This window comes from Populus nigra, chromosome 10, assembly GCF_951802175.1.
Source record: "Populus nigra chromosome 10, ddPopNigr1.1, whole genome shotgun sequence".
Classification (NCBI taxonomy): Eukaryota; Viridiplantae; Streptophyta; class Magnoliopsida; order Malpighiales; family Salicaceae; genus Populus; species Populus nigra.
Genome location: NC_084861.1, coordinates 13,174,034 through 13,242,904, shown reverse-complemented (window position 1 = coordinate 13,242,904; position 68,871 = coordinate 13,174,034). Strand labels below are relative to the sequence as shown.

The following is a 68,871-nucleotide window of genomic DNA, read 5'->3' as shown; positions in this document are numbered from 1 at the left end:
CCCGTAAAAATGCAAGATGACCCAATCCCTAAGCACAGCACAGCACAGCACAGCACACCACCCACTCACCATGACGCATCAATCCACGGGCCCAAACAACTCTTCGCTTCAATTCCCAAAATAACCCTTATCGAAACCACCGTCTCCCAAAGCATATTCCAGATAGATCCGAGGCTAAAATAGTAAATCAATTTCCCACAGATTTATAGCACCTTGTTTGATCCGCTACCATAAATAAGAACTCCAAAAATTTAAAACAAAATCCGCAACTGAAAAGTGAAAACCAAAACTAAAAAATCAAAAGCCGTTCTCTTCTGCTTCGATCAGTACTCCACGATCTACAATGGCCAGGAAGTTCTTTGTTGGCGGAAACTGGAAATGCGTGAGTCTCATTTCTTCCATACTTTACTTGATATTCTGTTATTTATATTGTTGATTTTTTTTGGTCCTGGATGCAGAATGGAACCAGCGAAGAAGTGAAGAAGATAGTGTCAGTCCTCAACAATTCCCAAGTACCTTCATCTGATGTTGTTGGTAAGTGTATGCTCCTTGCTCTTGCTCTGGTTTACGCAAATCGCATCAACAAAAACACTTGGGGTATTCTTAACCATGATCTGTTTGGATATTGGTACGATCTTCTTCTACAGAGGTTGTTGTAAGCCCTCCATTTGTGTTTCTCCCTCTGGTGAAAAGTACGTTGAGGCCTGATTTTCATGTCGCGGCTCAAAATTGTTGGGTTAAGAAAGGAGGTGCTTTCACCGGTGAAGTCAGGTATTCTTAAGCTTGATGCAAATAATTTCTATTAGCTGCAACATGTCGTCTTTTTCGTTTTTTTACTGGTTTAAATCTTTCTGCGGGATTTGAATGTCTAAATGCTGAAGCTGATGTGTGCAGTGCCGAGATGCTTGTGAATCTGGATATTCCCTGGGTCATTCTTGGTCACTCCGAAAGGAGAAGTCTCCTAAATGAATCAAATGAGGTAAGTTGTGTTACATGGCATAGTAAACACTTATCTTTGGATAATTCCTATTGCCAATACTTCTGAAGATGCTTATTTTTGTGATAACTAAATCATGTAGTAACTTCCCATTCTGGGTGTGTTTCCTTTAGTTTGTGGGGGATAAGGTTGCATATGCACTATCTCAAGGGTTGAAGGTGATAGCTTGTGTTGGTGAGACTCTTGAGCAGCGGGAAGCAGGATCTACCGTGGAGGTTGTTGCTGCACAAACCAAAGCAATTGCAGGTATTCTATTGATAGTATCCTTAAAAAAATTATTTTGTGGTTCTACGATGTTGTACATGATTGTGTAAATATTCTGCGTAAGAAGTTTCTGGCCTTTATATGGCGGTGGAACATTGTTGATTAAGTTAATCTGTTGCTAGTGGGTATGCAGAATCATTGTTTTCTTATCGATTGAAATATCGTACTCTAGTTTACAGTGGTGCAATGTTCATTGTTTACAGTGATCACTTGCTCACACACTTTAGATGAACTTGAATTCAACTCCGTCTCCTTCTCCTAGTTCCAATTCTGCAATGCACCTTCAAAACAACGTTCAGAGAACTTGTATTTATCATACAGTTAATTGAATTTTGATCACAATTTGATCATATCAAGGGGCTCCATATGTGCATACCTTTTTCAGTAGATCTGTTCATTAATTTGGAACATATCACCATGTTGATTCTTTTATATGTCTTGCAACCTTCAGTGTCTTAACTGTAACGAGTTTTGGAGTGCCATGATTTTCAACTTTGCTTTTATTGCAGCGCGAGTATCAAACTGGGCTGATGTTGTCTTGGCCTATGAGCCTGTGTGGGCTATTGGCACAGGGAAGGTTGCAACTCCTGCTCAGGCACAGGAGGTAAGTCCAAACCTGGTTTTCTTGATGCAGATTATGCTCAATATATGCACCAAGCTTTCCACAAAGTACAAAAACCAGGGCATCAAACACCTATTGATTATTTCCTGTACTGCAATAATTCAGATTGTGCTATTAAATTGAGCATAAGGACATAGAAAGTGGTTGGCGGAGTTTGTTTTCTAGGGAAATGGCTTGAATGGAAATCGATTAGGATTTCTGTTTTGTAAGTTCAGAAAATGATAACAATCAAGTCTCTTCTTTGCAAATCCTACATTTGGTTATACAGAGTACTAAGATAAGAAAACTTTGTTTGCTTTGAACTCAAAATCTTTTAGCTTCTATGAACTTTCAATCTCATAGTATTAGCTCATTTATAGCAGACAAATGGTGTTTTTTCCCCATAATTGTTAAATTTTTTTCCAACTGCCCACTTTCTCAGGTTATTACCTGCATGTTAAACACCAGTTAATCTGCGACTGTGTCTAGTTTGTTGGTTTCCCATGATTAGTTTCTTGAAACTCTGGCTTATTAATCTAATAGGTGCATTATGAACTGAGGAAATGGCTTCAAGAAAATACCAGCCCTGAAGTTGCTGCGACAACCAGGATTATTTATGGAGGTATGTTCATTTGTTAATGCTACTTCCAATCTGTCTATTTTCTTGATTGCTTTTTATCGTTTCTTGTTGATCTGTTAATAAATCTTTCACATCTTTTGAAAATAAAGAAGACCAACTTTACCCATTAAATAACTCATTCTGTAACATGAGGTAGATGCTTGCATAAAATGCTGAGAAGTGAATGTGCTATGGCCTCATTTTTCTTGAACACAAACACAATGCAACGTGCTTAGGGAAGCATAAGGGGTTATACCTTGCTTGGTCCAGATGGATCGATATTCAGCCCTTGATCTATCTGATCGTAGCATTGGCACCATTGCAATACTCTGGGAATTGATTAGACCTGAAGCTTTTGCAAGGCTGAGTGCACTGCACCTTGTGTACATCTAGATAAAGAAGATATTCTAGTGTGTGAACAATATCTGAAAATCTAATGTGCCTTTTCGCTTACTGCTGGCTTATTTTTGCTTTCATTCTGGTTTCTTAATGGGAGTTTACAAAACAGTGTTTAATTTTCTCCCCAATTTTCCTTCTATGTTTGCTTAAATTTGTGCCTGATTCAGGGTCGGTTAATGGTGCAAACTGCAAGGAATTGGCAGCAAAACCTGATGTTGATGGCTTTTTGGTTGGTGGTGCTTCTCTAAAGGTAGTGCTAATTACTAGTTGTATAACATATCTCGTTGCACTTTACTTGTCTTTGCCCTACCGGTTGATTTCCCTGACATTTCCCTTTCATTGTGCTGCCGTCATTAGCCGGAGTTCAATGACATTATCAAGTCTGCTGAAGTGAAGAAAAGTGCTTGAGTTGGAACCAGGCATGGTGGTGAATCTTTGATGCTTATGTTTGAGGAGGTATTTAATCCATCATGTACAATTTTAGACATGTTTTCGAGGAAATAAGTTCTCGCTCTTATGTAACAAGAACATCACTTTAACTGGCTTTATGTTTGGATATAGCCAGCTGTTTTCCTACCACCGCCGTTTACATTTTGAGTTCCTGGTTACTTCCATGCTTTTAACATGCTTGCATGAATGCCATCAATTATTTTATGTCCGGCCCTTGTAACTTTTCTGAAGTGGCTCAGGTCGTAACTCGTAAGTGATGGGAATACTCCTTCCCGTACAGGTCCTTCTGACTTTTGAAGTCTTTGCCCAAAAGTTGATGGTACAACTACTGTAGTGGGTGATTTTCTGTTGCTTCAAGTTTATTAAGGATGTCAATTTTTTTTTTCACTGTAAAGAAAATTAAATGTAAACCTGTAAAAGCATTAAATTAGTAGTAATTTTTTTAATTATATATTGATAATTCTAAAAAAATAAATTAAATTACATTAAAATTAAAACATAATAAAAAGAATAAATAATATTATAATCAGTAAGTAATCTAAATAAAATGAAAAAGATAGTATGATTTAATATATTAATAATATAAAAAATTTTGTTTCAAAATTTTTAATCATTAAATGGTTTTCTGATACAAGAGGGAATTATTATGTCATAGATTGGCCTAACCTGTCAAATATTGTTTGTTTTGGGCTTTGCTATTTTTACGGATTTGTTTTTAATGATTATGTGTGGTTTTAAAATGCGTTTAACAAGCTCGCAACCAGCATTACTAATAAAGCTAGTTATCAGAACCTTATCTGTCTTATCTGTCAATGTAAGATATTACACATCATCTGATGGTTTTTTTGGGTTGCAAGCTAATATAAATCTAATAATAAAATAAATCTTTAAACAAAGTCTAATGTGTCAGAACAAATATAATTTATAAATAATTATTTAACATTAAATAAATAAACAAAAATAAACAATAAAAAAATTATTCTTGCTAATATTCTTTCATATAGCTTAAATCTTTAATTGTCTGATATTTTAAGTAAATTTCAATCTTAATTTCAAATACATCGTTTTTTCTTGTTTGAGTTAATTGTTGGGCCTATTATATATGGTTGGAAAGTTTGAGATATTTAGTTTTCAGTCCAACTTGAATCGCGGTAAAATTTTACATGTCGCTTCAAATATGTCTTAAATAGTATATGAAGGTCTAGTTTGATAGATTTGATAAGATCTGTCTAGTAACTTCGATCATCTGAAATAATATGTTTCCGAACTCTATTTGATCCGAAAAGTTATCACAATATAGTTTTATGTGTCTAGTATTTACTTGTAAATTTCATCTCGGTTCAATATACGGTTTGATAAATATGACCGATCTCACAAAATAAATTAGCAAATATTTTAAGGTTAAATTCAGATTCATGTTATAAATTTAATATTTTTAAAATCAAATTAAAATTTAATGATTTTATTAATTTTATACGAGTTAAAGAAAATTTTACTAAATTTCAAAATTTTAATCTAACTATACACACCAGAAACATACAACTCGCGGCTCCGACAAGAATAAAGTTTACATTGCCTAATAAACCAAACTACGGGTAATAACCTCACTGCAAGTTATTTCCGCTCAGTCGTCGTCCCAACTGCCCCCTTTCGCCCCCCCGGTTTCCGAAAAGGCAAGACGGTGTTTTTCGACCCAAGTTATTGCTCATTATGTAAGAAAAGGACGCCACGCGTCGTCTCATACTCTCATGGATCTTATTTTGCAGATATAGGTCTCGTTCTTTTTATGGCTATGGCTAGATAGGCTCAAGCTTCTCATGCAGTTCCTGGCATTCCCATTTTCTTGCTTATCCGAGACCTGATCTTTTTTCCTATCAGGGGTCTTTTTATTCCCCTATCGTATGCTGTCAGCGGGTTTATTTGGCTACTTAACGTCACAACTACCATGGGAACAGTTCAGGATTTCAAGTTCTATTAGCAGCCAGATCAGTCATGATCGATATCCGTGACGCATGTTGGTTGGAACTCGTTCGATGGGGAAAATGGGATATGGGAATTTTAGGAGTGGATTCTTATTGTTTGCTGGTGGGTTGAACATGAAAAATTGCATTCTCTTGTCCTCCTCTCTTTCCTGCGGTCAAGCTTGAAGGATAAAATATTGGGAATTTGTGATGTTATTTTTTTAATCTTTTCAAGTTTCTGCTCCAACCTGACGGATCAGGCGACACTATTTTAATTGACGATTGGACCATCTGCCTCACAGGGTTAAGCTTCTCCAGGCTGTTCAAACAGGGGGTGTCAATTGTTGACTGAGTTTAAAAATATTTGTGGATAGAAGTTGATGAGGTTAGCTTTACAAGAGTCAATCGCTACCAAACCTGCGGGCAAGGGGCATTGTGCATGTCACCTTTGACCCTTTTAGCAGAATAATTATTAACCCATGTGATCTCATTGCTGTATTATGACCTTTCTCTGGAACAGCAATTTTGCCACCGCGTTAATGTTCGCCGCTGTTACACCGGCAATCGCACGGTTCAGTGGTGAAGATTTTAAGTGTTCCGGGGTTTGAGTCCTGAATCGGTGGCAACTCTACTTTTTATGCCTCTATTTACGCAAGTATTTTGGACTTCGACTGCGATATATGCAAGAAAAAACAGAAAAAAATGAAATATTTTAATTAGGAGCCATCAAATCTACACAGGAATTGATTACTTGAATTTAGACTATCAAACTTCCAAATCAATTAAATAAATACCTGGTTTTTTTATTTCTATAAAAAATATAACAATTCATTAGATACTAGCATATTTAAATATGTGTGTGTGTGAAAGTAATATGCCCAAAATGTCCGGTCTTCCATGCATTTTCTGAAAGTTTCCCTCTCACTGGATTATTTTAAGCTTATGATTGCCGTGACATTTTGGGCATATTACTTTCACACACACACACACATATTTAAATATGCTAGTATCTAATGAATTGTTATATTTTTTTATAGAAATAAAAAAAAAACCGATTTTTATCCACTGCCGTTTGTAAACAGGGTAAACCAATTTGCCGAGGAAGGGTTTCTCGTGTCGTGCTTTATTTTTATACCAAAAAAGAAAAAGAAAAAAATATTTTATTGAATTGCTGAGTGTATACATTATATTATAGATTTGGTCAAAGAACTTATATAAAATAGTTTATGAGAGTCTCATCATGGTTATTTAAATGAAAATGATTTTTATTTAAAAATATATTAAAAAAATATTTTTTAAAAAATTAAATTTATTTCTGATACCATCCTATTAAGAACACTAAAAAAAAAATTTTAAAAAGAAAACTCAAATTCTCATGAAAATTAGGTTGAATTACAGCCCCAAATAGTCACTGAAAGCTATTTAAAAAACCAATATTTTTAAGAATTGAATTTGTCCATGGAGAAAAATATTAGAAGATGAGGAAATGGGGTCAACGAATACCAAACAACTGGAGACATGCACGTGAACCTTATAGCAGCATTCATGAAGAGAAACGAATTTTTTTGTGTGCAAAAAGTCAACAGCAAAGCTTGGCCAGAGGCACAACAGTCACGGGGTTTCCTTTCCACGTTCAATTCCTGTCGTCTTTGTATTTTGCTAAACCTGTCCGCATTCGATTTGTTAAATTCGAAAAATTTACAACTCTAAACTTTACCTAGATTATTGTATTCTAAGCTGAATAAATAAAAATATTAATCTGAAAAAACCAGTGGTTTTTTATTTAAAAAATATATTATACTGTTTTTTTTTTAAAAATGATTCAGTTTAACTAGAAGTCTGATCCTAAATGTATATATATATAGTCTCCTTGCTTTTCCCAAGTATTGATGATAGTGTCATCAGTCATTTACTATCTCCCCTGTGCTGGTTGCGCTTTTCTCCCCGGTAGAAGATGCTCTCTGTGGGGCTGTGCAGGAGAAAAGTCAATTACTTAGTGACGGTGGATGTTATTTTTGTTCTCATTTTCATGTTCATGTTTTCTTTATAGTCACACTCCAGCCGTGGCCAGTGGTGGAGCAAAAAAATAATATATAGAAGGACATCGATTTTAATAAGTTTCTAAAATAAAAGGCTAGATGAATAAAATAATCCGTGGGATTTTTAAAGCTTTATTGATAGTAAAATTAAATATCCCATGATTATTTTCTTATAGCCATTCATAAACAAATATCACTACAGAATATATAAAATCATAATTATTTTTCATCAGGAGACAATCATTTCATCATGATACTTTTGGTCTGCGAACAAAAAAATTAAGGGGTCATGTCATCATTTGTCATTTCTTACGTAATGCCTCAATATCCTTTCCATTTTCGCATGAATTACTACAAACTCGGCCGTATAATCCATGGATATGAGAAATCTCGTGTGTGAATGCAAGTATATTATTACACACATGTTGTCAACAATCTTTTCTCGTATATTAAAGAGTTGCAGGTTGTTGAACGTTGATCTCTCAAACAGGTCCCTGTCAAGGCAAATCGAGAAGCTCACTTGACGCCCATCCTTCCTGCTGCCGAATAAAATACTCTGCAACTTGATCGGAATAAGCCAATACCAGGATTTCTGCACTTGTTGTTTGATAAATTATGGATGCTAATCCAATGGCCAAAAATAACTGAAACCAGGCATATCTGTCCTTTCTGTACAAAAGGACAGAGGATTCTTGACCAGAAGACAAGAAGGCCGACCATAATCGATGCCATTTTCAAATCTCCCTCTTCCATTGCTTGTGGTCGTTTGACTCTACGGCGGCTGCTGCTGTTTTTTTTTTTAAAAACTCAGTAATATAGTGTTTGGTTATGAGTATTGGTTGTGTTTTGATGCAGGGGACTCATAAAAAATAAGGTGTAATCGTAGGTTCAGCTGTAACAAATTTTTCATGCTTTTTCCTGCTGTTTCTGTGTATTCTTTGATCTTCACGTGAATAATGGAATCACTTTTCACTGTTCTGGTCGGTTTGGGTCCGGTTCAAAGCTAAATGCATTGAACTGGATCTGTAAATGCATAGAACTGGATCCGACCCAGTAAAAAAAATTAATTTTTAATTTTTTAGTTGTATTTTATTCAAAAAATTAGAAGGTAATCACAATTTTATTCTTGCCGGGTCCGCCCTGGTTAAAAAAAAAATTTAATTTTAAATTTTAATTGTGTTTTGTTAAAAAAATTAGAAGTAGATCGCTTGATGACGTAGCATTTGCAGAATTTGATCTCAACCTCAATTTTATTCTTGATGATATCTTACCTGATGTTGTTGCGCGCTTAAGAAACTATAAAAAATGTAGTTCTTATTTGATAGATTTCGTATGTTATGAAATTGCATATAGTTTAATGGAACAATAAAAAATATTTGATATCAATATTATTTATTTCATGATGTAATAACAGTAGTTAAATTTACAATATTTAAATTAAAAATCATCAATATTAATAATTTTTTTTAATTATTTTATAACTTCAATTTGAAAAACATTTTTAATCAAATATATATTTTTCCAAACCAACTTCAACTAAAAATACTTTTTATAAAATATTTTTTTTAAACCATAACCACAACCGCTACCACAAATACCAAACACAATTAAAACATAAAATACCATTAGATGTCTGGCTGGAAGAAAATCAAATCACTTATTGGGAATTGATTAAGCAAATATCATTGGAATTAATTCATGTTAATGAGTTCTAAGTTCTCGTCCACATGTAGATAAAAGGAACTATTTTTTTTTTCTTCGCTTTCCACAAGTAGACAAAGGGGGAACGCAAACGAAGGCCAAGTCAACCCTTTCTCTTTTGTCCTCGGCGAATGTCTAATAAACAGAACTTTCCCTGAAGGCAGACAAAACAAGGGAACACCAAAATCTTACAATATTTGCCTCTTACACATTCTCGTTTACCCCTTCTCTCTCTCTTTTTAATTAGTCAAAGTTTGCTACTGGTTGGTCACGATCGTGGGTGCCAGCTAACCTTTTTATATTTTTTTTATATAAAGCTTTTGGTTTCCCACTTGGTGTGCTCTCTTTGTTCCCTGTCTCAAGCTTCTCTCTGCCTTGTTCCTGTCAAGGTTTTCTTGAACTGGGCTTCAAAAATAGTTATTCAATCTTTAGCAGCTGGAACTCCTGTGCAAAGTGAAGGGTTTTTGAGCTCCGTGTTTTAATGGGGTCGTGCTTTAGTGCAAGAGTTAAAGCTGAGAGTCTTCCTTGTACTGGTATGTTCTCAAATTCGTACAGTTCAAGATGAATATTTGATTTTACTCTTTGCCAAAGTTGGTGCTTTTTGTTTATTCCTTTCTTTTTTTATCTCTCGCTAGAAAAGGGATTTTTAGTATTTGCCCTTGCTTTTTCCTTGTGGATTTTGGATTCTTGATGCTTTCTTTCTTGAGATATCCACCACTGTTTGATTGATAAGAAAAGGGAGGTGAATAGGGGATCTACAATTTTGATTCTCGTTTCTTTACTTGCATTATTACTTCCCTGTCACTGAAACTTCTTCTTGTTGTTTTTCTTTTATGAACATCACTGAAAGTTTTAGCTCTACCACCAAAGAAGATCACAAAAACCATCCCCATCTAGTTACGTTCCGTTGGGCTAATTTGGATAGCTGATGTAACACACACAAAAAAAAAAAAACTAGAAAACAGTTTCAATTAAATAAAACCATTTGGCATGATTTACATGACGCTTCATTCCTGAAATAATCAAGATAAGATAAAACATAGCCATCTGAAAGATAATCTGTAGTTATTTTTCTAATTTTCTCAGCAAACTTACTATTGAGCTGAAACTTCTTCGTTTTTCCTTTTCTTTTGCTTGTCGTTTTGAAAGTATAGATGAATTTGTAAGATATATAACTTTGACTATTCAGGGGTGAACACAAAATACGCTGGCAGAAGTGGCAATGACAGGAGTGGGTCAAGCAGCAAGGTATCATCTTCTACAGTGCCTTCAACTCCTCGGACACAGGGTGAGATCTTGCAGTCCTCCAATTTGAAGAGCTTTTCCTTTAATGAATTAAAAGCAGCTACCAGGAACTTCCGTCCAGATAGTGTGTTGGGCGAAGGTGGTTTTGGTTGCGTATTCAAAGGGTGGATTGATGAGCATTCATTGACAGCTGCCAAGCCTGGAACAGGCATTGTCATTGCTGTAAAGAGGCTTAACCAAGAGAGTTTCCAGGGTCATCAGGAATGGCTGGTGAGTATCCTTCACTTGTCTGCCTATTTCTAAAAACTTTCTTTTGAATTTTGTGAAAAAAACTGTGATTGTCTGGGGACAAGATACAATCACTCGTCCAATATGGACTGGTATTCAATACTTTGGGAATGCTTGCCAAGAGTTGCATTAACTAAGTTAGAATTATGAAAGTTTCATTTGAACATCTTTAATGACCCGGCTCTCAGCAGTTCTAGTGCTTAGATGATAATTTTTAAAGAGAGCATGATTAATAGACTTTGTGCTGCTTTGTGGACCGCAGGCAGAAATCAACTACCTGGGCCAGTTGTATCATCCAAATCTAGTGAAATTGATCGGCTACTGCTTAGAAGACGACCACCGGCTTTTGGTTTACGAGTTTATGCCCAAGGGCAGCTTGGAGAATCATCTATTCAGAAGTGAGCAGTTCATATCCTGCTATATTTTAGCCACCTCAACCTTCAATTCAATTAGTAATATCTTCTATGATCTCAAATACCTTGGATAAAAATCGCTGAACTAATTTTTTTGTTGGAATAGGGGCTTCTTATTTTCAACCACTCTCATGGAATCTCCGCATGAAGGTTGCCCTTGGTGCTGCCGAGGGTTTAGCATATCTTCACAGTGACAAGGCGAAAGTTATATATAGAGACTTTAAGGCATCTAATATCCTGCTCGATTCGGTATGTGAAAATGTTCAGTTCATGAATTTTGCTTCATGAGGATGTACCGTACTACACCTCTCTAACAAATCCTTCTTACTTTGTAAAATGACAGAGTTATGGGGCCAAACTCTCTGATTTTGGGTTGGCCAAGGATGGGCCCACAGGCAGTAAAAGCCATGTATCTACAAGGGTCATGGGTACCCACGGCTACGCAGCTCCTGAATATATGGCAACAGGTATCTTTCAGATCACCACTCTGGTCATGTTCACTTTTCTCATTCCTGCTTCTAGTGGAAAAAGAAATGCTTATTTTATATGATTATGGTTTTCTATTGCTGTCATCTCACTTCTGTTTGTCTGTGTGAAGGTCATCTAACTGCAAAAAGTGACGTATACAGTTTTGGGGTTGTTCTCCTTGAAATGTTGTCTGGCAGACGAGCCATAGACAAAAACAGGCCCTCCAAGGAACAATATTTAGTTGAATGGGCGAGGCCTTACCTTAGCAGTAAGCGGAAAATTTTCCAGGTCATGGATGCTCGCATCCAAGGCCAGTATTCATCGAGTGACGCCCTCAAAGCAGCAAATCTTGCAATCCAATGTCTATCAGCAGAACCAAGATATAGGCCAAATATGGAAGAAGTGGTAAAAGCATTGGAACAACTTCACAATTCCAATAACAATGATGGATCCAGGGGCTCTCGCGGTGAAAACCCCCGAAGAGTTCATCGAAGTTCAAGCAATGGTCCTACATATCATAGGAAAAATGTTAATGAAGTATCCAATGGAAAACCTACCTCTTATGCAGGGCCATGTGTTTCACCTCTTCGTACATAAAGGGGGAAAATAATACAGTACATGCTTTACATTGTATATTGATCCAAGGAAACTACAGATTTATTTTAACGAGTGTTATATCCTGTAAAGCATGGAATGCAGCCCATGACAGTTACTGTACAGTTCTTCAATTCCAAAATATCTAAATATGACAGCTTTTTTTGACACATTTTCTTACCTGGTGTAAGACTCGAACATGCAAACTGGATACCCATTATGCTTAGATACAACTCCTGCCTCTTGGCTCTTAAGTTTCCTGATGTTTTAATTACTGGATGACCAAATGTCCAGTAGCAGAGCAGGAACCAGTCCAGTTCATGTGATGTCTCTTGGAAATATGAAATGGATCAGAGACAGTTCAGTCTTGGCAGAAATTCATTTTTCACTGGCAAATTTAGCTCCTGCCGATGAAAATTGCAATTCTTGGTAGCAGCTACAGGCTCAAATGCTTTCAGTTGCTCTCAAGATGACAGTCATAAAGCCAACAACATCACCTAACAAATCTTACTCTATCACTCAGTTTTTCACAAGTCCCTGATTTTTTAGTTCGGAAGGGATATTTATGTTTGTTTCGAAAATATCAGGACTAGAATATAACTTCTCACTAAAACATGAAGGTCTTAAGAGTAAATTACAATTAGGGGCTATTATCGTCATTCTGTGTAAAAGGCTGAGGTTTTAGATATCCAAAAGCTAAGGTTTCGAGGCTAGCGGCTTTTAGCTCAAACGGAGACAGAGAAGGTGGGCGACAACTGACGACGATGATTGCCACTTCAATGTCTATGCTCCAGCAAGTGTGTTCCGTGCAAATCGCACGTGCCATGCGACCTCGTTCCGTTACCATCATATCCTCTCGTAGCCTCTCCACCACAACCTCTTCCTCCTCCACTACATCTCGTGCCTCTCAAGTGGACCCTCACGTGCTCCTCGGCATGTCGGAGCCCGAGCTTCAACAACTCGCAACCGACCTTGGACAGGTAATCATCACAACAGAAAGTTTCTTATTTTCCGTTTGGTTCCTGGGAAAGTGGAGGAAAAGAAAGAAATAGTTATGAAACTTCAGTAATTGAAGAGAAAATTAATGCAATCTTAGTTATTTATTTTTAATTTTAAATGCTTAAATTTTCAATTTCTTTGTTTTCTTCTTCTATTGGAATTATATAAATAGCAAAGCTATAGAGGAAAGCAGCTCCATCATCTAATATACCAGAGAAAAGTCAAAGAAATCCAGGATTTTAGTCAATGTAAGTAGTACTGTACTCATAACTTAATTCAGGGCAGATTTTGTGCTTATTTTTTGTTCAATTTTGTATTCTTGTAACTTATGTTAGCTTTATTTGCGCTCCTTTTTTATTTTTTGGTAAGTGCCTCTGGTATTTCGAAATGATCTTCAAGAAGCTGGATGGAAAGTCGGGCGGTCACCTATTTTTCAAACTGTAACTGCAGCTGATGGCACGGTTAAGGTAGATATACTGCTATGTTTGATTTTTAATTTGACGCTCTGTGCTGTTATTGATTTTATGCAAGCTTAGCTCCATTGGTTGAGGCAGTTTTAATATTGCTACACTATTTATGCTAAATGAAATGTATATTCAGGGCTAGTTTGCTGCTGCTATGTTTCGTATGCTTTATTTGCTAGACATACTTGGTTGTTGTTGTATCATATGATAGCGTCGTGTTAAATTTTATTTGCTGGTTTTGAAGTAGATATATAATTATCAATGGATATGCATTAACAAATCCTGTTTTTGCTCATATAATGAAATTATAGTTTTTGGGAAGTGATCTTTTGCGCACACACCTCTTTCTGATTTAAAATTAAGTTTACAGTATCATTTACTTCAGCTTGCTAATGGTCTTGCAGTTACTGATAAGACTGGAGGATAACAGATTGATTGAAACTGTTGGTATTCCAGTTGAAGATGAGAAAGGTTCAATGCGGCTTACTGCCTGTGTTTCATCTCAGGTAACTTTCCAAATCAAGGACTAACCTTATTAAATTTTTCCTGGTCGCGGTGCTTTTACGGGCTCGCTGATAACTTTCTTGTGGTTTTTTTACTTTTATTGTTCAGGTAGGCTGTCCTTTGCGCTGCTCATTTTGTGCCACTGGAAAGGGTGGTTTTTCAAGGAATCTTCAAAGGCATGAAATTGTTGAGCAGGTCAGTGGTGCAATCCACAATTGTTCTTCAAACGCAGTTATCGAGTGGGACTGTTGAGAGTGTTTTACTGTTTGTATATCTGAGAACATAGACTTGGTAGTTCTGGAACTACTTCAACCTGTTCAAAATTATACTTGCATGTTTTATATGCACAGGTTTTGGCTGTTGAGGAGATCTTCAAGCACAGGGTGACAAATGTAGTGTTCATGGGAATGGGTGAACCAATGTTGAACTTGAAGTCGGTACTTGAAGCACACCGATGCTTGAATAAGGTGCAATTAAAATTTTTTTTCCAACAATTATCCCATTGCTTCTTACCTATCTTCTGTTAATTATTTTAATGCCTACTATTGTCTTTATCTGGCCCCTTGATTTGGTTGGTTTTACCTGCCATGAGCAATGATTAGTTTGTCCAGAATAATTTTTTTCTTTGTAAGCATGGTTGAAAATGGGAATAGTGAGCTAAAAGAATTAGGATCAGATTTGCCTGGAATTAGACCGATGAAGTTGATTTTTCTAGTTCAAAGGTTAGTGGAGAAGAGAGCTGCATAGATGGTTATGGATGCCTGCATCAAATCACTGCCATTTTCAAATGCAATTTACTTCTGAAATTACCAGCATCCTGTTTATTGTAAAAGTTTCAATGGATGGGCTGTACATGGGTTTCGGATGTAATAAGCTCATGTACAATTCATTTTTCTTATTTCATCAGGATGTTCAAATTGGGCAAAGAATGATCACAATATCAACTGTGGGGGTTCCAAACACAATTAAAAAGCTGGCTTCTCATAAACTTCAGTCAACATTGGCCTTAAGGTACTGTAAGAGGAGACAGAGATTATATGTTTGAGCAATTCTTTGGCACTGTAAATATTGTAATCCGTCTCTGAGTAAATTGGGCCACTTCCAGTGATATGCATGTCTTGATGGATTTCCTCTTAATGGATCCCTTTGATGCCAATAGTTTATGTTTGCCTATGACAACTTTTTCTCATTCTCTTTATACTTCAGCTTACATGCTCCAAATCAGAAACTTAGAGAAACAATTGTTCCAAGTGCGAAATCCTACCCTCTAGATGCAATTATGAAAGATTGCAAGGAGTACTTCCTTGAAACCAGTCGACGAGTATCCTTTGAGTATGCACTTTTAGGTACTGAATTTTCATTATCTCCACTTGAAGCTTGACCAATGAAAACTGATAAGATTATTCTAACTGCTAACATAAAATTACAATTTGTTTGGGCAGCTGGGGTCAATGATAGAGTGGAGCATGCTAAAGAACTTGCTGAGCTACTTCACCAGTGGGGACGTGGTCATCATGTGAATCTGATTCCTTTCAATCCAATCCAAGGTTCTGATTACAAGCGTCCACACAAAAAGGCGGTATGCACATTAGTCATAAACATACTGTTCTTTCCCTGCTGGCAGTAAGAATACACAAATATTCAAATCATGCATTGCCATTTCTATTTACTTGTGCCTTTTCCATTTGGCAGATACAAGCATTTGCAGCTGTGCTAGAGTCTCGTAAAGTAACTGTAAGCGTGCGCCAAACAAGGGGCCTGGATGCAAGTGCAGCTTGTGGTCAACTAAGAAATGAATTCCAAAAAAGTCCTTTAGTCATAAATTCTGACAGCTTGGAATCTCAACCAGAGAATGTTGCAGTCGCATGCTGATGCCAATCAGTCTTTGGTTGGTTGAGTATCTGATGGCATTTCACACTTGTCTCTTCCCCAATCTGCAAGAATCTTGTTGCTTGATGACCAGGCTAGTTGGTGTTTCCGAGCATGCTCGTTATGGTGTAATCTAGAATTTGCATCTGCCTTGCGGCTGCTGAAGTGAAAGTTCGTTTCATACATGATGCGAAACACACGGGGTTCAATGAATGGGCTCATTTTACCGATTGGTTTGGGGGGTTCTGGGTTGTGAATAGCCTGAAAACTCATGAGATGAAGAGTGGAGGACACGCTTTTCTCAATGATTTTCCTCTTCGTACCGGGGAGGGGAGCGATCGTGATTATACACAAGCACAACCATCAGTTTTAGCTAATAGATTGTAAAGATGCAACCTGCTCCCATCTTCTGTTTTGATTATTAATAATAGTGCTTCCATCTTTGCTCATAAAGAGAGAGATCAGGCGTTGGACCGTGGAGGCAGGACCACAAGTCTCTCAAAAAAAAGGTATTCTATGAGACCGTTGTTTGTAGCTAGGCAGACATTTTTTATTTGCGTTATTAGTGGATTTATACCTGTCATTACATTATCTTTGCCCTCAGTTTTCTTGTTAAACTACTTTGAGTAAATCCTAAGTGCCACAAAAACAATTAAGATGGACAGCATGGCAGTAAGCAAATTTCTGTTGTTGGTCCGAGCTCTTCATTCTTTAAACTCTCCCCTTCCCACAAAGAGAATACCGATTATCATCAACCAGTTCATATTTTCTTTTCCTCTTCTGGGTAGATTAACTTTCGGAATCTCCATGCCAACATTATAATCTTAGCTTTTTGTTTATTAGGAGGCTTACTTAGCATTGAGCTATGCTAAGCTAAATATGATCTCAGATTGATTGGTACCGTAATACCGTATCAATCTGTTCTATTGCTCAGGCTAGTGCCAGCATAATTATTTTTTTTTCACTTTTATACTTTCAGGCATAGTTATAAGACCCATTTGGAAGCCAATCTGGCTCGCGCTTCAGACTCATTTTGAAAAGGGTTCGTACGGGTCAGCTCACCCTTTTGACTGTTTTTGAAAAAATAAAAAACTTGAAATAATGTCAATTTTGATAAGAAAAATCAGCTTTTTTAATGACACTGTCCAGAACAGATTTTAAATGTGAATCACTGAGATATTTTAAATCGATAAATCACTGAGATAACCTAATTTGAAGGTATACTTTGTTTTCACATCATTATCTCAACTTTGAATCCAAAAAAGTATAGTAATTTTTTTCTCCCGTTTATACATATTTTAAATGTGAATAACCAATTTAAGATGCGGTTGTAAAGGGAATTTAGAGGATGGTTGTAAAGGAAATTAGTGTCTGTTTGTTATGTTTGTTATTGTTGTAGTAATTATTTTTTAAAATAAGTTAAAATAATATTTTTTTTATTTTTAAAAATTTATTACTACATTTACATATTAAAATAATTTAAAATTATATAAAAAAATTTAACTTTTTTAAAAGTACTTTTGAAGTGGAAAAAAAAAGTATTAGTCTTGCATGATGTTTACCGGGAGTAACTGAAAAAAAGAAATTTTAAGATAATTTCAAAACAACTCGGGTTAACCCCTAACACAGAAAAATTAAAATAAATTATGAATTTCAATTCTTAATCAACTAAGTGTTAAAAAATTAAATTAAAAAAAACAAGAACACAACTTGAATCAACTTGAGCTAATTCACTAAACAAAAATAATCTCAAAACAAACTAAAATAAATTATAAAGTTTAATTTTTAATTAACTCAATATTAAAAAATAAATTTGAGGAGGGGAAAAATTAATTAGTAAAGGAGAAAAAAAACTCGAATCAACTAAATTAACTTTATAATATTTTTTAACAAATATTACATTTAATATTTATTTTAAATCAAATTATATTTTTATCAGTAGTTTTATTTAGATATCAAGTTGTTTTTAAAATTTTCAAATTAACCGACTAACATTGAAACATTCTCTTTAAATTTTTTTAAAAAATTTATTATAAAAAATATTAACAATATCTAAATATTTTTTCATATTAAAAAAATTATAATATAACCATAAAATGTGCTTGTGATCTAGCCTTTGAAAGCGCAATCCAGATAAAAATTTATTAAAATTTATTTTCTTACTTAATTTTTTTAATGTTCTATTATTTTAATATCATACAAATATTAAAAATAAGTTAAAAAATTAAAAAAATAATATTTAAATATATTTCTAAATAAAAACACCTTACAAAATAACCACAACCAAACTTATAAAAGCTCACAAAAACTCACAAGTCTCTTCCTAAACGTTATCAACGTACAGGTAATAAGCCAATTTTTCTCTCTCCTCCTACCCCTCATACCCCCAAATCGTAAAGAGACACAACCCCCCTCTATATTTTGAAAGGACTTGGTAAAACCCTAATTCTCAATTAAGTTGTCGAAAACCGAAATTGAAGCTGAATACTCTTTATAATTGGAGTTTTTAGTTGATCTTGTAATAAGTGAAGATCAATTGCTCTTTCTGATTGGTAAAGTTTGGTTCTTGATATGACTTACCAAGTCCGCGGAGTCAATTAGTGTAGCTAACTAAAATTAATTGCCAGACTGGCAAAAAACAAGTAGGGTGATTTGGGGTTCTGGAATTGTGTTTTAAAGATTGATTTTCTTTACTTTTGTATGTTCTGGCTTAATTTTTACTTTAACTGGAAAAGATCATGCAATGGGGCGAGAAGTCTTTTTTACTTTTGTTAAAAAGATTCAATTTATGTGTTAGATTAACATAAATGATAATGTTTTTGAATTGATAGGTTATATAATGAGGAGATATAGTCCACCATACTACAGTTCTCCAAGGAGAGGACATGGACGGCGAGGAAGAAGCCCACCAAGGAGAGGCCGTGGAGGTGGTGGTGGTAGGTATGGGAGAAGCAAGGACCAAAATAGTGGAAGCCTCTTGGTTCGGAACATTCCTCGTGATTGCAGGTGTTTGAAACTTCGCCCATTGTTTTTTTTGGTGAATTAGGTTTGTTCTTTTAAGAGAAACCTTTTGAAATTTTTGCTGATTTGTTTGTTTATCGTGGTTCAAAGACCAGAAGAACTTCGAGGGATATTTGAGAGATTTGGAGTTGTAAGAGACGTCTATATTCCTAAGGACTATCACACAGGGTGAGTTTTTTTTTTTTTTGCACGTGGAAGTGGTTAAATCTGTAATGAAATATTCACGTGGTTTTATTCGTATTTTCTGTATCAGTTATACACGTAGTATATGTTTTATATTTTCTTGTTCCACTTTACTTTGCTTCATGACTTATTTTGGGGGATGTTTGACTAATTCATTGGATTCATGCAATGCCTACCATAGCTATCCACGAGCCAGTTTAAGGGAATCATTTGCCTTAACCTTTAAAGGAACCAATCTTGAGCAGTAGTCGTTTGACTGATGAAAAATCTGGTTAGAATGAGTGTTCAATAGCAGCACAGATGGTGTGAAATTCTTTTAAGTGTGTGTGACTTTCAATGTTCTCAGCATTGTTGTTTGTTTGTTTGTTTTAATTGATAGCAAGCACACAGTAAAGGTAACCTTTCTTTTGAAAGGATGTGGTAAGTAGTCGTTTCCCTCAACCTTGAAAGTAAACTAGTTTTTCTCATCTATGCTTTGTTGTTTGTTTGTTTTAGTTGATAGTAATTAGGAGAAATCTTGGGAGTGACCAATCAAAGTTTAAATTAGTAAGTCTCTTTTTGTACCAAAAAAAGGTGAAAAATCTTCTCTTGGATTTTACCTTCTGATTCTATATTCGTAGTTTCACATTAGCTACTCCAGTTACAATCTATAATGGGCATGGGAAAACATATCTGAATTGCATTCTAAACTATTTCAGGGTTATTGTTTTCTTTTTCATAGTGAATTTAATTCTGAACTGGTTTGTCAGGGGGTATGTTGGTTTGAAGTTAAAAATCAAGACCAAGCCCCACAAAGGGGGTATGTTGGTTTGAAGTTAAAAATCAAGACCAAGCCCCACAATTGATGAAGACCTACTGTTTATCATTCCCTAACATACTGGTCTCAAGAGTAATGTTCAATGAAGAATGTTCCTTTACGAAGAGAAATTAAAAAATACACAATCACTAGAAGTTTGATGAGGAAGAAGATTGATTCCTGACAATTGAAGACAACTTGAGGAGAATTTAAGTTTGGGAACGTTGGTTTGAGTTGCATCTTATATTTACAAGCATGTGAAGAATTTTCAAGTGACTTGCCTATTTTGAAGTTGCCTTTCAAACTTGACTGTTAAAGAAAAGGTCAGCCACTAAGCCCACTCCGTGTAAAATCAAGTCCACGCATGAGTAAGTGCTCTAGAGCTAGATTGTAGATTTGAAAGGAAAGGTACCAAGTAGTGATATTATGGCAATCCCTAGGCAAGCTGTTTTAGTAAGTCAATCATATCAGAAAGTCGGTGTTTGTTTGTACCCAACTTTCCATACTTTGATTGACACTTTGCCATGTCATATATGCAGGGAACCTCGGGGGTTTGGGTTCGTGCAGTTTGTGGAACCATATGATGCTATGGAAGCTCAGCATCAGATGAACGGGCAAGTTTTTGCTGGGAGACAGATGTTTGTGGTGGTAGCAGCAGAGACAAGAAAAAGGCCTGAGGAGATGCGCCATAGAGCTAGGGTTAGGTAATCTCTAATCCATATGTATAAACCATGTGATTTTAATGGTGCTTTCTTACTTTTCTTAGATTTCTGACATTTTTCTTGTACATTCCACAGAGGACCATCTGATCATGGAGGACGATCATCTTATTCTCGTATGCTATCACTTATTGTTGTTTTATTTTTCTGGACCATGGTTTATTGAAGTTGTTGCCAACATTTTATGTTGTCCAAAAATGACTCCGTGTTCAGCTCAGCTGATTAATTCAACAATGATCCTGTGCATGACTTGTTTCTTGCATTGCTTGAAGACGATGTTTTTTATGTTTTTGCTTTATGGTTCTAGCAGCTATGCGTCTTCCTAAGTGAACATTTATGTTTGACAAAATTGGAGTCTTTGAAATCATGGTAGTTTTGAAATTGTGGTGGTTTTGATGTTGCAGCAATGGATCATCATGATTCTCATAAAAGTGGCATTGATGTTATTTAAAAAAAAATGTTGAATTTTCAGCTCCGTGAGAAAAAAGATTGTGGTCAGATAATCCTAGAAAATATCTTGTTATGGAGCCTGAACTTTTGTTATCAAGGTTTATTAATATCTTGCTAGATGAAATGAGACTAGCGACTTTCCTTTATCAATCAAATTAATGCATTGGTATCAAGCTTTCATCCTTGCTTTCTCCATTGTTGGGACCCTGAATTGGTTTGCTGCAAAATTAATCACTGCTCTGTATCAAATTTGCTTCAGGACGTTCTCGTTCTCATTCATTTTCACGGTCTCCTCGCCATTATCATGTTTCCAGGTCTCGATACCGGTCGAGGTAAGCTTCATGGTTTCAAATTGGCCATTGTATTGACCCAGTTCACATCTGAAACAGGTTGAAACATATTCGCAGGTCATACTCTCCTGCCCCGCAACGGCGAGACTACTCTCCCCCAGAGAGAAGGTATGCAGACCATCTAAGATCCCCTAGAGGTCCTCCACCAGAGCGTGGTGGTGGCCACAGCTGCAGGCTGTATTCTCCACATTATGGCCATGGTGATGATCTTAATAAAAACAACAATGGGTTTGGCGAGTAAGTGACTTGTCCTCTACTGCTGTCATCATTATTTATTTTAGGCATTCCATGCCCTCGTAGTGTGTTTTCATGCAGAAGTGATTGATTGGGCACAAGTCATGAAAAAAATGGTTAATTTCATGACAGCAAATTCCTTGTTTATGAGAACACAATATGATACTGGTATGACAGGCATGCTCATGTTTTTAGGCCATGTAAGAAAACTAAGCATTTTATATGTTATTTGTCAGTTGAAGTTAATTTAGAAGGGGATGAATGCACTCTGAAGTCTGTTTATGCCTATAAGTTGACACAAATTTCTTTGCGATGTATGCATTTAAATGACAAGCGAAAACATGTTCATTATAGGAAATTGGCATATGAATTTGTGGAAGCACGAGCTTGGAGGCAGTCTCCTGGTAGACCATCAAGTTCACCTTCTGGATCAAGAACTACGTTGGCTGACTTGTCACCAAGGCATGCTAGATAGGGCAAATGATAAGTGCCAGGGTTAACACGGTTTTCTACATGCATCAGCAGATGGTAGTAGGCCTATGTTGCCTTGCGTGGATGAATTGGAACATCTGAAATTTTTCCAAAACCCGCATGTATACATGGTTTGAATTCTTCCTTGGCGCACATCAACTGACTTAATGCGATGCAACTTTCCAGATTTTACCTCAATATTTCATGATATTATGTTGATATTTGAATGGATCTGTTGTGCCAGACACATGTTCAAAGTATTTATCACGGGTCGCGCTCTCCTGTTTAAAATTCCCCTATGTTTTTTCCAGTAGTTGGCTGGGTTTATGACACCTCATTTAAAATTATCAAAAATAAAAACCAGCTCATTATTCTCTCTTTCAAGTTTCAACTTCGAAACCGTAAAACTCTGTAAAACCCAAGCAAATTAGCAACAATTAACCCCTTTTTTTATCCGATTTAACAACTAAAACAATTTTGCAAAGCTCATTTTTTGAAGTAGAAAGCCTTAATGTATATAGAAGTTGAAATTTTTTTATCTGCCTTTCATATAACAGTCGTGAAGCTGACTTTCTTGCGTTGCTTCAATCTTTAGAATATATATTATCTGGGAAATTCTTGGCCTTTCAAGTTCCTCACAAACAAGATTTTCTTGAACTAAATTATCAGTTTAGAGACTGCTAACATTTAATTTTCAATCGGTTGAGTTCAATAACATAGACAAATCCATAAATAAAGGAAAGGAACCCAGAGTAACAAGACAGAAACAAATGGAAACAACACAAAGTACAGGATTGTCGCAACCCATCAAGTCTGTTGAGCAAACTGTAGAACCCGATAAAATCAAGACTGTTCGTGAGTATTTGAGACCCAGCCCACCAACGCCATTCTACCAGCACAGCCGAGAGCCTTTGATTCAAGACAGGTAGTGGAAAGAATTGTTTGTCAAAAAACGAGACTGCTTTCGTTTGGGAGGAATTTCTTCACGATAACAGTGTTTTGGGATTCAAGAAGTTAAAATTGTAAAAGAAATATTAATGATTTGGTATTTTGTTTTATTACATTCTTACTTTCTTTTGTAAGAGAGCTGGGGTTTCATTTTCCTTTTACTTTTATTTATTGTTGGATAATTCTAAATCAGATGTCATAGTTAAATCCAACACCAATTGAGGGGAATGGAGGGATTTTAGATAGGAGACTGTTCAATGCTTAGGCTTCTTGCAACGCTACTGAAAGACTTCCAGCTGAAAGCCGTCGATCATAACATTCGTGATTATCATGGAGTCCCTTTTGATGGCATGACATTGATGAACAGGTAAAAAAATTCATTAAATACGCTGTAGCAGCCATTAGCTATAGATTAACAAGAATATTACTTGTATTGGTGAAGAACTTGACCTGAAAATACTTTGAATTGGTTTCCGTAAATCTAGGCTTGTAGACGGGTTCTAAGGCAGGCAGCGGGAAACAAGTTTGATGACCAGAAAAGTCGATGCCTCCCCATCAAACGCCATGAAGAACACTATTTTATTTATTTAATTAACCTTCATTTTCCTTTTTATTGTTTTGTCTTTTCTCCCTTGATTCGTTATCTTTATACATTATTTTGCTATACGATTCTCACGTTCTTTCCTTGAATCAGCTATTAATCTGAACCTTATCTTTAAATTTATTAAAAAAAAAAAACCTTATCTTTAAAGTGATTTATTTATTCACCAAGTATAATCTTGAACACTGTATCTCTAAACTACAGCACTCTTGGATGAAAATCAAATGCCCTGTCAAACATCCAGTCATGGTAGATCATGACTGGAAATTAAGCATGCAGCCATCCACCTGCCCATCAACATTCATAAAGCGTTTTGATCAGGGTAACTATGCAAATAAACACAAGATTTTCATTTTTCTATTCGTCACTATTTCCTTTTTATTATTATCTTGAAAAGAAAAGTGCAAATTTTTACTTGTGTAAAAAAAAAAAAAAAACCTTCACAAATTTTTACTCCCTATCCTCACTTTTGGGGTCAGGTCTTACCCTCTAGAATTACTTTCTCATTCTATTTTTTGTGTGCTAGGTGAGGGGAAAGAAGGTGAATAATTTCGCCCTCTACCATAAGCATTAAAGTAAATTGAGCCCAACACGTGTTGTCTAATAATATAATGTTAGTTGAAATTATTTTCATAAAATGATTCGTAGTTGAAAGAACACAAAATAATAATCAATTTAATAACTTTTATAATAAAAGATATTTAAAGAATATTTTAGAAAACACTCTAATGCAATAATTATTAATACAATAATTATCAAGGGTATGTGGAGCCAGCTTGCATGCATCAAATTAGATTTTTATGTCTCAAACAAGACTTCTAAAACAGGACTTACACCCTGCAATTTGTAGCCAACAATATTAATATTAATGGATAGAAAAAATCAAACTAGAAACCACATAAAAAAACATATCTCTAAATTCTGTTAATTTTATCAACTCAGCCACCCACGTATTTTATCAACTCATCATTTAGAAAAGAAGAAAAATAAGAACAATGAAATGATTTGACCGAAGACAACCAATAGTTCGTCATTTTTAAATCTTCACCCCGTCATTGTAGCAACTATATATTTGTCCATGATGTAAATGCAGTCAAAACGAGGCTCAAACAAAAACCCTTGAAGGAATCGTATTGAATCCTAGCTCAAAACCCAGATAGAGAAACAGAGAGATGGCTGTTGGAATATTGGAAGTGCAGCTGGTGAATGCAAAAGGCCTCAGAGACACTGATTTCTTTGGTACAACATGTTTTTGCATTTCTATACGTATTTATTTCAGTGTCCTAAGTTATGTCTATGATCATGTTTTTTCTCTCTCTCTTTTTTTGATCTTGTCGTCACCTTTTCCTTGGTACTTGCTGTTCTGATAACTTAAATGCGTGTCATCATTGATTTCTTTTGATTTTATTTCGTTCATCATCCTATTTTCTTGGTTTCCCGCCTTTTTTGGCTCATTTCTTTTATTGAATTGCCATTTCCGTGTCTAGTTTCAACCCCAGTTCAGATACAGATTGTTGTGTAATTTTATTAAATGGGTTGCAAGCCTGTAATTTGGTAGACGATAGTAGTGAAATAATGAACAAATTCCATTCACGGCCGTGGATCATGAACAATTACATGTATATTCCTTAAATAATGTGATAATAGACATGACATGCCTTTGGTGGACTTGCAGAGGCAGTAACAGGGGATGAATCCTCTCGTTGAGAAATGAAATACAATGAGAACCGAACTACTGAATTCTTTCGTTTTTTTGGTTCTGAATATGAAGTGAAGATTTTAATTTCTTTAGTTTCAATATGACGTCAGGTGATATGGATCCATATGTTCTAGTGCAATACAAAAGCCAAGAGCGCAAGAGCAGTGTAGCTAGAGGTAATTGACGCTTTACTTGCGCAAACTGATATTTAATAACTGATATGTATTATATTCACTTATTAACTTGATGGTTCTGCCCCCCTAGTTTATATTGATCACCAGGCTCTACGCTGCTAGGCTTTGAGGATTACTAGATTCAAAAGTAAAAACAACCACCGATTCTCTCCTTAGACCAATACCAAATCACAAAACTTAGTGACTGAACAATATAGACACTGTCCCAATACGATATGTCAACAGGGTGTTTTTTAAGCCTGTCAATCGTTGCTAAAAGTATACCAAAAGAGAAGAAACATGCTCCATAATTACAGTAACTAGTAAATGAATGAATCCCTTATGTTAACCAGTAAAAGTAAATGATTCACGATAACTTTGGTAAAGGGAGGTGAACCATTCATGACTCAGTAGGCAATAAATGAAAACAAAGAATAGAGAATGTTTAGAGAAGCCAAGGTCGAGAATTAACCAATTTTCTAGCAACAAGTGTGCGTGATTCAACACTGCTTGCATTGCTTTAGATGAAACTATTATATTCCAACAGCAACATTTCCTGCATTTTTAACATTGAAAGCAAGGCGAAGCAACGCTATTTTTCACATATTTTTCTCTTGTTCAAGCGCAATCAATCATATTCTAAGTTGACCTATATTTATTTCAACGATTGCTCAACGGAAAAGCAATCAAGAATCTTAAACAATCATACAATTAGAAAGAGGTAAGGCTAGAATTTAAATGTACAGGGCATGTGCACTGTGTTCACGGCAAAATTTTTCTTTAATATAACCTTTTTCTCTGTGAACATATCAATGGTGCAGGTCAAGGTGGTCATCCAGTTTGGAATGAGAGGCTTGCATTCAAGGTCGAGTATCCAGGACAAGGTGGCGAATATAAGCTGAGTCTTAAAATCATGGACAAGGACACCTTTTCTTCTGATGACTTCATTGGTGGAGCCACGTAAGACATATTGTCAAAAACTAGGATACAAATTACAATTCTGAAAGTAATGGTTTTGAAAAGCTGTTACTGCGTGGCTTACTTTGAACAAAATGGAGGAAGATTTTATATGAACCAGGTCATTGAATTGGTTCGGTAGAGAAATTGCCTCAAACCATGACAATCCTACAAATGAAAAACTTCAGGGGTGCTTTATCAAGTACTACTGTGAAATATATGCTATGTGGGCATATTTTTAGTTGATACACTAGGATGAGAAAGTGTCTTCAAGCAAAATGAAGAAGAGGAATCTGAACAGAGTTACAATTTCTATTCACAGATAAATCCAATAATATTTAATGAATTTCTGTATTGTTAGGCATACTGTTATGTTAAATTTACTTCTCCATTTTCTTTTTCATGAAGGATCTATGTGAAGGATTTGTTGACATCGGGAGTGCAAAATGGAACTGCCGAACTACATCGCAGCAAGTACAGAGTGGTTGATGCTAGCCAATCATATGTTGGAGAGGTTCAAGTTGGTGTCACTTTTACCCTCAAGGTATATATTTTTTATGCTTGTATGATAAGAGTGTGGTGTTTTCTTTCTTGGTTTCTCACTTCTCTGAATTAGCAGGGAACTGAAATGATTTTGTTTCATCGAATGCTAGCATCGGTGATTTTGTCCTCGACTGAAAAACTCCGATCAATGAGCATTAATGTTCGTAATAACTCAGAACAAAATAAAGTTAAATCAATGATAAAGTTTGAATAAAAGAAGTAAATGCAATTTCACTTCTATTATCCATCTTGGTTGGTTAATATTGTGGTTTTTTGTTGCATTCTGTAGGAGGAACAAAATTATGACGGGGAAGAGTACGGCGGATGGAATGAAAGCAGTTTTTAGGTCTCCTGCTCCCAATGCTAGCAGTAGCTTTTGTGGTTTGAAATTTTTGGAAGGCTATGCAACTTCCTGTGATCTTGTTCTTATGTTAGCAGATGAGGGTCTAGCTCAAGGCTGCATGGCATTACAGTGTTTGTTTAAAAGTTTCCATTTTCTTTTCTTTTTAAGATTGTTGTCGTTGTTAATCTGTTTCATATTCCCCACGGCCTACTGAGCATCTTGTAAATCCAGTAAATAGGTAAGGTATTGCGGGGATGACAGACATGCACATAAAAGATAAAAAAAAAAAAGAATCAATAATATTTCACATCATGGATTGATGAAAATCTGCAAGTGACCATTAGAGGAGGCCAAGATTCTGAAGAAACTTTGATTTTTTCTTTAGAATAGTTCCTGTTGCCGCATTATTTAATGAATAATTTTGGTAAATAAGCATTAAGCAAATATGATACGGTAAACTTGCTTCCTCTCTCTCCTTTTGAACTCTACTTCTGCCCTCAGGAGTCAGGATGGGAGCATTGAAATTGTGGAAATAATCTCTATTTTATAATATAAAAATATTATGACCAGCAAATCCAACGTAGCCGTCTTAGCTCAGCTGGTAGAGCGCATGGCTTTTAACCATGTGGTCGTGGGTTCGATTCCCACAGACGGCGATTTTGTTGTTCGTTGACTTTTGCGTCAGGTCAATTTGTGGACCTTTTTCTTTTTCACGGTAATAATTGGAGCCGAGTGTTTTTCCCCCCCTCGTGAATTGAAGTATGGCAATCGTAAGTTGGTGTTGCTTATTCACTGAGATGAAATAAAATACTCATCTGTCATTGTTAATAAAGTCGTTGTCTATATTATCTCTCTCCTTTTACATTTAGTTATATTGTTAAAAAATATTACTCTTTAAAAAGAATTGGCAGGAAAAGAAGACGGGTGGCAATGCATGGACAAGTTTAATCAGACTCTGATTCTTAAAGAGCGGATGAGTAATGTTGAGTTACACAGTGCTCGGAAAGAATTAATAGATGTGAGAATTTCAGCGCTTCTGCTTTCCTTTTACCTTGTTAACCAGCAATGGGAATTCTTATCAAGTGGTGTTCTCTAGGGTAATTCTTATCAAAATGATTGGCGGGGTGATGATTTTGCTTTTGAAACATAAGAAATTCTGGATACAAATTATTGGGATCAAAAGAATGGGAGAGGCTGATACAGGACCTTTTGAAGATGCATGCCTGCCTGCATGCTTTCTCTGAAGATTATGAGGAGAAATCGACGCGGATATGCTCTTTGTTGCAACATGACGTTACCAAACCAATGTGGCATCCCTTCAAGAAAGAGTTTGTTGACGGGAAATTCAAGTACTTTCTGATCCTTATTTTCATTTATGAATTGTTTTCCCCTTGTCAGTCTTGTTAGGAAATTCTTGTTATTAGAGACTCAGTGTTGATGCTCCCAAAGTTTTATTGTAAAGTGATTTAACGCCATTGATTTAGTCTAAAGTATCGACAGCATTGTAGATGTTGCATGAGGGAATACGCACCCCAAAATGCTAGATGTGTAGAAATGAATTCGCCTCTTCCATGTACTTGCTGCGATGCTGGGAGAATCATACTTATACTATCAAGTAGTTAGCAGCATGTTAATTTGAGGCTATTTGAGGAAACTAATTGATATTATAAGTTGCTTCGGGGAAAATGAACTGCCTTCTATCCTTAATGCTCCTCTGACAGTGATTTATTTTAATCCTGCCCAATAGCTGAGCTATAATTGTTTGAAACTGCAGGAAGTTGTAGACGAAGATGACAGAAAGTTGAAGGAGTTGTGAAATACGTGGGCCGAGGCGGCTTACAAAGCTGTAGCTGATGCACTAATGGAGTTGAACGATTGCAACCCTAGTGCGAGGTATGCTATTCCTGAACTTTGGAGCTTAAATGATGGCAGAAAAGCCAGTTTGCAAGAGGCAATCAAGTGCATTATTATAGAGTTGAAGACTTACAAATCTCTTCGACGGAAAAGGTAACCGAGCCACTGTTAGCATTCAGACTCGCTGGGTCAATAATTCTCGATCAAGTCAGTTCTGTAGAGTGTAGAGCATATGCCATCACTTGAACTTCATGATTAGCTGAGTTAAGCTCCTCTGAGGTAATATACTGGAACCAAGCTTGCGTAAATATGAAAGGGAGGAAACCAAAAAAATTAAAGAAAGCATAGTTTAGGAATACATTAACTGAATATACGCATCTGTATTGAATCAAAGCGGCTATTAACTGAATGTGCTTAGTACTCCACTCCCTTCGTGATTCTCTTCTTGCTCGTCCTCCACTAGTGTCCTCAGAACAACAGTTGAAAAGGTGCATGGTTGCAACGCCCAGAAAATAAAATAAAAAGGAAGCTCAAAAGCAGAACAGAACAGAGCATCATAATCATGTAGACGCCAAGGGGAATAGCTTGATTGTTTTTGTATTTTAAAAATATTTTAAAAAAATTGATTTTTAAAATAATTTTTTTAATTTTTTAATTTTTGATATGCTGATATTAAAAATAAATTAAAAAAAATATTATTTCGATACATTTCAAAATAAAAAAAATATTTTAAAAAGTAATCATTACAACAATATCAAATAGACTTGAAGTATATGAATTTGAAAATTTAAACACATTAAAAAAGGATTAGATACGGATTAAGAAGTTCTGACTATGATCTTGATTATGATTGTGAATGAACATAGCTTTATTATAATTGAATTCAATTATAATGTTTAGATAAGATAAAATTCAATTAATTTTAATTTTTATATTATTAAATAGGTATTTTATAAAGGTTAGTTTTAAGTTTTAACATTACATTTCTCATTTTTAGAATGGTAAATCAGAGGGTTTGGTCTCTAATTTATTTTTATAATATTTTTATAAATTAAATTTTTATTTGAGATTCAATTCTTAACCCTCCAAAAAAATCTAAATATATAATTTTATTAAAACCTTTTAATAAAATTCAATTTATGGAAATATTACATTACATCTTACCGCGAGAATAGTTTTCTTGTAACCGTCGAGAGGAGAAACAAGGTGATACACACAAGAAATATACAAAACACAAGCAACATGGTTTGCACGACCAATTCTGATGCTAAAGCATATCTATTTTCTAGTTCACTGCACTGCCGATCAACAAGATTATCCTCTCAGCAACACATTAAGAGACGCAAATAGATTAGGTTTGTTTTTGTTTTTTTAAAGTATTTTAAAAAAATTTTAAAAAAATTTATTTGTTTTAAATTAATAATTTTTTGTATTTTCAGATTATTTTAATGTATTGATGTTAAAAATAATTTTTTTAAAAATAAAAAAAATATATTATTTTAATATATTTTTATATTTAAAAAATAATTATAACCACAATTTCAAACTGCCATTGGGTTTGAAAAATTATTAGCTACATCAATTTCTCACCAACTTAACTTGAAAAGTGAGATCCATTAAAATAATAATAATTATTGGATGGTATGGGTGAAGAGAAACAGTATACGAGGAGGAATTAAACTAATGAAAGTATTACAACGATTGTATTTTTATAATAATTTTTATTTAAAAATATATTAAAATAATTTTTAATTTTTAAAAATTAATTTTTATCATACATCGTCAAAACAATTTAAAAATATAAAATAAATTTTATACGTTTGCGACCTGCTCGGGCCATGAGGCCCCAAATATCTGGGCTATCCTATATCGTTGGGCTCCTCCTCCTAGAGTCTGTAATTGTGCCATAAGCCCAGATCACTCAGCTATAAATTTAAACAGTGGGCTTGAAGCTTTTAGATTCTGTGAAACCCTAGGGACCGGACTTGCAGCTATAAGAAACTGAATTGCCATTAGCTTCTTCCATCTTCTGTTTCCAGCAGCCACCATAGACAGTAGACACTGTAACAAAACCCTAGGGTTTAGATATTGTTCTTGATTCCTTGCCGTTATTGTTGTGTTAATTGTATATAAGCATATATGGGTTATGATTATAAAGAGAGAGGGCTTAAGTGGGATCTTCAACAAAACCCATTTGGATTTGGAGGTTAAAAATGATGGAAAGAAAGGCAGGCACAAAAGAAGAAGAAGAAGCCGCCACTCAGAGAGTAAGGCTTTGGTTTCTCTTCAGTTTGTCCCCTTTTTTCTCTTTTTTCAACCATTCACTCCTTTTGGGTTTTTCCACAATGACAGGCCTTTTAAATTTACACTTGATATGAGCCCACATGTCAAATTCATGAGATATTGAGTTTTTTCATTGACTTAGTTTTTTCATAAACATTTTGATTTGCATCTGTTGTTTTTGTTATGGGAAAACAATTTTCTGGTTTAGTTTTCTCATTTAACAACTGTGCGATATAGAAAGCCTGATTACTTTACTTGTTTTTCAATAGCAGAAAATTTTGTGTTTGGAAAATGGTGAGGTAATTAGGCAGCGGCCAGACAACCGTAGGGATGGTATCCACAGATGACGGGTATTTTATCCCGCTTTGTCTACTGATTCCATCTCACATTTCTTACATTGGATGATTTAAATATTTTTACGATTATTATTTGTTGGGAGCCCATGAATCGGTGGAAGTTCATATATCAATTAAATTCATGAAAAAGGTGGATGAAATACCAGTTTTGTTTATAGGATTTGTCGGTTTTTAGAGTGTAGTGTTTTGCATCACATTTACTAGGATCTATGATAAAACAAGTCAATTTATCACTCTAAAGCTATTTTTTGCTACTATTCGACCATTTCAATCTTGAAGGTATACCATATGCGCACTGAATTCAGTGCGTAGAATGGGTGTCCGGGCTTCTATGGAAACAGGATGACCGACACAACTTGATTTTGGAAGTCCTTTAGTGTGCTGAATTTCATGCATATATAATTACTCGCAACAAACAAATGATCAAGTCATTGACCTTTTTCTCGAAGTGCCCTTCTAGATAATTTCTCTCAGTGCATTGAGAGAATTTAGTGAGAAAGTTAAGGAGAAGCTATTTGTGCTCTAGTATATTTTACTAATTTTGATTAGTTACCGCATGCCCTAGCTTTTTTGTGAAAAAATTGATGTTGTGTTCCGTTTCTTTCTGCTGCTCCTTTGTTTCATGCAGCGCATGGTGCGTTGTGCAATATCTGGTTTTAAGTGTTAATTAAGCCCATTTTCATGGAATTGAATCAATGTGTTTGCAGACCTGCCTCGTCCTATCTCCAATTTTACTCGATTACAATCTATGCTTGAAGTTATGCTGGAAAGAAAGATCACCACAATTGATGCTTTTTTTTCACATTTTTGTCACATTTTCCTGTTTTTGTTAGCATTTTTTTTGGCATGCGATGCTTTTTGTCAAATATAACAAGATTTAATTTTGAGATCTATTGATGCAATTCGTGTTCTAAAATTACATCTAATGCAAGATTGCCAGTCTCGCCGCAAAATTAGCTGCATGAATATAGTAGAAAACTTTTTCCTCAACTGGGACATTGAGCCTCACGGAAAAAATTGCATTCAGAGCTTCATGAATGCCCTTACCCGCACATGTATGACTTTTCTGTACAAGAGGAAACTGCTGGCCTGTAAGATCTCAGCAGGTTCATGGAAACGTCCATGTTGTAAACTATGGCTTGTCATTTGTTTATTTTTTAGAAAGGAAAAATATTATTTTAATGTATTTTCAACTACAAATTACCGTAAAATTATATATTCTCAAACACCTTGCCTTCAAAGCTACTCTTTTCACAAGTCTTACTTTGTAATCCTGAGGCATAGCTTGTCAATAACAATAATCTCAAATTTTATGATTTTAGTACTGAGTTCGGTTGGTTGGGAATTTGCGGTTTGTTATGTTATATTTTTTCTGCGGTATGGACTTCCCTGGTGGGGATGCATGATGCTTGCCCGCCATTTTGATCAATGGAGTCCCAGAAATTTACATGAATAAACAAACTTCATCATAGTGCCAGTCTTGCTACGGGATAAGCTAAGGCGTTGGTTTATGGATACGCTAGACAAGCTGCTTCCAATCAAATTAAAATAATATTAAAATGATTCCATATGGAATTATCGTAGAATTTAAAATGTTTTTTATTTAAAAATATATTAAAATAATATTTATTTTAATTTTTAAAAATTATTTTTAATATTAACACATTAAATTGATTTGAAAACATAAAATAAATAAAAAATTTTAATAAAATAAATAAAAATTTAAAAGAACACAATAGGGAGATTATGAGCTTGCAGTTGTACTTTAGATTATTTTGTATAACGAGTCCAAAAGGGAATCTACGCAAAACTCTAAAACCCAAGAAAAAAACTCCATCGGCTAGAATTTCATCGAAAAATAATGATGAGGGGGCTGGTGTTAAGGTTTGAGTGCTAACAAGAAGAACGAGGAGATTGAACAAAGCCTCGGGCAAATCTTGATCCAATTAACAACATATCAAATCCCTGTCTTCATTTTGTCCCCCTTTCTTTTTAATGGTTTCTGTTTTACTTTCTAGTTTTGATGTGAACACAGACAACAATGGTGAATCCAGTTAAGATGTTATCCAGAATCTTTGACTTGTTTGTCACCCATCACCGCCGAAGGAAAGAAATCATATCAATGTTTATCATTCTGACAGATTCTAGAGTCTACAGGCAGCTATCACCGCCCCTCTAGTCTTTGCATCTGTCTCCGAATCCAATCCTTTTGTTTATCCTTTCTATGGTTTCAATGAGGAAAAGTTTATCCTCTCATCCCAAAAAAAATGCAAAAAAGCAAAATTGATGTTTAATATTTTTAAAACACCAAATTACCTTATCTATCGATCTTGTAAGTGATTGCCACCATGTTTTATCTACTCTTGCAGGAATTTAATTTTTTAATTGGCACCTGGTTTTTGTCCAAGTCCCGACTAATAATGGAGACGCACACGCTCTTGATAAAGAGTTTTCTGCAAGTACATTACAGTTGACTCGTCAGTTTTTTCCAGGTAGCCTCCTGGAGTTGCATGATAAAAGTTATACTTTCTTTAACAGAAACGCAGTCATGTCCCAGCTTTTCTTTTCTAATATTCTATTTGTTTTTATATTTTCAACATATTTTTTTAAAATTAAAACTATATTAAAAAACAATTACTATTATATTTTCGATCACTTTTAAACCAACTTTGCGGAAGTTTCTTGAAGAAAGAGTGCATCAACCCAAATCAGACAATCTGATAAAAATTTGAACCATACATGTCAAAGATCCCAAACCAAAAACAAGGAAAAAATAAAAAACAAACAAGATTATTAATGTAGTGTACACATATATTAATTTATCATATGGTAAAACAAAAGCGGCGGGCTACATTTAACTTTGCAGCCTCCTCAGCTTCCGACCTTTCATTTACTTTTTCACCCATTAACCCATCGAAAAACACTTTAAATAAAGTAAAAACAACTCCCTTTCACCGACACTCTTTCCTCATCTCCTTTTTTTTTCCCCCACTTAGAAAAGAAAAGGCACAAGAAATAAAAAAAATTACAAAATATCAAGCGGGAATTTTAAACCCTGAAATTCTTTCCGGCGAAAGTTTGCCCAAATTGCCAATTTGATGGAACAACATTCCAAGAAGTAGAGGTGCGTCTATCACTGCCCGTGACCCTGAAAGACAATGACTGACCAACCAAAACTGAGTTTGACTGCCAGTTTTGACCCCAGTTACGGCTCATGCTCATCCACCCAGTCCTGGATCCCTTCACGCTCACCTTCACTATATCTCCTGCGCCTGCAACGTTGGTGATCAAAACCAAGTTGAAGTAACGGTGTCCGTTTATTGTGAACCTGATTCCTCCTGGCTTTCTACACGGCACCCTGGATAAAAAAATGGCGTTTTAGTGATTCTCGGAGGGGATGTGGACCTCCCCATGCAAGTGGGGACAAAGTAGATAAGATTCTCCTTGATTAAAAGACGAACGGTTCTGATTTCTTCACAAAATACATTTGAGATCAGAGGTTTCGGAAGATTGTACACGTGGAATCTTGAAAGACCAATCATAACATACTAGGAAACCTTCGAGAAGTCAATCATGGTTTTATTTTTTAGAGCAACCTATCACATTTTCATAATCCAGATTCATATGAAACAAATCTACTGCTATGTCTGACCCAATGCATAGTAATTCTAACACAAAATACTCGTTGTTCCATCGATCAATCAAATTGATTTAATCTGATTCATGAAATAGTTTTTTTCTAGTTATAGAAATAATAGTAGAGTAAGAAACTGATTAGAGATAATACTACGACTAACACTTAAAAGAATAAGAGACGAGTATGGCGGAATTGGATGTTTACCGGCGGTAAGAGACAGGGACGATGCCAGCACGGTACTCGGCGATCTTGAGGAACATAGGCATAGCAAGATCGAAGTGAGGGCGGGGAGGATTGCACCAACCACCATTGTCACTAGGCAAAGCATAATTAGGAGGGCAAAAGTTTGTGGCAGTGATAAAAATTGATGGGCTTCCAGAGTGGCACCACTGTGGTTCATTAGCACACTTTATTTCAAAACAAGCACCACAACTAAGGCCATTGTTGAACAGGGCTGTGCTGAGTGCTGCAGTATTCACACCATAGCCTTGGCTGTACAAGTTACCGTAGCCGCAAGCACCGCCTGAACACAATAAGATCAATTAATTTCCTTATTTGGGATTCTTGAATGGAATTTTAAAATCCATGGGCAATGCATGGTATTGTTGTGAGCTTATTGTGTTTAAATGCTTTCGAAATCTGATTTTGGTTAAAACAGAGTTCGGTGCTGTAAAAAGGCAGTGCAAGGTAAGGGATTACTTTTTTTGTTTGGTTGGTTCTGGAAAATGCAATAACAAAACATGGGTCATGCAAAATGCAGAAACAATTCATGAATATGGCAAGAATTCGAGCTAGCTACTTAGCATGAAGGTTTCGAGATTACAGTACCCATAGTCCCTGAGGCATCATTGCCACCATAAAAAGTAGCATGGGCGCTCTGCCAGGCTGCACCAGTGTAAACACCAGGAATTCTTGCCTCAACAAGACTCAAAAGCAGCACCAAGGATATAAAAGAAATGTTAGCCCTGGCAGTCATTGCTTTCACCGATCACTACTAAACTACGAAGGGGCTGCTAGAGATGGGGATTTGGGAAAGTGGGGAGTGTGTGGAGAATGCAGAGTGCGGACTGCTATTTATGCAGGGAAAAAAGGCATTACGTTGACAAAAAAAAAAAAAGAAAAAAGAAAAAGAGAGAGAGAGAGAGACCAAATTATAATCAGCCTTGATTAGTGCTTAATTTGGACTCCAGTTATTTAATCTAATTCTTTCTTTTATTCCCTACATTGACGGTAACCCTTTGAATCTGCTTGAAGCTTTTGATACTTCTTATGTATCAAAATCCAAAATATATAAATAAAAAGTTATTTATTATTTATGATAGTAATTATTCAATAATATACATATTCATGCAATTGAATTTTTTTTTTAATTTAAAAAATTTTAAGTTTACAGAGGTGTGAAAAAACAATCCCAATTAAGAAACTCAATGATTCTTCGATTATAAAATTAATATATTTATAAAAAAATATATTAAATAACTTTAAAAAGCTTTAGATTTTTTAAAAAATAATATTTATTCTTAAGTTTTAAATTTGTTAATGCTCTTAAATCTAATTATTTTTTATCTTAAAAAATAAAAAATTATAAATTATTTATCTGGATGGTTCAGTGAGTTTATAATATCTAAACCTTATCATTTCTGTAAAAAGAAAAAAGAAAAGGTTAAAAAGCCTTCTGTTTTTAAAAATATTATTGGAAATCAAATATTTCTTACATGAGATAGTAAGTAAAGTATATCTCTTAAAAAACCATATATACATTTATAAACATAGTGGAATCATTACCTTAATATAAGATTTTTATTTATAATTTTTTTTTAAAAAAAAAAGGTTAACTCATCACTATTGTTCAACAAAAATACCACCGTGGTTTATCATACGGGGGTACTAAAGTAAGGGTCTTGGTTGAAAGGGGTAAGGACACAGGAGGATGAAGAACTATCAAAGCCTAATATGAAACCGCTTTGCTTCATTTCCAAGTTTCGCCATTGATTGCAGTTTCTGTCTAACAATTTCTTTCTTTTTGGCCCTTTTTTTAACCTTTTGATTTTTCCCTCCATTGAAATTTCGTAAGTGGTGGGCTTGAATTCGGAGGGAACGGTGGGACTGCCATCTTGTACGGATCATGGAATGTAACATGACGCTTCAGGCTCCAGACCATGTGCATGCACCCACCTAACAACTGCTGCTTTGGACAGCAAATGAAGCACGCATACAATGTGGAAAGTCTCCAGAGTCCAGACATTACTTTTAATTACTGTGGATAACATAGAAATCTTGAAGAAAACTACACTCCGATAATCACAAGTATCAAGAATCAAAATAATTCGTTGGTTTCACGTTGAAAAGTTAAAACATTACAGTGTTGGAGTCTGAAGTTTCACGCGGGAAAGCCTCCAGACAGTGTCCAGATATTATACGTACCTATGCCCCTTTGTTGACGATGCAAGATTTCAAAGCGAAGTATACGACCGTAAACAGCCGTGTGAGGTTGGAAAACGTCGCGTTGCATTGCATTGCATTAGGCACCGTCAAAATACATTTAAAGGGTTAGTACAAGTGTTATATTTTTAATGAATAAAGCGTAGTAGTTATTGTCCACTAGCAAGATGAAGATGAAAATTAAAGCATTCGGAGGCTGCTCTGCGTTTCCACTTTCTTAAAGTGGAAACCAAGCCTGCTTCCACCTAAGCATGCACCCGCCTCATTGAAGATCTTCACATAGAAGGCTGATTTCAAATGGCCGTAGATGGAGGGGGCGGGGCCCGTATTTCCGGATTTATCGGTCCACGTATTGCGCCGTACAATTTATCGGATTCCCCCTCAGGTCTTCTTGGTCACGGCGTGTACATTTTCTTTGGTTGGAGCCCAGTGTTTATATTAAGAAGAGCAAACCGTATTTTTCAAAGCTGCACCCAATAGGAAAGCATCTTGATGAATTCGTTCATCCCTTTCGATAATTTTGGTCTTTTTAAGTTTAAACAAATCATCCTCGTATACTAGTATCATTACAGCAGTCGGTGCTCCGCGATTTCTTACGCGTGAGACACAGAGAGAGACAAATGCCACAATTATATTGATTTCTTGCAACTTTTCAACGTCACAGAACATGCATCTCTGAAATGATTTCCTTTTCTTTTTATTTTTAATAAATAGCATTCTCTCGATGAGAATTTGAACCTCAAACTTTAAGATTTGAGAAAAATATCAACTTTACACGTAAGAAATGGATAAATTTCATTTAATAAGGCATCTGTAGACAGCAAGAGCCGATTTATTTGATTAGCTGGTATCAGGCTTGCTCCGAAATCCCATTACTCGCAAAAAAGATGTCAATCAATATTAACTGTAAGAAGTTGAGGGTGCACTAAACCTAACCAGCAAGACCTTGAAAACGGTGTGCTTTACAGGTTTGGCGTCAAGGATGCAGAGTGACGATGCAAACTAACTCCATGTCCAGTCTGATCTTATGTATATGTATCAACCAAATCCAAGGAGATCCGAAATAATTAAGCTGTTTTTCGACAACATACACCAACCTGCCACCCATAACACCCTTACCCAGCAAGATTAAGTCTCTGTTAGTTCATGACATGAAAACCCCAACTCAATGCATGTAAAAATTGTCCACCGGTATTTCACCTCTCCACCCAACATCTTCAATCTATCTCCCAAACCCACTTTCATTTATGTTATGAAAAACATCATTACTGATTGTCCTTACAATTGTTGTTGAATGCATGATTAATGATCCCATAACAAATGTTGGCATGATACAGTAAATAACTTTTTTTTTTTGTTAAGACAAATAGTTGTCTGAATAAATAAATGTTCAACTTTATCATATCTGGCAAATGGCCTTTGCTTATTTTCTCTCACCGTTTATCTCACTACGATTGCTCTTCTTCGAACATGGTTTTTAAATTTCACCCGCATCTACAGGTGATAAGTTTCAAGTTGTGGGTTAAAGTAGGTTTACTTGTATTAATTTGGAATAATATAGTTTTTTTTAGTTAAAAAAATAAAAATAATATCATTTTAAAAAAAATTAACAAGTATTTTTAAGATTTTGATTTGATTAACCAGGTCAAGAGTCCACTTGAATTTTTTATCAATCATGTTGGGCGAATTCTTCATTTATTTTTATTGAAATTCAATCATGTATAAACTTCAAAATATCAACCTAGATTTTTAATAAAATCATACTTTATTAATTTTCTTTTTATTTTTATTGAAATACTATCCGACTAGATTTCAAATCATACATCGCACATTAAAAACAAGTTTTAAAACAATGCTATGAACATATTTCTTTTATTTGCCTAACTTTTCACACTTCACTCTAAATATTACACGCACTAGTTGATTTTATCTTTCTGAAGTACAATATACAGCAGGTGTATATTATAAGCTAGACTGCAAAGAAAAAGTATAAGACAATTATAGGTTTGCAAGAAATTTAAGCAAGTCTCTGGTATATCACTAGCCACTCAACGATTCAATGCGTTCATTTGAGGTTTGGTATATATAATTAAGCCCTTTTATCATGGATATGATTAGCATTCAATAAATACGACAAAGTATGTTATTAGACAGTGGAGATGCAAAGTGATTCTAGTTGGGGAGAGTGATAAAGTGTACTCAAAATCTTTGTATGTTTGGAGGATTAAAGTATAATGGAAGAATATTGGAACGAGAATTTTTTTTATTTTTTTTTTAGCTAATGTGGCAAATGCTGTCATGCTTGTGTGAAATTTGTATAATACATTCATAGATATTAAACCTGAAAGGTCAACCCTTAAAAGTGTGCTCAATTAATTAAATTTTAAATTTATTCTTTACATATCACAATTTAAGTCTTATAAACCTTAAAAATTAAAATTATTAAAAATTTATATGATCGTTAATTAATTTTAAAATCTATAAAATTAATTAAAATACCTATAAATTGGTTCGGATACTTACTTTAATCTAAAAAACCTAAAGGTCTTTCTATGAGTTGAGTATTGGAGTATGATCTAATCCCAAGTGGCTTGATACCATGTATTCCAAACAACTTGAGAATAATTTCTCTAAACTCACTTTTTAAAATTAATCTACTCGATATATAATTTTTAGATTAAACCCGATTGCATGTGTTTTTCAGTACTTTAACTGCATCCCGGATTTACAAGCACTTCAAAATGGAGTTCTGCAAACTACAAACCGATCAAATGGTCACTAAAACGTTCAATGCAAGAGCACCAAAAGCATTAATGATCGTTGTACAACTATAATCAAGTTAAATAATCGGGAACAATCTACTGTACTAACCACTCATGCGTGCTTCTACTGTAAACATGCCTGCTCTTTTTTAGACCATTACATTGGGCCACGGGACCCTTTTTACCATGTCACGTCTCCCTATTACAAAGAACCCATGTACCTACATGCAGCCCTCTATTGAGCTTTACGCAATCCCTAAAAATGTTCCAGGTTTCTCGAGCAAGCAAATTTGGAATCATATCTCGAGTTTCACCAGCGAGCACCACCACAACTGATCAACTTTTATTCTCTTCCCGTCTTTTTCTTTCCTTCCCATGGCCCATATATCTCATGCTTTGATTTTTTGCATGATTCCTAGGAGGGTCCTCATGACTCTTGCATTTGATTCTCAACTATATGGTCACTAAACTACTTTAAAACTCACTGAAGAGTAACCACCGAACCAACTAACATAACCACCATTAGCGATGGCAATAGGGTCCAAGCGAATCTTTCCCATGAGCAGCACATGAAAGGAAGGACCTTGTGTTATTTCGCCATGCATTTTAGCATAATTGGTATGGTCAAAACATATGCTTTCCTTAACCAGCAGGAAATGAAATTGCACCCGCCTCTGCACAATTTGAATTTGGTGTTTTGGGGATCATAATTATTGCAACAATCACGCGACAAATCGCAGCCTCGGTGACATATTCCTCGCAATTTTATTATATGCTTTTTTAGGTAGCCATTAGCCCGACCCAATTTGAACAACTTCATTAGTGTTCCCGGGATAGTGGATGCTTTTGTCTCATGTCTTCTCCAAGCATGTAGGTCAATCTTAAGAGTTAGGAGGCATTGTACGTATTCTAGTTTATCAATCTGCCAATGTTCAGTGGCTATCAATTGATAACCGTGATGTTGCCGCACCAAAACGGAGTCATTCTAGCCTTATATTAGTGGAGCTTCACTGAAAATAGTAATAAAAGAACAGGTAGAACCAACCGTGTCAGTGTTAAATGAATGGAAATTTGAACAATTATGTTTTGATGGGCATTCTCCTTCATTTTTTTTATTTTTTTTATTAATATAAATATTCAATATACATATCTCAATTAATTTTATAAATTTTAAAATTAATAATTATTTAAATTTTCAATAAACTTAAATAAACTCAAATCCATGAAGATTAAAAAAAAACCCAAATTGACCCTTTGGCCATTCTCATTCATTTTTTTTTAGATTAATGTAGGTGTTCGGACCAGTTTACGTGTATCTCGATTAATTTCATGGACCCTGAAGTTAATGACTATATGAACTTCCAGTAACCATTATATAAACAACTAAAAAGCTTAAATCTGAAATTATAAAAAAAATAAAATTTTAAATTTTAAATTTTTATCACTAAAACATCATATAGTCTCGCTTCTGCTTGTGAATGTATTCCAGTTTGATAAATTTCGTGTGCATGGTTGGGTTGGGGTCCAAATAAATACTCCATTAGACAGCACTTGACATGACTGTTTAAATCTGCTGTCAAAAGTGCTGTCATCCGACGCAATTTATGCTGTCTTTTAATTGCCACTTCATTAAAACAACAACTATGAGAAAAATATAGTATAGATAATGGCTATATATTTTATAATTCTTTATTTAAAGATGTTTTTTTTATATTTTAAGTATTAGAACTTGTGAAATCTGAGCGATCAAGTAATTTTGTTGATTTATTGTCAGAATGCTGATATATCTATGAAATCTTTCCAATGGGTGGACTGGTTTTATTATATTATATTTCATATTTTAAGGGATAATCATTTTTAGTTTGGTTTGATTTTTATAAAAAAAATAACTATACTGAAATTAAAAAAATAACCAAAACAGGTTCAAACTGACCGGTTTGGCTTGGTTTTTCAGTTTGGCTCTGTTTGGGACAAAAACCGGTTCAAACTGATTAGGCTTATAAAATCAGAACCGAACCAACCAAATTTTTTTTTAATTTTAATCGGTTTAATCAGTTTTTTTCACGATTTGATTTTTTTAGTTTTTTTTATTTTTTTTCTCACCTCTAAATACATGAAGTAAATACTTTAAGATTTTCTTCTATTTGAATGCCTATAAACTCTGTCTCTCTCTTTCTCTCTTTTCTATTTGAATACTTGTACTAATAAATTTTAATCAATTAAGTATTTTTCATATATTCGTTGTAACTCATTTGATATTTCAGTTATCTCTAATACATATGGGTGTATATTTTTAAATTAATCTTCATTTTATCATTTTGTAGTATTTTCAAAATAAGATTAGGAAATTGAAAAAAAAAACAATAAAACTAGTTAATTAGGTGGGTTTATTATTTATTTTTTACTCGTTAGTTAGTTGGGGCTTAATTTATTTCCTATTAAATTAAGCAATAAAATAAGGCTTGGTGGGCCATTCTTTGGCGCTGTTCAAATCACAAATTCATTCAATTCCATCCTTTTAATATCTCAACTTTATTTGAATTAACGGCCATTCAATTGACTATATTTTTTTTTAGGTTGCAATCTGTTTTTAAAAATGTTTTTAATCCTAAAAACATTGATTAAATATTTTTTAAAAAATGTTTTTGGTTGATTTTGATATACTAATAATAATAAAATATTATTTTAATAACTTTTAAATTATGAAACAGTTTTCAAAAATACTATGCACCACATAAAAAACACACTTGCTAATTAGAATTAAACATTAAAGAAATCTTACGAGGTTGAGTATCTCCAAGCCAATGTTTGTCGAGATCTAACGTCTTCTAACGTGGTTAGCTTATGGAGTAGTTGTGTATGCTCAAAAAACCCACTTGCCGCCCCAACCAGGGGGAAAAAGAAGAAGAAATCGAGCCCAAATAGTTAGTAACCACAAAGCACAAATCCATACATGGATGCCATGCCTTAAGAAGATGAGCGAGATGGTGGAAACTTTGCCAAGTAATGCAAAGGGGCCCCGAGGCCCTAGCCATGGTTTAGCTTTGCGAGACAGTTCAGTCGGAAGAAGCATAAGGAACAATTTTTTGAGTGCAGGCTTTTTTAAGGCCCGGGGGTGGTGGATAATGTATGCATCTATCCTGCTTTTTTAGCATTTGCTTGAGCTTTGACCTACGTGTCTGCTAATGGTGGGCTGATGTTTAATCGATGAAAAAAAGGACCTCTCACACAATGCCGACCAAATCCATTCGTTTTGATCACAAATAGCAAAAAGGCCCACCTTCTCCAGCAGCCATTTGGGGTGCTCCTTGCTGTTATCATACAACAAATAATTGTTCATGATGGCTTGTCCCGATCTTCGGAGCCCTAAGCTAACGTCTTGCTTGTTTTTTGGTCTCACAATTTACATTCCTGCTGGCGATAGAAAGCTTCATTGTGTCCCAATGCAAAATTTATATTTCTGCTCAATTAAATGATGTTAAGCATATTCCTGTTTTGAAAAGGAAAAAATTATATTTAGCATGACTTGGATGCCACCTAGCTGGATTGCTACAGTCATTTAGAGGGTTTACTTGATAATGCATCGGAGATACTTATGTGGAATATAGAAACATTAAATTAAATTTTTTTTATATGATTTTTAAATATCTCTCACTTAGCAACGCCAAAAGCTTAGGAAAAGACTTTGGGTGGTTGAGTTTTTTCTATGAAAAAAAAAAGACAAAGAAAAGCATGTATTTTAAGCTTTTTTTTATAAGGTGTGATTTATATTTTAAAAAAATTATACCTCTAAAAAAACTCAATCTTATCTCATCACAATTCATTCCCAAACACACAGTTCATAAGACGTGCTGCAATCACAGTACCAAAAACATGACTTGAATATTACTCATGCTGAAGGCGAGTTCATTGGATCCCTGCTACCGTTGTGTGCTAAACATTGAAGGATAAGAGATTGACAGTTTTGAAAGAAAACAAAATGCATTGATTTCGACGAAAAGCTGGCCGACCTCAGATCTGATTCCACTATGCACTTTCATCTTGAAATGACATGGGTGATGGGTGTTTGCCTACTGTTCCGTAATAAAATACTTGAAAGTTACAGGTATTTCCGGGACAAATTTATCTCAGAACTGACAGTTATAATTATCTCTGTTAATTAACCCAAACCCTAAGCTTTGGATGAGCAGATATGTTATTTGATAAAATATTTGTCCGGTATCTAATCGGGTGAATTTGACAGCCTCCCAGATTTATAATTACCTTTGCCAAGGTCACCCGATGGTTTTCCCTCGCCGATCTATCTTGTTAGACAGCTAACTGGCCGCTGGCTAGGGCTAATATAGCCATGCTGTATCCACAAGACATCACATGCAGTTATAACCTCTTGAAATCACATGGATTCTCCTTGTCTGTGAATGTATCATGTGAGTGTCTATGGTAACCGCCATGCTATATTAGCTCATCACTGCGTCTAATTATTGGTGAGGAAATTCTTCTTCTTGTTTTTACCCATGGTTCTGGCTCTAAATCTCTCATTTAAGGACCCGTGAATCTAGAGTGAGGAAAACATAGGTTGTGGGAGATGCTCGCAGCCACACTGGATGTCTTTTCTTCGATCAATAGTTATATCTTTAGGAGATTCCCTTGTCTCGAAGATTCATCTCTCTGTCCCATATGCTTTTTTCATAGTAAACAGCGGTGATCGCCTTTAGAATTGTTGCAGGTACACGGATTATATCCCGTATTAATTTGCGCAATCAAACCAGTTTCTTCATGGTGGATCCATGCAGTTTACACAGGGGGCTGGGTCGCTAAAAAAAACGACACCCATTTATGTGTTTGTGTATTGCCAACGAGATCAATTTAATTCACAAGAAAAAAAAATGGCGAGAAATTACCTTGAGCAATTGCTTCGAGATAATAATTGAAAAATTATCAGCTGAAAGCAAGTGGACAATTAATATCTTAGTGTGGTTTATGTTTGGATTATTTTTTTTAAAGAATGAGATTTAAAGATTAAAAAAATTCTTTCTGATTAACCCGAACTCCTGTATTTCGCTGGTAAAAAAATAAAAATAGAAATAGGGACTCGATTTTTTAAATTGGTATGCTCTTGTTTTACCATCGTCACACAATTTCCACACAAACCATCACCAACCAAGTTACCAAAAATCTCAACCACACCGAACCAGAACCCCAACCCCCAAGCTTTCTTCCTTGATCAGTAAAATGACTGACACGTGTGCGAACTACCCTTCTGACCACGCTTGACACTTGGTGTCTATGAAAACCCGTGTAGGTATTAAACAAGTCCGAGTCGGACAATGATAACGCTTACCCCATTTTGACGGGATAAACCGGTAAAACTACTCCTGTCCAATCGCTTCGATATACCATTTTACGAGGAGACCACAAGCTTGAACATTCCTGATTGCAGGGCAACTCAAAGCGAACCGCATCAGCCTCCATTCCAAACACAAACGACAGGGACATCCTCGAGAACGACCAGCAGCTTCCATTGAGATGAGATGAAGTGCGGCTTTGATATTATTATGTTGCGTGTTTTTTTAAAATTGTTATTTAATTTAAAAATATATAAAAGATATTTTTTATACTTTTATATTTTGATGTTAGTAAGTTTATATTATAAGAAACATCAATTCGATATATTTTTATATATTAAAAATAATAAAAGTTATATCTTAAAATCTCGTCAAGCAACTTAAATTAATGAATTAAGATGATTTAATATGATATTAGAGTCTCAATAATTAAATGGTCATAAATTTAAAAATTTTAATTTAAAAGAATTTTTATTTAATAAGATACATTAAAAAATAATATAAATTATATATTAAATTTTATTTAATAACTTGGAAAGATTTTTTAACACTTTTCAAAACAAATATATTTTTGATAAACTACTCGGGAAAGAAGCTATTGCAGTCCTATCCAGAAAGTTGAAGATAGATTTTTTTGTAATTATGATTGTGATGTCATAAGGTGAACAGAAGAAAAAAGACAAGTTAAAGATATTGTATGAGCCCATAGTATATATAAATTCGAATCCAACAGCTACGGCAAAAATCAACAATCCTTTTATTTAAAAAATAATAATAATTTACATCGTGCACAGAACACAACAAACGCAATTATATTTTAATAAAAAAATAGTGCTTTCATTTTTTTTAATTCATCAGCACAGCTTTACCTTGAATTTTATACGTGAAAAAGTGGTTTTATTTATCTCGAGGGTAATGATATTCATATTCCAACTTTTGCATGTCCTTGTTAATTAAATTAAATTTATTTTTTTAACTGAGAATTAAACAAGCCATGGTTGCATTTATAGAAAAAAAATATTTTTAAATGGACTCTTTTAAAATGCAGTTCTGAAGCCTTGAGAAAGGTAATTTATCAACCATACTAAACCATTTAAGATAAGATAAAAAGTTAATTAAAAAAGGAGTTCATTTACTGCTTTAAAAAACATTGCAGGATATTGTGAAAATGAAAGACTACAGTCCTTTTCTCTTAACCGTCGCCGTCAACGTTTGCTGGCTCACCGTTTGTTGCCATTGCATCACCACCGGACAAAGCAGGTAGAGATCGTCGTTGATTGAAAACTAATATCATTATCGAGAAAGAATTAATATTGCGCTAGCTAGTAACTTTATGTCGATCAACTAGTTTGTCCTTGTTGCGTATTAAATTAAACTATGTACTACGTAGAATAATAGAATAAATGCAATTACACAGATCTTGACTGATTGATGATTGTTTTTGTATTTTAAAATATTTTTTTGAAAAAAAATTAATTGTTTTTAAATTTTAAAACTAATGTTTTTTATTATATTTTCAAATTATTTTGAAATGGTAATATTAAAAATAATTTTTTAAAATAAAAAAATTATTTTAATAAAAACACACAAATATTTTTCAAAAACCTTATAGTTTCCGGGGAGATGGGTGGATACTGGATAGTTTTATTTAATGCAAGCTGATGGAATTGGAATATTTCTTCTTTATTCCAAACCCAATAATTATTTCACATTATTAGTAAGAAATAGTTTGTTTTTTCTTATCATTTGCACATGCTCGGAGTCCTCTTCTTTTCTTTTCCTTTCTTTGTTTCGGTAGGTATTTGTCGTGCAGGTGTTGGCATTTGAAGACTAGATTATTCAAACCCTGAATAATTACTTAAAAAACTCAATTGTCAACTATTAAGTTTACACAGAAATATATATCCGTGGAAGTTTGGTTTCATCTAACCATCCCAGTTAAAAAATGGGATTCAATAAGTAATTTTATATTATTTTTTAAAAAAAAATAAAAATCATCTAAATTTGAAATTCATGCGAGCTAGCTGCAATCCATTTAAACTTTTAATCACTTAATCATTAAAACTTAAATATTATATCAAATAATTATTTTATGAAATAATAATATTTAAAATTGTAATTATTTGATTATTAAATTTTTAATATTATATCAAATATTAAGCTAAAATATGCTGTTCATTAAACATAAATCTTTCTGCTCAGCTAGCAATTTAAATTAGCAATGTACGTAAACTTCATAACTCAAAATTCTGTAACACTTCTACTTTAATTCTTTATTGGTTTAGAAAGAAAAATAAATAAGATAAACTAATCATAGCTTAACAAGTAAAGCTTCACACACTGTACCACCAAACACAAGTTACATCCCAACTGCTGGCCTTTAATTGTTAGCCTAGGCTGTTGGTTACAACCATTTATCTTACCATGCCTTTGCATTTCTTTTCCTCTGTCAACAGGAGGCTCTTTTACTTGCTGCTTGGCCAAGTTAGCTCCAATTTTCCAAGTTATGCCACTTGATTGGATTTGTTGTTGTTATTCACCTCGTTCGATCAAACCTACTGCAAAATCTTCTGTTTCTAGTTACAGAATGTCGCTACCAGGTTCTGGGTAAGATTCATTCGTCCAAGCACATCGAGCTCTCGCCTTTTTTTCATGTCTATAAAAAATTGTCACTCACTGATCCTTTCAATATATTAATCTTCGTGAAGATATTCATTTGCTGTTTGTTTATCCACGTATTCTTGTTGCGACGGCAATTTGAATTGTTTTCTTGAGATGAGAAAAGTAGAATAAAATATATCTGGTTGCATTATTGTAATAGATAATGCTCTGCAAATCATTAAATAGAAGCTTGAAAGAACTATAAAACTTGGTAGATAACCACCAGATTTTTCTTTTTTTTTTAAAAAAAAAAGAAAAACTTGGTCGAACTAACACAGCAGTGTCGTCGAATACAGGCAATGGCGTGGCGATGATGTGTGCACGGTGATTCAAGAAAAGGAGGAAATCTAACACCAGAGAAGGAAATCGAAGTCACGAATCTACCGACATGTTTATTCTCGGAAAGGAAAATGATGCGATCATAGATAGTACAGGGTCTTCTGTTCAATCTATATCTCTTCGCCCAGCATGACATGGGAGGCGGGTAAAACTTTGGCATTTTCAAGCGGAAGACTAAGAGCTTGGAAAGAACTAGACTGGTCTCTGGTCGTATGCTTTCTTATTGTTATAAGAAGAAAGAAAAAAATAACAATTTATTTAGTGATGGTTTGTTATTGGTGGTAGTTGTTTAAAAAATAATTTTTTTATTTTAAATTAATATTTCAGTATTTTTATATTATTTTGATATAATTATATCAAAAATAATTTTTAAAAAATAAAAAATATATTTTAATATATTTTTTAAAAAAATTATTTTAAAACACAACAACCACTCTAAAGCTGCCAAGAAAAAAATAAAACTGTAAAACACCACCTGTGCAGTTGATTGCTAAATACTGTACATGAAATTTCATGTACCGAAAAATAAATGGGTAATTGTAAAAAAAAATTATAGTTTGTTATGAATTTTACTTTTATTTTATATTTTTATAAACTATATTTTATATTTTATAATTCATATATTCAATAACAGTTTACAATCTGAATAATATATTTTATTTAAAATTTTTTATTTGATTCAGGAGATATATATATATATATATATATATATATATATAATTTAGAGAATTTTTGTAAGTATTCAAAATATAAATAAAGCAAGTATTGATATCAATCATTTTTTTATTTGTTTGGTAACCTGCTAATTTTCACTTGGATTTTATTTAACCAATATGCATTGTTGAGATAGTTTTTAAATTCAATCTAGTGATCAACTCATCCTAAGATGCAGGTTATACATCTAATTTATTTATTATTTTATTATAAAATAAAATGATATTATTTTTATTAAAAAAATAAATAAATTACAATCAAGTTTTTAATAGACTTAACCTTAATTTTTTAACTGGATCACCTGTAATTTTTTTCCTTTTCTGTTTGTATTTAAATTCAGCACAATTTTAACCTCAAATCAACCCTTTAGAGTGGACCAGATTTTAAATGTATGATAGCAGGGTGAGATTCACCACCTATTTTTTCATTTCCTATTTTTGGATCGTGTTGTCGTAAAATCTGCGTTAACATGCAACCGCATAAATTCAAAGCTGTAATGTTCCGCGAATATTCGCTGAGGCAAGCCTTCAATTGAGTGTACCAAGAACAAGTTCTAAAACTGTTCCTGAGATGCTGGCTTGATAATATTTATCAATTTAATTTAAATTAAATATTATAATTTAATTTAATTATAATAGAAAAATGATTCTAAACATGTAGATTTAATCACAGTTAAATTTAAATTAAATATTTTAATTTAATTTAAAAATATTTTTTATATTTTTAGATAATTTTAATATATTGATATTAAAAATAACTTTTTAAAAATTAAAAAAATATTATTTTAAAGTAAAAATATTTTTAAAAATAATTTTATAGCAAGGGTGAAAAACTTTAATTGCAGTAAATATACCGACCACAGTTTTTTATTACAGGAGGTCGACACCAGATGAGGACCAATAAAAATAAAAGAGTGCCTATATAAAACTCTAATAACCACCCACATATCCACGCCCTTTTCTTTTCCTTATCCCGAAAAATGAAAGCCACGTGGCAAAACCCATATTGGCTTGAAAAATTCATGGAGAGAGAAAGAGGGTTTACGTGGGTGACCTCCTATTACCCGTACATTAACTTGCTGATCCGGTTTTGTGGTAAAAAACTTACAAGATGGTAGATATAAGGGAGGTTTAAGCTACTGTTCTTTGGTGGTCTTTTGCTTTGCCATTTTTAAGAGAGAGAAAAACACAGAGAAAGAATCTCGAGAGAGGGATTTGAATCCAACACCTGGTCTTCTTGGGAGACATTGATTTCTTGGTTTCCTTGAATTCTCTGGGTTCGTGAAATTCTACAGTGAATCTTCGTTTTGTGTTTTCATTCTTTTTCGTTTAATCTGTACATGATTGTAGAGGTTTTTTAACACAGGAGATCAGTCTTTGTTTATAACACAAGGTGAGTGAGAATTCAATTCTCCTGGAATTTGATTTCCTTTGAATTCTCTTCGTTTTCTTGTGAATTGTGTCCGAGACAGTTGAATTTGATTATTCGGTGAAAATTTCATGATGTTTTGGTTTTGATGAGATTTTTGGAGATCGGGATCTGATTGTGGAAGTTGGTTTTGGTTCGGTAAGGTGGAATTGGGTTTTTCCGGGAATTGGTATTTTGCAAATTCAAGATCACGGTGGTGGTGGGTTTTGTTGTCGAAGGAATTTAGATATAAATCACATTTTTTTAACAAATAAAAGCTACTGTGGTTTTTATTAGATTTTTAAGGGTTTTAAGTACGAAGAATTTGGAAATATTTGGATATATTTTGAGGATATGGGTTTAATGGAAATTGAAATCCAGTTTTGATCTGGAATTAGGACCACAGATTATAAGTCCTAAAACCAAATTTCATGTATATGGTTGCTGTCTCAGTTTTAATTTTATATTCTCGTGATTGATCGCTGCATGGGGTTTTTGGGATCTCACAGTTAAAATGATAATTCCAGTGGAGAAGTTTTTTTTTCTTCTAAAATCAGATTGATGCTAATTTACCTCTTGGTTTTTTTTCTTTTTAATGAGATCACTGTTGATCTCCCGCGAGAAAGAAAGAAAGAAAAAACTCAGGACAATTCGGTTAAAGGGATAGAGTATTGATACGTCCTGCCTATGAGCATTTCTTTTATTTTTTATTTCCTTGAATATATTTGTTTATTTTCTGCTTTGGGTGGCCACTGGTGGGGTGGGATAGTTATGACAATTATTGCAGTAACCATTTTAAGATAGAAGACCATTTATTTCGATGGGGTGTGAGTGTGTTATGTTTCTGTGATTAATCAAAACTAAAATGTGGACTGCAATTTTATTTTACTACGATGTCAGAGTATTATAGCTACAAAATTCTGCTTAGTGACAGGATCATGTTTTTTGAATCTGTACGGTGGCGTTTCTCATCTAGTTATTTCTTCTTCTTTTTTCCTGGATTTTTTTGACAGATAAGCGGATCTGAGCAATGATGCTCCTTGTTTGATGAATTCTAATTGCCGTGTATGCTTAAGATATGGTGGTGAAGAAGAGACAATATTATGGTTTCAATGGCTTCCACATGCCCCCAGTTCCCAGGGCTCCGAGATCAGCTAGAGTATGTATCTAATTATGGTTTCAAGGTTTGCCTTGCCTTTGCCATGCATGTTGATTGTTGACCACTCTCTTAACCCTTTGTCTCTTGGTTATTGGTTCCAGCAGAGGGGTTTGAGTTTGAATAAAAAGAAAGTTGAGGATAGTCAATTATGCGCATTTGAATTACTCGCATCCTTAGCGGGCAAGCTATTGCAGGAGAGTGAAAGTTCTGCTTCTAGCAATGCATCCGAAGCAAATGATCAACCTATAATTGATGGTGGTGGTGTGAAATGTGAGCAAGCTGAAGATAGACCATTGAAAGCAGAATGCCGTGATCATGGAAGTTGTGGAGAAAGTGCTTTTGTCACCGGGTTTTCCTCGCCAAATAGTGATCAAAAGTGCCTTCTAAATGATTTTGCACATGCTGAGAGCTATTCCATTTTGGAGCGCTCTTCAATGATCTCAAATTCTAATTCCTCAGAGAAAGTTGGTGCTGATTTGAAGACTGTGATTTGCAAAAGCAAGAGCGTGTGTGAAAATTTCACTGGTAAAGTTGAGGGCTCTTTTGATTCTAAGGTGTCTTGTGATGGTTATGTAGACAATGGGTTTAGGAGGCATCAAGGTGGTGATGGGCTAGATACTGGGGGTTTGACTGCTGAGAATGCTTGCAGTTTGAAGGATCCGATGGAAATGTGTATGAAATTTCCTGCATTGATCAAACCAGACAATGATGTTGAATTGCCATCACGCAGGGAACCAGTTCCTAATACTTCTATTCCAAGGCGTAGGAATGATACTAAATTAGGTGTTAGAGATGACGACCTAAACTTTTCTAGGTGTAAAAAGTTGTTAACTAAGCCAAAGGCTTTTAGGCCTCCACAACGAATTGGAGACCGAAGAATAAGGAAGCTGCTTACTTCCAAATACTGGAAAGTAGCTCCAAAATTGAAGGAATGTGAACTTTCCAAACCTGGTAAGCAGCACTTCTGGTAGCTTATTTATACCATGCTGTGTATTCTTCTTTTGATTATATCTATTTTGTATGCCTGGATGGAAATAAATGTATTCTGATATTGGATTTTTTCATTCAGCATTTTTTGAAGGGGGGATGAAGCCTCACTATCGCAAGAGGAAATTATGTTATGGTCGTGAAAGGTATCAACATGACACTTTTTATAAGAGGAAGTGCACTGACCGTAGTGTAGTTGTGACTTCTGATGGAGGGTTCAGCAGTGAAAGTGTTTGCAATTCACCTGATAAGAGCTTGACTGGAGACAAGAATGGCACAGCCGTAATGCTTCATGGAGGTCCTTTTCTATGTTATTAATAATTTTGCCCATGTACTGTCTTGAGTTTCTTGGTTTCTTCTGTGCTGGAGTTTCCTAAAAAGTTGTAGTTATCGTATGCAGCAAATGGGGTATCATCTTCAGTTATAGGTCATCAATCACCCTTCCACTCCAAGGATTCTCATGGTACTATAGCTGGTTTATAATTGATGTACGATGAATTATTGTTCATTTTTCCTGGCATCCAGAGTTTTTACATGTGTTTCATGCTTTTGTGCAGTGAAGTTCAGTATTAAGTCCTTTAGAGTTCCAGAGCTTTTCATTGAGATCCCAGAAACTGCAACTGTTGGTTCACTGAAGGTATAATCTTTGCACGGTCTTCCCTCTTGTTATGTTAAACATACCAAGGATAATCTTTAGATGTGTTTTCTTTTTATATTTCTGCTAGTGTTTTTACTTATATACGTGTGTGTGTGTGTGTGTGTGTGTGTGTTATGTACATCTAGAATGTTTTCAGAACCGCTGCTCTCTTTATGCTTTAGTTCATATTTTCTCTTGCCATACATTACTATTCTTTCCTTCAATTGCAACTCAATGAGAATCATTCGTCTGTAAACCTGCTGTAAATAGGTTATTTTTGGGCATCAGAAATTTTAAAACAAGTTTGCTAGGCTAAAAGTACTATGAATTTCTTACTGAGTCCCTGATATTTGATTTTATTCCTATTTGACCATTTATAGAGAACTGTGCTGGAGGCTGTGAGTGCTGTACTTGGAAGTGGTTTACGAGTTGGGGTGCTTCTTCATGGAATGAAGGTCAGGGATGACAATAGAACCCTATTGCAGACTGGTATGACTTCAAAAGAGAATCTTGATACCCTTGGTTTCTCATTGGAGCCTATTCCTGTGCAAGCTCCTCCACCCTTATGCACAGAAGATCCTGCGCTATTACCATGTGACACATCTCAACTTATATCAAGGTAATTGAAATCTGTTTTTTATATTGATTTTTTGTTGAATGGGAAATCGAAGCCAAGTGACCATTCCGAGGTATTGGAATTTATGCAGTGCTTGTTTGTCTTTCAAAATACAAATTATTTTTGTTCTGCTATTTACTTTTTGTAAAGCAAATAATAAACTAAGTTGTCACTATCTAGGCCTGCTACACTACTTAATTTGTTTTGTTTTATTTTTTGCTTTATTTTCAGTTCTCCGACCACTCCTATTATAGATTCAGGAATTTCTGATGCCTTACCTGATCCTCCTCCATCGACTAATTTGGACACTAACACTGAAAGTAATCATGAATCAGTTTCCTCTCATTCTGACATGGTAACTGATGATACACTGTCGGATTCTAGAGCTCTGGTTGCAGTTCCACCAATTAATGCTGAGGCTCTTGCAATGGTGCCTTTAAACCAGAAATCTAAGCGATCTGAGCTTGTACAGCGTCGAACCAGGAGACCATTCTCTGTGTCAGAAGTAGAAGCACTTGTGCATGCAGTTGAGGAAGTTGGAACTGGAAGGTTTGCTATTCAGTTTGCTGCACCTCTGATCAAGGTTTAATCTGCTTAGGTTTCTGAAGCTTAACAATATTCTCATTTGCAGGTGGCGTGATGTTAAATTGCGTTCTTTTGAAGATGCAGACCATCGTACATATGTGGATTTGAAGGTAAGGGTTTTGTTTAATTTTCATATAAAATGATAGCATCATCTGTTCTGGAGGCAAGCTGTACGGCCCCTGCTAGTTCTCCTTTTCGAGACTCCGCACCAGTGGGGGGCTGTAGGATGGTTATTCAGGCTGTACAGGCCCTCTCCCACTTAGTTCCTATAGGTAGTACACCCACCCTGATCAATCCTAAGGACTAAAAACGATGCCTCTGATGAGGTATTGAGGTTACTCGTGAGCTTTGTTTCATCGACAAAGGTTTGCAATGGTGGTATCACAGCTTTTTGTTTGTAGCTTATAGTGCTTGGTTTGTGCAGGATAAATGGAAGACATTGGTTCACACTGCTCGGATTGCCCCTCAGCAAAGAAGGGGCGAGCCTGTTCCCCAGGAGCTCTTGGACAGAGTCTTGGCTGCTCATGCTTACTGGTCCCAACATCAAGCTAAGCAACATAGCAAGAATCAGGCTGCTATATTAAAGATCACTGTCGCTCATGCTGTTAGAAATGGAGTTGAAGAGAACCACTCAATATGATGTACAAAGAAAGAGATGTTGACACGGACAGGAAACAGGAGATGTACAGAGTATTCAAATTTATTTAGTATTTTTCATGCTCAGGTTGATTCGTTGCCACCTTCCCAAACTCCGTGAGGCTGGCATTTGTAAATGATTTGATGGAATAAGGAACCTGCTCTAACAGAATCTACAGTGTTTTTTTTTTCTTTTTTACATTCATTGATTTATTTGCTGTAAAACTTTTTTTTTTTTTTTTATCAAATTTGATAGTACAGAGAAGTCAAAGAAATTAGTTGTCTTTTGTTGCTCTCTTGTGATGGCTGTTCCCTATCTTCTGTTGATGGTCCTCTGTGAGTTTTCTTGGTCTTCCTTTTCTCCTTCCTTTTTTTGATTGGTATCTTGCATGACCAGGAACTATTGCCGAGTCAATCTTGACGTGATACAATTAATTTTTTCTGGAGTACGATTTCTTATTTATTAACTTGTCAATTTATTACATTCTCCAACAGAAGCAACTAATCTAAACTTTTTCATTGCAGCACGCGCTTTCGAATTTTCAGGACTGATGCAAAGCTATCGGTTCCAGCTAAATCTGAACTTGAAAGTCCCCAAAAACATAATGATTCTACTCTGAATACCATGTTAGGTTTCCTCGAGCTAGAATCTGATAGGTTTTGAAGAAATATTTTCTTCTATATGTAGCAGGTGTAAGTGATGTATTTTAGAACGTGCTGGGGAGGGATTTTAGTCATAAATGCAAAACTGGTATGAAAATACCATGACTGTTACAAAAGAAATAATATATTGCATGACAGTTCCACGCAATCACAGTAAAGGCACGGCAAGGAATTTGAAGTTGGACTTCCAACAGATCGAGTTTCCTTCAGCTTCAAAGCCAAGTTTAGGTTAATCCAGACAGTGAAGGCATTTATGACCTACTTTTGTGTCCCTGCACACGCTACCTCCATGTGAAGGTGAACAACTTTCCTGCACCAACAATGAATCGAAGGCTTTGCTTAAAAAAGATGGCCTAACGCCAACTGCTAGGTTTCGTGTGATCAAAGTCTTCCGATAACTAATTAAAATGTTTAGGGCAAAGCAACGCCCCCCTACGGAAATGTAATGAAAACAACCGTTTCAAGGGCACAAGCACGTCACATGCCGCAGCTTAAGAGTCCGATCTGGCTGTTTGTAATTTTATTTTTTTATCTGCCACCGCGCCAATTTATATTTGTATATTGGTTTATGTTGTCTTTTAGTTGAGCTTTGTTATTAATTTATTGTGAATATGTCCAAATTTAAGGATAACAGCGGTCTAGGAAAGGAATCTGGATCTGGATCGAGTGAATAATATCAGTGGTCTTGGCATGTACCTCGCGGAGCTATTTAAAATTTAATCTTGATAATGGCTTATGGCCTAAAGGTCTGCTTAAAATATTTCATTCAGAAATCTCCCTCTCTCTTCCTTTAATGTCATCGTTTTGATTGATTGGATACTCTATGCTTCACATATTTTCCTCGTATATTTTAGGCGAAAGGTCATCGAACAGCAGGATAGTAGACTTCCATTTTATATCTTACCCGAGACTTGTCCCGAGTCAGAACCTCGATGCCACCGAAGAAGATGAGAGGGGTAAAATCAGACCACCCCCTCACTGTTTTTTGTTATTTTTTGTCACTGGCCATTACTGGCAAAATCTTTCTGCATTTCCAGGCCTGTAATTTGAGAGTCCTGGGCTAGTTTGTCTCGGAAAGGAATAATAAACAAGCCCGCTGCGATTCTGTAGTCTCTGTAAGGAGCCTTGCGCTGCAATAGCAGAGCCCATTCTTTCATTCTCTCTCCATTTTGGATTCGAAAAATATTGGGAGGCGTAAGTGGGTAAGCATAAATCGAATCAAATCTGATATCACCGTCCAAAAAATTATTTTATTTCTTAGCACAATATATTTCAGCCATATAAACTCCAGACACAAGAGGAGGTTTCACGGGGATGGGATGGTGAGCGACGGGATGCGGGGAGTAAGATGGATTTGAATTTGGTTTGGTGTATGATGTATAAATTTTCATTTTTTATTTTGTTTGATTATAGAGTACATGATAGAATAAAATATAAAAATATATAATTTTCCTTTTATCATACTTTTGTGTGTGTTATGCTTGTAATATGGATTTTTGATGCTTTTGTTTTCTAATTTTCACATGTTTTATATGTTTTCTTTCCTGTCTTAATGTTAGAAGAATTATAAAAAAATCCTAATAAATATATAATTTATTTTTCATTGAATAATCTTTCTCAATATTTATTTAATAATAAGAGAATATATGAGTACAAAGCAAAAGGTTACAAAAAAAAAAACTTGTGTATTAATCCTTAAAATAATTCAAAATTTAAAATTTAAAAAATTTAAAAAACAATTATTGTTCTTATAAGATAAATAAAACTTAAATTTTCTAAATACAAGCGTAATTATAACACTACGACAGTGTTTAGGAATGTGGTGTAAACCGTGTTTCTTTAAATTTTAAATAATTTTATTTAAAATAAAAAAAATATTTTAGATATTTTTAATGTGCTAATGTCAGAAATAATTTTTAAATAAAAAATACTTAAATTATTATTATAATAATTTTAAATGCATTATCCAATACAATTGAAAAGTCTCGCTCAAAAGATTAATTAATTTGTATGTTATTGAAAAGTCGCCCTTTTTTTCTTTTTTTATCCTGTCATCGTCATCTACTTGGTTTAAATGTTTTGTCCAAACCTTTTCACGTATAAAGGTACGGGTATACCTCGATGGAGCCCTTAGCACAAAACCTAATCATGAACAGAGTCCCAAACAAACAATTCTATCCATTACATCCCTAATATTTTAGATATCTCAATTGGGTCCTTCTCTCCATTTTTGATAAATTTGATGTCAGATTTTATTGTGCGAAAAACGTCATATCACTGACAAGTATGCATACCGGATGGAAAATATTAATAAAATCTGAAAAAAAGGATCCAATTAAAAAGGATTTGAAACATCTGGGAGTTAGTTAATAAAATTTAGTACTCTAGGAGTCAATTGAAAATGGATATATAAGTTAGGGACTAATTTAGGGCTCTCCAAATATCTAGAACGACTTTTTAGCTCTCATGATGCTTCCACAGGATAGCAATGGCATCGCTCGTAAATATATGGATCAATATACAATTTTTTGTTGTTGTTTTGCAGTTGAAAATGAAAATTAGGTTTCATTTGGTCATCAAGAATCATAATGAAAATTAAAGAATCCGAGCGGCATCTTGATTCCAATACTGAGTTTGGAATAATAAAAAAATCAAAATAAAATCTAAAATTTTGAATATTTTGTTTTCTAAATTAAAAAAATAATTTTATCATGATAACAAAAATAATTGAGATGATTGTTATTAGGGGTGGAATTAAAAAGAGGCAACTAGGGCCGAGCCTTGCAAAACATTTTAGATTTTTTTAGACTAAATTGAGACATGGGAGGGGCATGAGAATTTATAAAGAAGATGTGCATTCTGATTTGGTCAATCTCATTCATTTTCTCTTGTGAGCCAATCTTTAACAAGTAATATTTTTTAATTTAAATAGATGGGCTTTCTAATAATAAATTATTATTATATTAGTTATCTTTGATTTTTAAACTATTTTTTTATGAAAGTGAAAAAAAAAGGCAAATAACATTTTTAATTTAATCACATTTCTTTATCGTTTCTCTCTTTTTTTTTCTGGAGCCGTAACCAAAAAATATAATAATGCAAGGTAATGCAGAAAAGCTAAAGTAAAACTGTCAATTAATTGATCATCAAAACAAGGTAATTAGTGACCTAAATGTAATTTTTTTGATGCTTGTTAAGAATTTGATGAGGTTTTTTTATATATATAATTTTGGTTTTTTTCCTTTTTTTTTTTCAGATCTGCTGTTTTACCATTTTTTAATTTTTTACTATAGTGAATGTTTTTTTTTCTAATTAATTTGATATATTTTATGGGATTGTTTTGATTATGCTTGGATTTTTTATATATATTTTTAATAAAACCATCAAAATTATCAATTTTTTCTCACGTATATCTGACTATCACAAGGTCCAATATTCAAATTAGACAAGATCTTACTAGCAAAATTGAGTTATTTGAAGAGCCCATACCGAGATGAAATTAATTTCATAGCTTTGATTCAATTTGATATTTACTTTAAATCTCTCACATTATACAAAGATCATCATATATTTATGGTAAATGTTTTGAATAAAACTAATTCTTAAAGTTTTTTTTTTACAATTCACGTGCAGTAAATTAAAAAATATATATATTTTATTATATTAGTTTTGACCTCCCTGTTAAGAATCCCAGCTTAGCTCTTATTGTCATGATGGTGACAATGATAAAAACAATGATGAAAAAGAAGAAGGAATGTATGATATTAATAACAATGAGCATAGTATATTTTAACGTCACCACCACAAAGGGATGGTGGTGGAAAAAAGTGGTGATGGTCCAAGAAAAATGGTGAGAGTGGTGGAAAACAATGACAGCAATAGTGAAAAAAAGAAGGAAGTTATCACCACTATCAATGGTGATGACAATATTTGATGGTCATAATGATAAAAATAATTAATATATAATAAATATAAATAATATATTATTTAAAAAAACCATTCTCAAACTCTGTTTTTATTATCACACTCCTTTAACAGATATAAAACTATATTTAATTTCATTTTCATTTCAACCCAACACTAGAGAAGCAGGGACAAATGCTATTAGCAAATAGCAACTTTTTTTTTAAAAAAAAAAAGATTTGATGTCCCTTTCAATCTCGGTGATCATTCGTTTTCAGGCGAAAAAATGTGTTTATTTTATCACAGGTTTTGGTCCATGGCTATATGGTCCATGCCTAGCCCCTGCGCTATGTCCTTTCTCTGATTTTGGAAAAAAATAATACAGCACGGGGATTCTTTTTTAAAAAAAAATGTTTTTTAAAATATATATTAAAAAAATATATTTTTTATTTTTTAAAAATTTATTTTTAATAACAGTACATTAAAATAATTTAAAAACATAAAAAAATAATATATATATATATTTAAAATACATAATTGAACCAATATCAAGCATCTATGTCAAACTTTATCATCCAATTTTTTTTATTAAGATAATATTATTTTGTTTTTTTCTGTTCTGGTTTTTTTCTCTCTTGAAGTTGACAAAACTGTTGATAAAGTAGTGTGTGCACAGCGCACATGCAGAAGCAGTCTGGTAAGCTGACAAATGTAGACCAGGGACAGCACGGGCAGCTCAAATCCGAATGCTCGAATTTGTGCTTCCATTCCTCATTTATTTCTTCTTCTTGTAGGTGAAATCATTTTCTACATGTTTTCTTACGTGAAAACAATTAAATGGGTAGGAAGAAAAAATAACTGCCTGCTCTTCACAGGCATGGGCACCTAGATGTCGAAGGCTGCTGCTTCTTCAGGCTATGTGCTGATAAAACATAAAATAAAAATTGAGAAGAATAACATAAATAATACAAAGTAAATTTAGATTGAAGGATGAAATTAAAAAAAAATATTATAGAAGGGTCAAGTAAAAAAATAGAAATGAAAAAAATGAGGATAAAATTAAAAGGTATAATGTATTACAAATTAAAATTAAAAAACTAAATTGACATAAAACTCTTATTAAAGAGTCAAAGGGGAAAAAAAGAAATAAAAAAAATAGGATCAAAGCACAAATACCAAAAATAAAAAAAAAGACCAATTTTTAATTTTTTGAAAGAAGAGAGAAAATAAAAAGAAAAAAAAATTCACCGGCGATAAACTTTCCAACCATTAATGACACGTGTCATATCGATTGAAAGAGGATGCGGCGATGCATCTAAACACATGGCGGTTAAACAAGTTTGACCGCCGGGCATCTCTTATGCGCCGTCAATTTTTTGAGATTTAATATTATTTTTTTCTGGTAAAATACAATAATATCTTTGATAAAAAATTTTAAAAAAAACAACAAAACCAACTCAAAAATACATAAATATTCCTACCCGAAAGCTTGGTTTTCTTGACTTGATGGCATTTTAGTAATCTAACCATGATCTAAAATATAAAAAAATAATAATACCTCTAGACTAGAAAATATAATTTTTTTATGTAAAAATATATTTTTATATTTTTACTATTCATATAGAATAAAATGACCCTCGACACTCTGCTAACCAATACCACTTGTTATTTGAACGAGGAACCATAGTTGTAAACCACAATAAAATGTATATTGTGCTACAGTAAAATCAGTCTTCACAACCTCCACTTTCGTTTTGGTATATTTGTTATCCCTCCAGAGAATGATGCCTGCTTTTTATTATTCTCGGAATAAACTAAATCCAGGCCGTGTTTATCTTCTTCTTCTTCTTTCTTTTCTTTTTGGATAACCTGGAGTATCCGGGTCAGCTTACACATACTATGATTAATTCTCGAATCCACTGAACATCCTGTAAAGCCAGCAAACAGATAAGATACTGCGGGAATGATAAACATGCACGCTGAGACTTGAACCCATGATATAGAGCCAGAAAAACCTTACCGGAACCACTAGGCTACAAGCCTCAATGCCTTTTTATCTATTGTTGCTTTGACATGTTGACGAGAACGAGGGAAAAGCTCTTCAATATCATAGCAAATAAAGTATAAAAGAAGATAAATAAATGTAAGGTTTGAAGGGTCTATCCTATTTATTTTTGTGTTTTAAAAAAAATAAAATTATTTTATTATTTTTTTAAATTAATAAATTTTTGGTATTTTTATGTCATTTTAATGTACTAACATAAAAAATAATCTTTTAAAAAAAATATATATTATTTTAATATATTTTTAAATAAATTTTTATTTAAAAAATAACCATAACAATATTGTCAAACAAGTTTAAAAGAGACATTTGTTTATCAGTAAGATACACTAAAAGATCTCAATCTTTTCCTTTTGACGCAATCACTGTTCGCAATGTCACAAATCAATTCATTGTAGATTATGGTATTGATTATTTTTTTAAAAAAATTAGTTTGATTTTTGAATTTTTATTTTATTTTTTATAATATATCTTTTTTGAGCCTATGTTAACACTTAGTTGTATATTGCTTTTTAGAATAAGGGTTAAATTAAAAGGCAGGAGTATACTGAAAAAAAAAAAAAATAAATGGTGATTTTAAAATTTATCTTAAAAGCAAGTTCGAAATAGATGTTTTTTTAATTTTAAAAATGCCTGATAAAACAATTTGAGTTTCAGAAGATTTTTAATTTCAAGTTTTTAGATTTTTTGTGGTTTTTAGGTTATGAATTGATTTAACAAGATTTTTAAAGTATTTTTCAAGTTTTTTTTGGTAAAATATTAGTTGAAAAATAAATTTTCAATAAAAAACATGAATTATATTTTTTTAGCCACCACGATGGTAGGAATCTGAGTATTCAAATTACACGCCATTTATTTTTTAAAAAACAAGTGAGGGCAAGCAACACATTAACTTAAAAAATAGATCCATGCATGGGTCATTTCCTGATGGGCAGGCACCTGGCCTGGCTTACGAGGCTTTGCAACATTTGGCTTCATTATTTTTTTCTTTTGATTTTTTTAATTGATACTTTTTTATATATTTTTTTTCATAATTTTTAAGTTTATGTTTCAATAGATACCCCTTTCAATATGAATTTTTTGGCTTATTTAACATTTTTAAAATGACAATAATTTCTTAGTTATATTTGGAATATTGAATTATTGAGGAGATTAACATGATTCATCTGTATTTCTTTTAATTTTATGTAGATTAAATTTATTTTTAAAAAAATAAAATATTTTATTTTTATAATATTTTTAATATGTATAACTTTAGATGATATTGTTTTTCATTTTATTTTATACACTAAATTTTATAGGTGTGTCAATTTTTGTTGCAAGTTGATTTTAATAAATAAAATCATTAAACATAACAAGGTAAATAATCTGTTCTGCGATATTAAATATCTTGATCTATATTTATTTTTTAATTTTTTCAGTTTTGTTTTTATTTATGTCAATATCTTTTTCTATTGAATTATTTTGACCTCGTGACCTATAATGTACAATAAATATGCAATTTGGACATATCTCATGCTCAGGTCACAATTTTCATGTGATGACTTGGCTTTATTCAGGATAATATATTTTTAATTTGTTATTATTACCTTATATTTTTTTTATTGTATTATTAAATTAATCAAGATTTAATCCGGTTATAAAATTCTTCTTACTTTCTTTTGTAAATATAATTGCCTCTTAAATTATTTTTTAGTCTAAGAGATTTTTTTATTAGAACCACAAATCACTGATTTAGTTTACCTACTAATTCATATTAAGTTATTTTATTTTTGAATCATGACATGTTTAATTGTTTTTTATGAAGCACACTTTTAAAGAATTTTGAGAACTATCTTGTAGTAGTGCTAGAAAATAACAAATTCGAGTAAATATATCATATTTTAAAGGTGTCATAATGTAAAAATGTATTATTTTATTAAAAATATTTTAAATAGTATTATTTTGTCAAAATTTGTAGATTACCGTGACAATTTCTTTTTTAAAAAATCAAAGTTAGGAATCGGAGTGGAAAAACACTTTGTAGCTTGCCATTGTTTTTGTTTTCGATTGTCAATTTTGTCTTTGTATTTTTTAATTTGTGTGAGTTAATATTAGAGTTTCGGATGACTTGACATTCAGGAAGTCCAATCAATCAATCAAAAAAAGAGAACGTTTGTTTCGAGTCCCACTTTATACTAGTAGGAATGGGTGACATGATGAGGCACAGCGAGGTAGAGTTTTTTTTTTTTTTTTTAAAAAAAGAAAAAAAACAGAAAGATAAAATGTTAATGATTTTGATATATTAATATTAAAATTTAGAAAAATTCTAAATTTTTGTTATTTTAATTAAAAATATTTTTTAAAAAATTAGATGCCACATTATTAAATACACAATAAATTTATATATATGGTTCACCATATCTTTTAACTTTTGATTAATGTTTTTTTGTTTTTGAATTTTTAGAAACAAGAAAGTAGTTGTAAGAAATATCAGGGAAAAGAAGTGAAAAAAACAAGACAAGCACATCGTGGACGAGTCGCCCTGAGCGCGTCGAAGAATAAAATGAAGAGGCTCTAATTAGCTGGCTTACAATTGTTCCAGAAACAACCACCTTGAGTCCTCACCATCGTTACCCCTTCTCACTTCCTGCCCTCTCTCTCAAAAACATACGCTCCTAATTCTTTTATTCCTGCTAGACTGGAACTTTTTTCAGGTACTTTCCTCTTTTTGTTCATTAATTTTTTTTCTACAAGAATTTAGAAACCGTGTAAAGTGATTTCAAAGCTTTCATTTCGAGGATCATGAAAGCATCCTTTTGTATTCACTGTTTTGTTCTTTTGTAGGACAGCTCTGATAATTTCTATGCTGCAATCATCTTTCTTTCTGTTTTCTTCTTTGTCTACTTTATTCAGTCACCATATATAGCGCAAAGATTATTCTTTTTTTTTTTTTTCCTTTTTTCCCCCGCTCTTATGTGTATGCTTCTGGTGTTAGTAGAAAATAAATCTGGACTTTGATACATGGTGAGAGCTATTACTTAGTGGAAAAGCTATTTTTTTGGAGAAACTATGAGTATGAACTGAAGCTGTATAATTTGGCTTTGTGGGTACTTGGTATTATCATAACTGCAGGCCGAAACATCAAGGTTTTGGAGTGTGTTGTAAGTTGTGAAATTTCTGAGGTATTGATGATCATGGATCAGTCCTTGAGAGGTTTGTATGGTTCTGTAAATGGATTGAAACTAAGCAATGAAACCCAATCTGCTTCATCGGTTCAGGATCTTGTTAATGCGTTCAAGTTGGATAACAACCGTGTCAACCAAAACTATGTAAATAGTACTCGTGTTCCGCCTGATTCAACACCAAGTAACTCAGTTCTGTCCGCAAGCATGAGTCAAGAGGGAGATTCTCATGAAGATTTTGATTTCAGTGATGTGGTTCTGAAATATATTAGCAAGATGCTAATGGAAGAGGAAATGGAAGAGAAGACATGTATGTTTCAAGAATCTTCAGCGGCACTCCTAGCTGCGGAGAAATCGTTGTATGAGCTTATTGGGGAGAAGCATCCTTCTGCACCTGATGATCCTGTACAATTTTTAGATCAAAATCATGAAAGGCCAGATGAAAATCATGATTTGAATTGTAGTAATTGTACAAGCAGTACAAGCAGCAGCAGTGGCAGTAACTTGTTGGATCATGGGTCGATTTGTGATCTTGGCGAGTACAAGTCCTCGAGATATGCTTCTCAGTCATCCTATAGTCCAGGGAACAGCAGTGTTACTGTAGATGGATTTGTCGACTCTCCAGTTGGTCCTAATATGGTTGCTGAGATATTTGGGGAGAGTGAGTCTGTTATGCAGTTTAAGAAAGGGTTTGAGGAGGCCAGTAAGTTCATTCCAAATGGCAATCTGCTTATTGATTTGGAGAGTAAGGGCTTGTTTCTAAAAGACCTGAAGGAAGATGTCAAGGTTGTGTTAGCTACGGCAGGGGAGAAGCGTGAGAATGATAATTACGCAGATGGTTCGAGGGGGAAGAAGAATCCTCATCCTGAGGAGTCGGCTTTAGAGGGAGGTAGGAGTAACAAGCAGTCTGCAGTTTACTCTGAATCAACTGCGAGTCCAGCGGATTTTGACATGGTATTGCTCAATTGTGGAAAAGATGACTCTGCCCTCCAAGCAGCCTTGCATAACGGGGAAAGCAAGAGTGTACAGCAGAATGGACAAGCCAAAGGATCGAATGGTGGAAAAGCTCGAGGTAAGAGGCAGGGAGGTAAGAGGGATGTGGTGGATTTGAGAACTCTCTTGACTCTTTGTGCACAAGCTGTTGCAGCAGATGACCGGAGGAGTGCAAATGACCTGCTGAAGCAAATCAGACAGAATGCTCCATTGACAGGGGATGCCATGCAGAGACTAGCCAATATTTTTGCTGATGGTCTCGAAGCACGCTTGGCTGGCTCGGGAACCCAGATTTACAAAGCACTTATTTCCAAGCCAACATCAGCTGCTGATGTTTTGAAAGCTTACCACATGTTTCTTGCCGCTTGTCCGTTTAGGAAGCTGTCTAATTTCTTCTCAAATAAAACAATTATGAATATAGCCGAAAATGCAACAAGGGTTCACATTGTTGATTTTGGCATCATGTACGGTTTCCAATGGCCCTGCCTTATTCAGCGCCTCTCATCCAGACCTGGAGGACCTCCCCATCTGCGGATTACTGGGATTGATCTCCCAAATCCAGGTTTCCGACCAGCAGAAAGGGTTGAGGAGACAGGACGCCGCTTAGCAAATTATGCAAACACTTTCAAAGTTCCATTCAAGTTCAATGCTATAGCACAGAAGTGGGAAACCATTAAAATTGAGGATCTCAAGATTGATAGAAATGAGGTGCTTGTCGTGAATTCTGTGTATAGATTAAGAAACTTGCTTGATGAGACTGTGGTGGTGGAGAGTCCTAGAAATATCGTTCTCAATTTGATCAGGAATATGAATCCTGATGTCTTCATACAAGGGGTAGTTAATGGAGCCTACAATGCTCCATTCTTTATCACACGCTTCCGAGAGGCCCTGTTCCACTTCTCCACTTTGTTTGATGTTCTGGAGGCTAATGTGTCTCGTGAGGTTCCAGAGAGGTTGCTTATTGAGAAAGAGATTTTTGGGTGGGAGGCAATGAATGTAATTGCATGCGAGGGTGCAGAGAGGATAGAGAGGCCAGAGACATACAAGCAGTGGCAGATGCGGGTCCTAAGGGCTGGGTTTAGGCAGCTCCCTTTGAATCGGGAGATTTTTACGACAGCGAAGGAGAGGGTCGAAGCTCTCTACCACAAGGATTTTGTAATTGATGAAGATAGCCAGTGGTTGCTCCAAGGGTGGAAGGGCCGGATTGTTTATGCACTCTCTTCTTGGAAGCCTGATTGTTAAATGCGTTTGAGTTTTATTTGTGGATCGGAAGGGTGACAGGATTCTTCATGTGGCTGACATGGTGCCTTTGTGCTATATCAACTCTGTTGTAGATTTCTGCTCAGAATTTGAGGTACTGACATTTTCCCATTAAAAAAAAGTCTCATTTTTCTTTTCATCACCTTGCCATTTGTTTACTCTGGAATGGAAGTGAACTTGAAAAGAAATTGATGATGTTATTATGTATTTGCTGAGCAGGGATAGTGGGAGTAGAGTTTTGGCTGCTGCTCACCACAATTCTATTTGATGCCCGTTGTTCAAGTAGCAGTAATATCAATTTATAAGAAAAAATTCAACTAATGTGTTGCTTGACGCCTGATATTTCTCATGTCACCAGTCAGAATGGTCTATATCTTGGTGAATATGCACAAAAAGGGCTTAAGAAACTTAAAAGAAAGCCACCCCGACTCTAGTTCAGTGTTGTGGTTAAACAAAAGATATCTGTAGCAGCGATGATGTTAAAGTTAATGCTGGTGGGTCGTAGAATTATGATGATTTTTAGGAATCTCTGCAGTCAAAGAAGATAATGCATGCGCATTGTTGCCCAGGTTCTTCTTTGGACAGTTTTTGGTGCAAGCAGCAATCTTGGTTCTGGAGTCAGAAGTGGTCTCTGTGCATACTGTCCACTTAAATGTGTCATTCTAGCTCTAAATTTATTAATGAAATTGCCGCCAAGAATACTCTTGTTCTTGGTTTTTGTTGTTTAGATGTGTGTGCAACAGTTTCACCGATCATTTCTTACCGGAAATGCATGCTGATTCCTCCGACCAGATCCGTACGAGCTTAGTTTAGCAAAAGGCTTGTGAAATGATGGCCCCTACTAACTCACGCCTTCCCATTTCACAGATATTTGAGCACATGTTCTGTAAAGTGTTCTGCGATACAGAATCAGCACCAAAGTTAAAAAAGTGTTTTCATGGTCGTCTATTGCTTGGTAGTTCTCTGTTTAGTTGAATCAGTACACATCTATCAGTTGACTCAATCATCTGTTACCTTGAACTATTGCCTATTTGCATTCAAGG

The 68,871-nt window shown here is 34.3% G+C and overlaps 8 protein-coding genes, 1 long non-coding RNA gene and 2 other non-coding genes across 24 annotated transcripts; 10 read left to right on the top strand and 1 right to left on the bottom strand.

The window, feature by feature from the left end:
- Positions 1-222: 222 nt before the first annotated feature.
- Positions 223-3,503, top strand: LOC133706000 (triosephosphate isomerase, cytosolic). Its single transcript, XM_062131494.1, has 9 exons — positions 223-382; positions 459-534; positions 648-771; positions 895-979; positions 1,111-1,243; positions 1,771-1,865; positions 2,406-2,484; positions 3,048-3,130; positions 3,238-3,503. Exons 1-9 carry the CDS (start codon positions 344-346, stop codon positions 3,286-3,288), a joined length of 765 nt encoding a protein of 254 aa, XP_061987478.1. The 5' UTR covers positions 223-343; the 3' UTR covers positions 3,289-3,503.
- Positions 3,504-9,357: 5,854 nt separating this feature from the next.
- LOC133705657 (receptor-like cytoplasmic kinase 176) lies at positions 9,358-12,209 on the top strand. Its single transcript, XM_062130975.1, has 6 exons — positions 9,358-9,564; positions 10,221-10,546; positions 10,827-10,962; positions 11,084-11,226; positions 11,321-11,444; positions 11,576-12,209. The coding sequence occupies exons 1-6, from the start codon at positions 9,513-9,515 to the stop codon at positions 12,040-12,042; spliced, it is 1,248 nt and encodes a 415-aa protein (XP_061986959.1). The 5' UTR covers positions 9,358-9,512; the 3' UTR covers positions 12,043-12,209.
- A 524-nt stretch (positions 12,210-12,733) lies between these two features.
- LOC133705656 (uncharacterized) lies at positions 12,734-16,466 on the top strand. Its single transcript, XM_062130974.1, has 10 exons — positions 12,734-13,019; positions 13,211-13,286; positions 13,408-13,505; positions 13,907-14,008; positions 14,115-14,201; positions 14,357-14,473; positions 14,914-15,017; positions 15,213-15,352; positions 15,449-15,585; positions 15,699-16,466. Exons 1-10 carry the CDS (start codon positions 12,804-12,806, stop codon positions 15,876-15,878), a joined length of 1,257 nt encoding a protein of 418 aa, XP_061986958.1. The 5' UTR covers positions 12,734-12,803; the 3' UTR covers positions 15,879-16,466.
- A 1,711-nt stretch (positions 16,467-18,177) lies between these two features.
- Positions 18,178-22,390, top strand: LOC133704183 (serine/arginine-rich SC35-like splicing factor SCL30). 8 transcript variants are annotated; one of them, XM_062128956.1, is made up of 10 exons: positions 18,260-18,301; positions 18,355-18,427; positions 18,707-18,781; positions 18,851-18,881; positions 18,987-19,064; positions 20,415-20,579; positions 20,673-20,710; positions 21,304-21,376; positions 21,452-21,631; positions 21,983-22,390. In XM_062128956.1, the coding sequence occupies exons 3-10, from the start codon at positions 18,715-18,717 to the stop codon at positions 22,101-22,103; spliced, it is 753 nt and encodes a 250-aa protein (XP_061984940.1). In that variant the 5' UTR covers positions 18,260-18,301; positions 18,355-18,427; positions 18,707-18,714; the 3' UTR covers positions 22,104-22,390. The 8 variants fall into 8 exon arrangements, with proteins under 8 accessions (XP_061984939.1, XP_061984942.1, XP_061984935.1 ...); XM_062128958.1 differs by lacking the exon at positions 18,355-18,427 and having other exon boundaries at positions 18,210-18,309; XM_062128950.1 differs by having other exon boundaries at positions 18,284-18,301; positions 18,707-18,881.
- A 2,368-nt stretch (positions 22,391-24,758) lies between these two features.
- On the top strand, positions 24,759-27,620 carry LOC133704412 (16 kDa phloem protein 1-like). The gene is made up of 5 exons (XM_062129227.1): positions 24,759-24,887; positions 25,458-25,523; positions 26,342-26,480; positions 26,886-27,021; positions 27,310-27,620. Exons 1-5 carry the CDS (start codon positions 24,821-24,823, stop codon positions 27,364-27,366), a joined length of 465 nt encoding a protein of 154 aa, XP_061985211.1. The 5' UTR covers positions 24,759-24,820; the 3' UTR covers positions 27,367-27,620.
- A 326-nt stretch (positions 27,621-27,946) lies between these two features.
- On the top strand, positions 27,947-28,019 carry TRNAK-UUU (transfer RNA lysine (anticodon UUU)). Its single transcript has one exon. It is a non-coding gene; the product is annotated as a tRNA-Lys (tRNA).
- A 3,161-nt stretch (positions 28,020-31,180) lies between these two features.
- Positions 31,181-33,177, top strand: LOC133704587 (uncharacterized). Of its 2 annotated transcripts, none has more exons than XR_009844089.1 (2): positions 31,181-31,484; positions 31,773-33,177. It is a non-coding gene; the product is annotated as an uncharacterized LOC133704587 (long non-coding RNA). The 2 variants fall into 2 exon arrangements; XR_009844090.1 differs by having other exon boundaries at positions 31,770-33,177.
- Positions 31,767-31,891, top strand: LOC133706114 (small nucleolar RNA snoR143). Its single transcript, XR_009844458.1, has one exon. It is a non-coding gene; the product is annotated as a small nucleolar RNA snoR143 (small nucleolar RNA).
- A 1,469-nt stretch (positions 33,178-34,646) lies between the features above and the next one.
- On the bottom strand, positions 34,647-36,549 carry LOC133704753 (expansin-A4-like). The gene is made up of 3 exons (XM_062129712.1): positions 36,322-36,549; positions 35,698-36,016; positions 34,647-35,214 (listed from the first exon to the last, which is right to left on the bottom strand). Exons 1-3 carry the CDS (start codon positions 36,467-36,469, stop codon positions 34,905-34,907), a joined length of 777 nt encoding a protein of 258 aa, XP_061985696.1. The 5' UTR covers positions 36,470-36,549; the 3' UTR covers positions 34,647-34,904.
- Positions 36,550-50,894: 14,345 nt separating this feature from the next.
- LOC133704865 (telomere repeat-binding protein 3-like) lies at positions 50,895-55,955 on the top strand. 5 transcript variants are annotated; one of them, XM_062129890.1, is made up of 11 exons: positions 50,896-51,032; positions 51,122-51,148; positions 52,177-52,322; positions 52,424-53,273; positions 53,392-53,607; positions 53,710-53,772; positions 53,867-53,946; positions 54,327-54,565; positions 54,794-55,111; positions 55,194-55,257; positions 55,572-55,955. In XM_062129890.1, the coding sequence occupies exons 3-11, from the start codon at positions 52,242-52,244 to the stop codon at positions 55,785-55,787; spliced, it is 2,127 nt and encodes a 708-aa protein (XP_061985874.1). In that variant the 5' UTR covers positions 50,896-51,032; positions 51,122-51,148; positions 52,177-52,241; the 3' UTR covers positions 55,788-55,955. The 5 variants fall into 5 exon arrangements, with proteins under 5 accessions (XP_061985878.1, XP_061985874.1, XP_061985876.1 ...); XM_062129894.1 differs by having other exon boundaries at positions 50,895-51,148; positions 54,947-55,111; XM_062129892.1 differs by lacking the exon at positions 51,122-51,148.
- A 9,001-nt stretch (positions 55,956-64,956) lies between these two features.
- On the top strand, positions 64,957-68,555 carry LOC133705196 (scarecrow-like protein 9). 2 transcript variants are annotated; one of them, XM_062130329.1, is made up of 3 exons: positions 64,957-65,107; positions 65,526-67,922; positions 68,048-68,555. In XM_062130329.1, exon 2 carries the CDS (start codon positions 65,582-65,584, stop codon positions 67,808-67,810), a length of 2,229 nt encoding a protein of 742 aa, XP_061986313.1. In that variant the 5' UTR covers positions 64,957-65,107; positions 65,526-65,581; the 3' UTR covers positions 67,811-67,922; positions 68,048-68,555. The 2 variants fall into 2 exon arrangements, with proteins under 2 accessions (XP_061986313.1, XP_061986312.1); XM_062130328.1 differs by having other exon boundaries at positions 65,392-67,922.
- The last annotated feature ends 316 nt before the right edge of the window (positions 68,556-68,871 follow it).

Bases quoted from the DNA above. Each gene is read 5' to 3' on its own strand.
- LOC133706000 (XM_062131494.1), top strand. From the start codon at position 344: ATGGCCAGGAAGTTCTTTGTTGGCGGAAACTGGAAATGC. The intron at 383-458 runs GTGAGTCTCATT...TCCTGGATGCAG, and splicing joins TTGGCGGAAACTGGAAATGC to AATGGAACCAGCGAAGAAGT. The intron at 2,485-3,047 runs GTATGTTCATTT...TGCCTGATTCAG, and splicing joins AACCAGGATTATTTATGGAG to GGTCGGTTAATGGTGCAAAC.
- LOC133705657 (XM_062130975.1), top strand. From the start codon at position 9,513: ATGGGGTCGTGCTTTAGTGCAAGAGTTAAAGCTGAGAGTCTTCCTTGT. The intron at 9,565-10,220 runs GTATGTTCTCAA...TTGACTATTCAG, and splicing joins TGAGAGTCTTCCTTGTACTG to GGGTGAACACAAAATACGCT. The intron at 11,227-11,320 runs GTATGTGAAAAT...GTAAAATGACAG, and splicing joins CTAATATCCTGCTCGATTCG to AGTTATGGGGCCAAACTCTC.
- LOC133705656 (XM_062130974.1), top strand. From the start codon at position 12,804: ATGATTGCCACTTCAATGTCTATGCTCCAGCAAGTGTGTTCCGTGCAA. The intron at 14,202-14,356 runs GTCAGTGGTGCA...TTATATGCACAG, and splicing joins GGCATGAAATTGTTGAGCAG to GTTTTGGCTGTTGAGGAGAT. The intron at 15,018-15,212 runs GTACTGTAAGAG...TTTATACTTCAG, and splicing joins CAGTCAACATTGGCCTTAAG to CTTACATGCTCCAAATCAGA.
- LOC133704183 (XM_062128955.1), top strand. From the start codon at position 18,715: ATGAGGAGATATAGTCCACCATACTACAGTTCTCCAAGGAGAGGACAT. The intron at 18,882-18,986 runs GTGTTTGAAACT...CGTGGTTCAAAG, and splicing joins AACATTCCTCGTGATTGCAG to ACCAGAAGAACTTCGAGGGA. The intron at 21,377-21,451 runs GTAAGCTTCATG...ACATATTCGCAG, and splicing joins AGGTCTCGATACCGGTCGAG to GTCATACTCTCCTGCCCCGC.
- LOC133704412 (XM_062129227.1), top strand. From the start codon at position 24,821: ATGGCTGTTGGAATATTGGAAGTGCAGCTGGTGAATGCAAAAGGCCTC. The intron at 24,888-25,457 runs GTACAACATGTT...ATATGACGTCAG, and splicing joins CAGAGACACTGATTTCTTTG to GTGATATGGATCCATATGTT. The intron at 25,524-26,341 runs GTAATTGACGCT...TCAATGGTGCAG, and splicing joins CAAGAGCAGTGTAGCTAGAG to GTCAAGGTGGTCATCCAGTT.
- LOC133704753 (XM_062129712.1), bottom strand. From the start codon at position 36,469: ATGACTGCCAGGGCTAACATTTCTTTTATATCCTTGGTGCTGCTTTTG. The intron at 36,017-36,321 runs GTACTGTAATCT...TATTGTGTTCAG, and splicing joins TGATGCCTCAGGGACTATGG to GCGGTGCTTGCGGCTACGGT. The intron at 35,215-35,697 runs GTAAACATCCAA...TTTTTTATCCAG, and splicing joins GTCCCTGTCTCTTACCGCCG to GGTGCCGTGTAGAAAGCCAG.
- LOC133704865 (XM_062129892.1), top strand. From the start codon at position 52,242: ATGGTGGTGAAGAAGAGACAATATTATGGTTTCAATGGCTTCCACATG. The intron at 52,323-52,423 runs GTATGTATCTAA...TATTGGTTCCAG, and splicing joins GGGCTCCGAGATCAGCTAGA to CAGAGGGGTTTGAGTTTGAA. The intron at 55,258-55,571 runs GTAAGGGTTTTG...TGGTTTGTGCAG, and splicing joins GTACATATGTGGATTTGAAG to GATAAATGGAAGACATTGGT.
- LOC133705196 (XM_062130329.1), top strand. From the start codon at position 65,582: ATGATCATGGATCAGTCCTTGAGAGGTTTGTATGGTTCTGTAAATGGA.